We start from the raw sequence: 72,089 nt of genomic DNA, 5'->3' as shown, positions 1-72,089 counted from the left end.
GCTGTGAGATCATGACCTGAGACAAAGTTGGGTGCCTAACCGACTGAGCCACCCAGGTGCCCCTCAATGGCCCAGTTTTCTAATAACATCCTCGTATACCTCCTCAACTTCCTTTCCAAACTCTCTCTCCACACATCATGCTGACTTTAAAGTCATGGCTGTCTAATACCAATTTAGCTCTTACTACTATAAGCAATTCAACTGAATTTCCTTAGTCAATTCATTCTTTAACTCTCTCTAATTTAATTGCACAGCTTCTCCTTCATCCTCAAATACCCGTTAACTCTTCTCTCCTTGCAGTCAGCCCATGAATTAGCCTTTGAAGCAATTAGAAGAGAATTGATACATACATTCCACCACCTTCCTATTATACTGATGATTTTGAAAAGGCATCTACAGATATCCTCTCCAATTAAATGCCTCTCCTTTCCTGATTACCTAGAGATATCGGTCTTGCAAGTGACTCCTTTCTCCTGAAACGTGAGTTTTTTTCATACTTCATTATCATCGGCCTACAAAGATGGTACAGTATTTTCCATCTTAAATTTAAAAACAAAATATGGCCCCCCAAAAGTTGCATACAAAAGTGCCTGAAGTAAATTTAATGTTATAATTCCAAAGAGTAAGTTGAAATGAATTCTTCAAATAATAAGTTCCAGCAAAATAAAAACTGTCAGGCTGTGAAAATTATTCATAACTCACCTCATCCCCTTAGTACATGTTTTACATTACATTCACATACCAGTAAATTTTTGTATAAACTAGAAAGGAGTGATTTCAAAATAAGCATTTTGTAGAAATATAAATAACATAAAAGTTAGGTACAGATATTGAACAATTTATAGGTCATAAAAGGAAGATGTCACATTATACTCCAATGCCTCTCCTTTTACTTTGCTGAACTAAGATAATGTGGTTAATTTAATTTGACTTAGAATTTATATATGTGCTTAGAGTCCTCTGTGATGTTGGTTATACCTACAGACTTGATAAAGCAGTTTTTATTCATTTAAAGCTGGTGACCAATGTAAGTAGCTTATTTTTATGTATCCCTATTGGTCTTAATATTTTTTTTGATAAGTGAGTATAAAAATAAAGATATAAAATAGATGTGGAACACAATTCACATTCTAAAATCTGAATTCAGAAATAACATATTACTTGCTGGCCTCAGTATTTCTCTTACTTAATACATTATTTTGTTCTCATACATTATCTTTTCATGCCAAATACAATTAAGAGGGAAGATATATATGCTCAGAAATTACATAATCAGATACTGTAAATTTTCCAAGTTATTTCCAAAGATATTAGAGCTTTAAATAATATAGAATCATATTCCATTCCCATTTTCAAAGGTATTTAATAGCTGAATAGAAAATTTACTATAATTTTGTATTTTAATGAATTTCCCATAGTGAGTACGGACTATGTCTGAACAACACAAATAAGGTTTGGTAAAAAGCCTTCCGAAGAATTTCTATTTTCTGGTTCTGCATGTAATTCTTTAAAAGAATTTTAAAAATTGATAAGCCCCTAGCCAGACTTAGCAAAAAGAAAAAGGACCCAAATAGATAAAATCATGAATGAAACAAGAGAGATCACAACCAACACTACAGAAATGCAAACAATTATAAGAGAATACTAGGAAAATTATATGCCAAAGAATTGGGCAATCTGAAAGAAATGGACAAATTCCTAGAAACTCAAACATCACCAAACTGAAACAGGAAGAAATGGAAAATTTGAACAGACCCATACCAGCCAATAAATTAAATCATCAATCAAAAACCTCCCAACAAACAATAGTCCTGGGTCAGATGGCTTCCCAGGGGAATACTGGGACATTTAAGGAAGAGTTAATACCTATTCTTCTCAACTTGTTCCCCCCACACCCCCCAAAAAAAGAAAAAAAAATAGAAGGAAAATTTCCAAACTCATTCTATGAAGCCTGCATTGCCTTGATTCCAAAACCAGACAAAAACCTACTAAAAAGGAGAATTACAGACCAATATTCCTGATGAACATGGATGCAAAAATTCTCAAGATATTAGCAAATAAAATTTAACAGTACATTAAAAGAATTATTCACCATGATCGAGTGGGATTTATTCCTTTGCTGCAGAGCTGGTTCAATATTTGCACATCAATCAACATGATACACCACATTAATAATAATAGTAATAATAATAATAATAATAATAGTAATAATAAAAAGATAGGAATCATGATCCTGTCAACAGATGCATAAAAGGCATTTGACAAAATACAGCATACATTCTTGATAAAAACCCTCTACAAAGTAGGGATAGATGGAACATATCTCCACATCATAAAGGCCATATATGAAAGGCCTATAACTATTATCATACTCAATGGGGAAAAACAGAGAGTCTTTCCCTGGTCAAGAACAAGACAAGGATGTCCACTCTCACCCTTACTATTTAAAATAGCACTGGAAGTCTTACTCTCAGCAATCAGACAACAAAGAGAAATAAAGGCATCCAAATCGACATGGAAGAAGTCAAAGTTTCACTCTTTGCAGATAACATGATACTCTATGTAGAAAACCTGAAAGACTCCACCAAAAAATTGCTAGAATATACGAATTTAGCAAAGTGGCAGGATATAAAATCAACGTGCAGAAATGTTGCATTTCTATACACCAATAATGAAGCAGCAGAAAAAGAAATCAAGGAATTAATTCCATTTGCAATTGCATTAAAACCAATAAGATAACTAGGAATAAACCTAACTAAAGAGTTGAAAGTTCTATATTATCAAAATTATAGAACACTTATTAAAGAAATTGAAGAGGACACAAAGAAATGGAAGAGCATTCCATGTTCATGGATTAGAAGAACAAATATTGTTAAAATGTATTAACATTTTATGTTTAACATAAATGTATTAACATTTAATGTTTTAATGTATTACCCATAGCAATCTACACATTTAATGCAATCCCTATCAAAATACCATGAGCATTTTTGCAGAGCTAGAACAAACAATTCTAAAATTTGTTTGGAACCACAAAAGACCTTGAATAGCCAAAGCCATCCTGAAAAATAAAAACAAAACTGGAGGCATCATGATTCTGGATTTCAAGCTTTATTACAAAGCTTGTAGTCATCAAGACAGTAGATAACCAGCACAAAAACAGACACAAAGATCAATGGAACAGAATAGAGAACCCAGAAATGGACTCACAACTATATATATAAGTCAACTGATCTTTGACAAAGCAGGAAAGAATATCCAATGGAACAACGACAGTCTCTTCAACAAATAGTGCTGGGAAAACTGGATGGCAACATGCAGAAGAATGAAAGTGGACCCACTTTCTTACACCAAACACAAAAATAAATTCAAAATGGATGACAGACCTAAATGTGAGACAGAAAACCATCAAAATCCTAGAGGAGAACACAGGCAGCAACCTCTTTGACCATGACCAGAGTAGCTTCTTACTGAACTTCTTACTAGACACATGACCAAAGGCAAGGGGAACAAAAGCAAACATGAACTATTGGGACTTCATCAAGATAAAAAGCTTCTGCACAGTTAAGGAAACAATCAACATAACTAAAAGGCAGCCTACAGAATGGGAGAAGATATTTGCAAAAGACATATCTGAAAAAGAGTTAGTATCCAAAATCTATAAGGACCTTCTCAAACTCAACATCCCCCCCAAAACAATAACCTGGTTAAGAAATGGACAGAGACATGAGTAGACATTTTTCCAAAGAAGACATGCAGATGGTTAACAGACATATGAAAAGAGGCTCATCACTCATCATCAGGGAAATACAAATCAAAACCATGGTGAGATACCTCCTCACACCTGTCAGAATGGCTAAATTTAATAACACAAGTAGCAACAGGTGTTGGCAAGATTTGGCAAAAGGTGAATTTTCTTTCATGGTTTGTGGGAATGCAAACTGGTGCAGTCACTCTGGGGAATAGTATGGCAGTTCCTCAAGAAACTAAAAATAGACCTACCTTATGATCCAGCAATTACACTATTAGGTATTTACCCAAAGGATAAAAAACTACAAAGTCAAAGGGTACATGCTCCCCAATGTTTATAGCAGCATTATTAACAATAGCTAAACTATGCCGAGAGCCCAAAGGTCCACAGACTGATGAATGGACAAAGAAGATATGGTATACACATGCAAAGGAATATTACTCATCAAAATGAATGAAATCTCTGCATTTGCAATGACATGGATGGAGCTAGAACGTATTATAAGTAAATAACTCAACCAGAAAAAAGACAAATACCACGATTTCATTCATATGTGAAACTTAAGAAACAAAAAAGATGGCAATATGAGAAGGTGGAGGGAGAGAAGAGAGGAAAACAAATCACTAGGATATAAAACAGACGAAGGGAGGTGGGTGGGAGATGAACTAGATGGGTGATGGTTAGTAAGGAGGGAAGCTGTGATGAGCACTAGGCGTTGTATATGTGATGAATCACTGAATTCTACTCCTGAAACCAATATTGCACTGTATGTTAGCTAAAATTTAAATTAAAAAAGGAAAATATTAAAAAGAAAAACAAAGTATTAAATATATAGACTTGACTGTCTCTGTTAACCATATAAGGTAAGCATATATTACTTCATAAGAAATCCACTCTTTGTGCCAGTGATTTATCTCTTTCTAACAGATTATATATAATATAGCCTATACAATTCTTTTCCAGCATTTTTATTATGAATTGGCTGGTTGCGTGAAAATATATGTATAAAAATTATAGCTCTGATTTATGTTTATCATACTTATGCACACGGTTTTAAATATTTTCCAAATAACCTTTTTAAATATGTTATTTGATATTTAACAGTTGTAAATACTTCAGAATATTAAAATTCATAGTACCACTTTTAGTGTATAGATTTAATTAACTTAATTTCCCCATTTATAAATATTAATATTAATAATAGAACTGTTTAACTTTTCAATCTATGATTCAAATCTTCATTGTGTCTGCCTTAAGGGTACTATTAAAGCAATATCTGTACTTAATTGGTCTCTACTTCTAAATCTATCTTATGCAATTCTCCCCATATTAAAATCCTTTAAAGAACCAATCCATTAAAAAATATTTTGATTGAACTAGTTTCTTATCAACTACTGCCTTCCTAATGTCTTTAAACTTAAGTTTAATCTTTATGTGTCACTCTGGATTCCAAAACCTCTCTAATTAAATCAAACTTCTGAGGGAAACTATATCTTCCAACACTAAAACATATCAGGGTTTCATGTCTTTAGCCCCCACTCTTACCACTTCCCTGTTTTATTTAGTGTCCCACCATTACCTTAACCACACCCATTCTTGAAACAAACTCAGTCCCTGCTTTTTCATGAAGCACCTCTTCTCTACCATGATATGCAGCATTTTCTCTTCTTCTGGCTCCTTATGAACTATCAGAAGATCTGGGAATATACATTGTGAATTTGTTAATTGTTTTTAATTTTTCCCATCTACCCCAATCTAATTGAAAAAGCACTGAGATCAGATAATGTGTTATTTATTTTCAAATATATATTATCATATATTAGGACTTTATTATCATATATTTGTAATATATTATAGCATATATTAGGACTTGGTCAAAGTTAAATAGTATTAGTCATCTAATTAATCTGTATTTTGATGAATCTACTTTTTAATACTCAGTTTTCATGTGTGATTTGACTTCTAATGTCACTAATGACATATTCACCTAAACATTTTAATTTTTTAGAAAGTATTTTAATAATAAATATACTCTAAAATTGACACTCTCTTGCTTAGATGATATTACTCTGTTACTATAAGATAAAAACAACTATTTGTATCAATCATTCACTACAAAAGGAACAATAAACAGATTTTAATTATAAGAATGATGAGTGACTTCAACAACTGTCAAAGTTAAACAAGTTTTACTAAAAGTAAATTAGATCTAAGTGCATCACATATGTCTTTATTCTAATACTGAATGAAAAGAATTCTTTAAAAAAATTATAGAGGGGTGCCTGAGTGGCTCAGTTGGTTAAGTGTCCGACTTTCGCTCAGGTCATGATCTCACGGTTTGTGAGTTTGAGCCCTGCATTGGGCTCTGTGCTGACAACTCAGAGCCTGGAGCCTGCTTCTGATTCTGTGTCTCCCTCCCTCTCTGCCCCTGTCCTGAACGTGCTCTGTCTTTGTCTCAAAAATAAATAAACATTAAAAATTATATACAAGGCTTCATGTTATAGTACTAAGACTCCTTACTCTACTGGGAGTCTACTGTGACACTGAATAATGTTTTGGTAGGGATTACAGAATTAGCTCATTATACTGTACAAAACCTATCTCAGAGAAGATACTGACTTTCTTGTTGGTTGTAAGTAGCTATAGTGAATAGATCCATCTAAAGAAATACTCTTACAAAGTTAAAATTATCACCAATCTAATCAGCAATTCACATATAAGTATCAATCCAAAAATATGTAATCATTCATACGCAAAGTAGTATAAAACACTGGGGCAAAATTCACTTTCAATTTCCCAAGCAGTCCTTTTCCACTACTAGTTACTTGCTATAATGACTTCTTTTTCCACTCTCAGTTTTGTTTTTGTATCTTTAACATGGGTTTTACTTTGTGATTGTAGTTGGTTGTTTTTTGTTTTTTTTTTTGCTGAAACCACTAAAATCTCAGGTAGTCCTAAACACAGCATCTATTAATTTGAGATTTGGTAAGTAGTTGTGTAGTAGTGCATTTGGGGCTATACTGTCTTACAGGGCATTTTATTTTCTAAATTAGTCTTGCAAATAAGAGCCTTTTGGAAACACAGGAAACTACTTTTCAGTAAATGAGTGAAAATTGTGGACATTTCACAGAAGAACCAGACAATACAGTGACGCTTATCATTAATTGAATCAAAGTTCTAGATATTTCTTGGGATGCTAGTTCTGCAGATCAATTTGATAATACTTAAGGACACACAGAAATTATGTTGAAATGAGACACATATTTCTAAAGAGAAAAAAATAGACACAGCTAATTTCACCATTATGTTATACTATCTAATTATTAAAATATAACTGCCAATTTAGGGTTACTAAGACTACTTTAAAGTAAAAAAAACACAAAGAAACGAATTTAAGGAAAATTAAATAATTCTGCTGTGACCACATAGCTCATAGAATATCTGTTTCCAGAAATAAGGCAGCTTTCCATTGAAGAATTTGTTTAGCTGAAATGCCTCAAACTTTATTAGGCAAAAATCAACCTTAAGTTGAATGTTCTCAGCTCATCAAGGGATCTTGGATTTGGAACATACTTTTTACTATTCTCTAAAATATATTTTATTAAACTAAGGTTGATACTATGTTATGAGCCTATATCTAAGATGTTTTGATAACCAAGAAAATTTTTGTTGTATTCAGTACAGGCAAACATTGTTGAAGACATATATTATCCAACTAGATCATATGTTCTGTTATCTCTACTTCTCCTGAGTTTTTACATGTAGAACTTTATCTTCATCATTTAGGTCTCATGCTATACTTACATTTCTTTAACAATGGCCTTAATAATTTTCTAAGCTAGAAGAGCCATGTATTCTCATAGCAAACTACTTTAGTTATATCTCTCACTGTAATATAAATACATATTAGAATCAAGAAAGGATTTTCTTCCAACTGTACCTCCATGAAATTTCGGATAAACATTCCATTAGGGGATCTTTCACTCCCTAAACATTTGACCCTTGTCCACCTTGATTGGTAGAGTCATTGTTGCAGTGGGAATGTCACAGACTGCAAACATGCCATTTCCCCAAGATGGACTGGAACACATAATAGACGAATAACCTCAGCTCAAGCCTATTTGGTTCCACTGGCCCCTTTTTATCTCCTGGGAATTCAGGAGATATAATACATAATATATCATTTGTTTGGATGTACAGTGACCAACCATCTTGGTTTGCCTAGGACTATATTGATTTTAGCACTGCAATACCTGTGTCCCAGGAAACCTCACGATCCTAGACAAAGTGAGATAGCTGGTCTCCATATCTGGATGGAAAATACTTTGTTTTTTTTTTTTTTTTTTTTTTTTTTGTTGTTGTTGTTGTTTGAATTTGAAACACCATTTAAAAAATCGTATCATCTGATATTTTTGAAAGTCAGGATTTTCAGTCTTTTTTGAAAATGCAGAATTGGCACTTTTGATAATCACTTTTATGTTAACTTAGCTAGTCTATAGTCCCCATTATTCAATCAAGCACTAATCTAGGTGTTGCTGTGAAGGTATTCTGTAGATCTAATTGGCATTAACACTCAGTTGACTTTAAGTAAAGGAGATCATCCTGGATATTCTTGGAGTGTTTTGTCCAATCATTTAAAAGAATTTAAAAGCAGAATTGAGGTTTTCTGAAGAAGAAATTGTCTGTGAACAGTAGTAACAGCTCATGTCAGAGTTCCTGTCTGCCTTTCCTGAGAGCCTGCTCTAACAGATTTCAAACTTACTTAGCCATCCCTCCACAATCACATAAGCAATTCCTTACAGTAAATCTCTCTCTCATTTAGATAGGTAGTAGGTAGGTAGGTAGGTAGGTGGATTGATTCTATTGGTTCTCACAAACTCACCATGGAAATGACAGTATATTTTGCAAATATATTAATTCAAAAATTTTTTAATGTTTTTATTTATTTTTGAAGGAGAGAGAGTGGCAGGGCATGAGTGGGGGAGGAGCAGACAGAGAGGGAAACACAGAATTTGAAGCAGGCTCCAGGCTCTAAGCTGTCAGCACAGAGCCTGATGCAGGACTTGAGCTCATGAACTGTGAGATCATGACCTGAGCTGAAGTCGGATGCTCAACCAACTGAGCCACCCAGGTGCCCATAATATTTCTATTTAAATATATTATATACTGCCTCCCAACTTCATAACTAGAGATTGAAATGGAAAAGAGTTAGAAATAACAAATGTTGAGCCATAAACACAAACTATTAAGTGCTAAGATAGTAAAATAATATTATAGATTTTGCAACACTTCTGGCAATTTTTTGGGAGCAGATAGAAAGGAAACGTTTAAATTTTTTTAAACATTTATTTTTGAGAAAAAGACAGAGTGAGTGTGTGGGGGGGAAGGGGCAGAGAGAAAAGGAGACACAGAATCTGAAGCAGGCTCCAGGCTCTAAGCTGTCAGCACAGAGTCTGATGTGGGGTTCAAACTTAAGAACTATAAGATCATGACCTGAGAAAAAGTCGGATGCTTAACTAAGTGAGCCATATAGGTGCCCCGAGAGTTTAAACTATTCATTAGAGTTCTAGGGAAAAAAAAAGTAAGACAGTGGATATTCTCAAGAAAAGGATCTTGCAGCAGACTTGCAATCAGAATTGCAAGAAAGAGAGAGCTTAAACATGGAGAATCTGAAAGACATGTTCTATCCTTGAAAAATCATGAATAACAGCCAGACATGTAACAAAAAAACCTCACAAAACAAAAATATCACTTGGAAGAGGTGTTTCTTGGTGTGTGTGTGTGTGTGTGTGTGTGTGTGTGTGCCTTTTAAAAACCACATTCATATTCAGAGACAGCCATTTAGGTTTATTGTGTTTTCCACCACCCTCAGACCACTCTTCCATCCAAAAAACTGACCAATTTTCTCTGCTCTCTATATACTCTCATGAGCCTTCCTAATCAATTATCTAACAATGTTTCAAATGCATGGTTTCATTCCACAATTATGATAAAAGCCAATAAGCTACATTTTTATATAAAACATTTTGAATCTTTGTTCTTAACAATATGGATTTTACATCTTGTTTGCAGAGGGCGAAAAGTTTTTGGGAATTCCTCATGGCTAAATTAAAATAGTTTTCCACACACTGAGACATGTTTCCTCATGTTCTGTATTTTCCAAAATAGTTCTGCCAGGTTGATTTCTATCCTCTTCTGTCTTCATCTTTATTCTGGAATTTTTAACTGTGTGCATGCCATTTCTTTGAAAAACTAGATTATGTCCCAACTGTTATTTATCTTTTGTTAAATATTTATCAGATATCTATCTCTTTACATATGGCTCTCACAGGTGGCATTTAGTTCGAAACATTTGTATTGCAGATTATTCACATTCCTTCCTGACATCCGAGTAGTCAACTAAGTATTAGATTTTTCCATTATATCCCTCCATGCCCTAGAATTCATCTTTTTCCTTGAAACAGAAAACAAACCCAATGATAATTTTACATCATCATATTGAATTTTCCTTTATAAATTGACAAATTTTCACTAATAATGAGTAAGAATATTTATTTAGGACATGAGGTAGACAATTTTAAAATGGTAAAGTGTGCATTTTTTATATACTTTTCATGTGAGGAGTGTATGCATATATATATATGTGTATATATATATATGTATATATATATATATATATATATACATACACACACACATACACACACACACACACAATTTAATGGACAATTTAGAAGCATCTCTCAAAATTTAACATGCATATTTCTTTTGATCTAGAAATCCCATTTTTACAAATTAATTTCACAAAAGTACACACCTAAATATTTATGTTCAGTTTTTAAGTTCAAATTTTGTATAATGGTAAAAATAAAAATTACCTAAAAATCCATCAAAAAGAAAATTATTAAATAAATTGATGTATGCCCCAATTTTTTAAAATAATTTATTATCAAGCTAGCTAATACGCAGTGTATACAATGTAGTCTTGAATTCAGGAGTAGATTCCTGTGATTCATCATTTACACACAACAACCAGTGCTCATTCCAACAAGTGCCCTACTCAATGCCCATCTCCCATTTCCCCACCTCCCCAACCCCCCACCCCATCAACCCTCAGTTCTCTGTATTTAAGAGGCTTCTTATGGTTTGTCTCCCTCTCTGTTTGTAACTTATTTTTCCTTCCCTTCCCCTATAGTCTTATATTGATTTTATATCCTACGACTTTGCCCAATTCATGTATCAGCTTTAGCATTTTTTCAGTGGAGTCTTTCGGGTTTTCCATATTGAGTATCATGTCATCTGTGAAAAGTGAAAGTTTGACTTCTTTGCCAATGTGGATACCTTTTATTTCATTTTATTGTCTGATTGCTGAGGCTAGGACTTCCAACACTATGTAAAACAATACTGGTACGAGTGGACATCCCTGTCATGTTCCTGATCTCAAGGGGAAAGCGCTCAGTTTTTCCCCATTGGGCCTTCCATATTTGGCTTTTATGATGTTAAGATATGTTCCTTCTATCCTGACTTTCTTAAGAAAGAATGCTAAATTTTGTCAGATGCTTTTTCTGCATCTATCAACAAACCATATGGTTCGTATCCTTTCTTCTATTAATATGGTATACCACATTGATTGATAGGCAAATATTGAACCAGTCTCATAGCCCAGGAATAAATACCACTTGATCATGGTGAATATTTTTTTAAATATACTGTTGAATTCGACTTGCCAGTATCCTGTTGAGAATTTTTGCAACCATGTTCATCAGGGATATTGGCCTGTAAATCTTTTTAGTTGGGTCTTTGTCTGGTTTGGGAATCAAGATAATGCTGGCTTCACAGAAAGAGTCCAGAAGGTTTCCTTCCACTTCTAGTTTTTAGAACAGCTTAAGAAGAATAGGTATTAACTCTGCTTTAAAGGTCTGGTAGGATTCCCCTGGGAAGCCATCTGGTCCAGGACTCTTATTTGTTGGGAGAATTTTGATTCAATTTCTTCGCTGGTTATGGGTCTATTCAAAGTTTCTGTTTCTTCCCATTTGGGTTTTGGTAATGTGTGGGTGTTTAGGAATTGTCCATTTCTCCCAGATTGTCCAGTTTGTTGGCATATCACTTTTTATAGTATTCCCTAATAATTGTTTGTATTTCTGTGGTATTGGTTGTGATCTCTCCTCTTTCATTCATGATTTTATCTATTTTAGTCCCCTCTTTCTTTTGAGAAGTCTGGCTAGGGGTTTATCATTTTTGTTTATTCTTTCAAAAAACCAGCTCTTAGATTCGTTGATCTGTTCTACTGTTTTGTCTTTTTTTTTTTTTTTTTGGATTGTATATTGATAATTTCTGCTCTAATCTTTATTTCTCTTCTGCTTGTTTTGGCCTTTGTTTGCTACTGGGTTTCTAGTTCCCTTAGGTGTGAGGTTAGACTCTGTATTTGGGATTTTTCTTGCTTCTTGATATAGGCCTGGATTGAAATGTATTTACCTCTTAGGACTGATTTTGCTGCATCCCAAAGGATTTGGACTGTCGAGTTTTCATTTTCATTTGCTTCCATATATTTTTTTAATTTCTTCTTTAATTTCCTGCTTGACCCATCCATTATTTTTAATTTTTTTTAACATTTATTTATTATTGAAAGACAGAGAGAGTCAGAGTGTGAGCAGGAAAAGGGCAGAGGGAGAGGGAGACACAGAATCTGAAGCAGGCTCCAGGCTCTGAGCTGTCAGCACAGAGCCTGATGCGGAGCTCGAACTCACAAACCACGAGATCATGACCTGAACTGAAGTTGGACGCTTAACTGACTGAGCCACCCAAGCACCCCAATGACCCATCCATTCTTTAGTAGGATGCTCTTTACCCTCCATGTACTTGAGGGTTTTCCAAACTTTTTCTTGTGGTTAATTTCAAGTTTCATAATGGTATAGTCTGAAAATACATATGGTATGATCTCAGTCCTTTTAGATTTGTTGTGGGCTATTTTGTGACCCAGTATGTGATCTATTTTGGAGAATGTTCCATGTGCACTTGGGAATAATGTGTATTCTGCTGTTTTTGGATGAAAAGTTCTGAGTATATCTGTTATATCCTTCTCGTCCAGTGTATCATTCAAGGCCATTGTTTCCTTATTGATTTTTTGCCTAGATGATGTGTCCATTGTTGTAAGTGGAGTATTAAAGTCACCTACAATTATAGTATTATCATCAGTAAGTTTGCCCATGTTTGTGATTAAGTGATTTATATATTTGGGTGCTTTCAAGTTGGGGGTGTAAACATTTACAGTTGTTAGCTCTTCTTGATGGATAGACCCCTTGTGACATAACACCCTTCTTCATGTCTTAGTACAGTCTTTGGTTTAAAATTCAGTTTGCCTGATATAAGTATGGCCACTCCAGCTTTCTTTTGACATCCAGTAGAATATATGGTTCTGCAATCCCTCAATTTCAATCTGCAAGTGTCATCAAGTCTAAAATGAGTCTCTTGTAGGAAGCACACAGATGGATCTTATTTTATTTTATTTTATTTTATTTTATTTTATTTTATTTTATTTATCTATTCTGATACCCTATGTCTCTTGATAGGGTCATTTGGTCCATTTTTATTCAGAGTGATTATTGAAAGATATGGATTTAGTGTCATTGTGTTATCTGTTGCTTTTGTTCTTGTGGTGATGTCTCTGGTCCTTCGTAGTATTTTCTGCTTTCAACTCACAGAGGCCCCCTTAGGATCTGTTGGAAGACTGGCTCACTGTTTACAAAAACAAACCCTTTCGTTTTTGTTAGTCTGGGAAAGCCTTTATCTGTCCTTCTATACTGCATATTTTCCTATTCAGTACATTGAATATTTCATGCCACTCCCTTCTGGAAGTTTCAGGGGACAGGTCTGCTACTACCCTTATGTGTTTACCCTTGTAGGTTAAGGCCCGTTTGTCCATAGCTGCTTTCAGAATTCTCTCTTTATCTTTGTACTTTTCCAGTTTCAATATGGTATGTCATAGTGCTGACTTGCTCTTGTTGATTTTGAAGGGAGTTCTCTGTGCCTCCTGGACTTGGATGTCTGCTTCCTTCCCCAGATTAGCTAAGTTATCAGCTATAATTTATTCAAATAAACCTTCTGCCCCTTTCTCTCTCTCTCTTCTTCTTCTGGAATTCCTATGATACAGATATTATTACATTTCATTGAATCATTTAGGTCTCTACTTCTCCCCTTGTGGTCTAGTAATTTCCTATTCCTCTTCTTCTCAACTTCATCATTTTCCATAATTTTATCCTCTATTTCACCTGTTTTTCCCTCTGCTTCATCTTTGCTGTCTTCCATCTTTGCTGTCACTGCATCTAGTTTATTTTGCATCTCATTTACAACATTTCTTAATTCATTGAGACTATTTCTTAGGTCCTTGACCTCTGCAGTGGTAGATTCTCTACAGTCTTCCAAGATTTTCTCAAGCCCAGCTATTAGTCTTATGACTATTATTCTAAATTCATGTTTAGGTATATTGTTTATATCTGTTTTGAGCAATTCTATGGCTGTCATTTCTTCTGAGGAGAATTATTCCATTTCTTCATTTGGCTAGCTCTGTCTCTTACATATTTTAATAGCTTGTTATGTGTCCTGTACCTGTGAGTACTATTATATGAAAAAGGGACCATACACTGCCCAGGGCCTGGAACTTCAGGAAGTATTTTTGGAGTGTGTGGCATGCACTCTCTTGTTGCGTCTCTGGTTGCTTTATCTTACTGCTCATAGTGGTGGTTTGGACCTTCAACCAGGTGTGCTTTGATTTTTACATTGAAATAACCCTGGAGAAAAGGAAAAAGGAGGGAGTGAAAGAAGCCTTATCCCATACAAGGAGAGAAATGACAGGGGCGGCGGAAAAAAAAAAAAAGCAGGCAGAGAATCCAAAAAAATTATAAAGCTTAATACAGAGAGAGAGAGAGAGGAAAATAAGGAAGGAGATACATTATTATAAAAACATGGAGGGAGATAAAACAGAAGAGACTCATAAACATGGAGAACAAACTGAGGGTTGCTGGAGTGGTTGTGGGATGGGGGCGATGGGCTAAATGGGTAAGGGGCATTGAGGAATCTACTCCTGAAGTCATTGTTTCACTATATGCTAACTAATTTGGATGTACATTTTAAAAAATTAAAAATAAAATTAAAAAAAGAGGAGATACATTAAAGGCTTAAAAGGAATAGAGAAAAAATCAGTGATTAAACAAACAACCAGAACCCAGAAAGAAAGAAAGAAAGAAAGAAAGAAAGAAGAAAAAAGAAAGAAAAGAAAAGAAAAGAAAAGAAAAGAAAAGAAAAGAAAAAAGAAAAAGAATTGATCAAAAATCAAATCAGGAACTATGAGCCTGATTCTAAAGGAAAGAGGGGGGAAAAAAAGGAGGAGGGTAGAAGGAAAAGGAAGGGAAAAGAGAAGAAAAGAGAAAAAAATAATAATGATAAAACAAAAACAAAATCAAAACAGACTAACCTACAAAGCCACAGTACAGTTGTCTGTTAGTGCCTGGAACCAATGGCTGTGTTGGTCTGGAGGAGAGTGTATGCTCAAATTTTAACATGAGATACTATGAATTCCATGAAGGAGAGCTGTACACAATGAAGTGAAAATTTCAAAAAAAAGATACATTTTAAATAAAATTATTGTTAAATAACATGTCTGATAAAACATTATGAAGATCACTTGAGTTTATGAAATTCAAGATATTTATATAATAGGATATGTATTAAATTGTTAACAATACACTTTTGGAGAAGAGTGTAGAATCATGATTAAGGAGAGGTAAATAAGTCTTCAATCTATTTTTATACCTTTATATTGTTTGATTAGTTTTATAATATTAATAAATCAGGCTATTTCTGAGATTAATAAAATATGTTGAAAGAATAAATACAGTTATAGGTGACAATAAATTCTGCTAGAAAATATATAATAGGCACATTACATGTAGGCATTCAATGTTTTCAGCTAAGAAATCCAGTTGGTAATCATCACCTTATCTATCTAAATTCAGAACAAATGGCTGATTCAGGTACTTTTCAAAACTTAGTCAATTTGTGTGACATCATCTAGCCATGCTGACAGACTGACTATGACTTTTCCAATAGGTGTTTTGTTATGGTGCCAAGGAAACTTTTTTCCACATTCCCAATTAATGATCCATATAATTCAGATCCAGTAAAGACTGGATTTCTGAATGCACAATGAGCCCAACTGTCTATTTCCACAGGTTAAAAAATGTACCTTCTAAACCTATGGTAGGAATAAAAAAGAAAGACTCGGTGATGCATCAAAGAAGGAAACAAATTCCCACATATCTCCCATGTACAAAGTTGTTTGTTTGTCTGTTTGTTTTCCCCTGTCAGTGCTAACAGGAGCATCCTCTGACACTCAGCTCTCACCTGAAATTTTGTTGAGACATGCAGGAAGAGACAGAAAGTGTAGGAAAATGGGGGAAAGGAAGAAAGAAATTGTAACTCAAAAAAGGTAAAATAAAAAACGAGAATTAAAGGACATGAGAAATCCAGCCCAATTGTAAGCATGTGTGATGTACAGAAGAGAAAATATAAAAGTTCAGACAGAGAATGTGGTAATTTCAAGCACAGCACAGATACCACAAAAGCATTTTCCACAAATAATGTAAGAAGGGAGGCCTGTAATCCAGTTAGCCCAAATTACGTTTTTGGCAGAAACCAGCTAAGAAAGCAGACCTCAGATGGGCTTTGTTAGAGGGCAGCATCCTCCTGAGATTCAAAGGCCCAGGTGGAGACTGTTGCGGATAGACAACTCACTATGGCTAATTTCAGGCGGCCAATAATTTAACTGTCATTTGGTAAACATCCTGGAAATTTAACAATAAGCCCTTGCAAACCAGTATGTGCTGGATCCAGCATACCATTGGGGTAGGTGAAAAGTCCTACATACCCAAGTGACCCAGGCAGAAGGTACTATTGAAGTTGAAATTCAATGAGGAATATTTAAGAGGCTGCTGCCTGTTAACACAGCTGTGTAGACAAAAATCAATTCCATATCTACCTACTTGAAAGAGCGTGATATGCAAATATTTTCTCTGTTAATTTCTTTAACATTCCATAGGAGAGTGCAGAGAAGCTTATAGACCCTTAGTGCTAAGTGCAAATTGCTGTGATGGGCCTCTGCCACAAGGAGGCAACCGCAATGTCTGACCTGGGTCAGGAAACCATGTAGGAAAGTCTCTGCATGATACTAAAATAATATGAATAGTTGCATACTTTGAATGTATCATATACAAATGGTAGTATATATAAAACTTAAACCAGTCCTTCATGCTGTCAGTATAGTAGACATTTTACTTTCTATATTTAAATATATAATATAAATATTTAAGTAATCCCAAATTCAGCACTTGGTTGACACTGCACTGAATCAGCCTAGCATCTGGTCAAGCCACTGAATGTTTTTATTTTATTGCTTTGAATAGGCCTTTTACTGACAATCCAGTAACCATTCCCTGAGTTTCTCCCAATCTAACTCCCCAACTGAGTAATTGACTCAGTACAAGAAGACTTTCAATTTAACTGAAGAATAGGGCTACCCTTTTCCCTGGGTTAAGGGCAACTTTTCAGTGTTGTAACCCTGCTGAAATATAACTTCATTTTACTATTTTTCCCCTGCATTTCCTGATATTTTATGTCATGAGATTTCCTACTCAAATATTCTGGCCAATATTTATTTGAGCATTTGAGATATTTTAACTTGAGAGTTTCCTAAGGTAATTGCTTATATGTCCCTTGTCAATTTTCTCTCTGGATATTACATAAAACAACTACCACAGAAAAGGAATAAAGATGAGGAGAAAAGGAAATCAGGTCTATATAAGTAACAGCAACAATATGATGTCCTTACTTAATTTGGAAAGAAAAAGGTAGAGCTACAGGGAGTTCAGTAAAATAGTTGATTTTATCTTTACAAAAGGCTACCTGCCACAAAGAAGGAAAAAATTTAGAAATACTAGTGTAAACTATTATATAATAATATACTCATAAAAATGTGTTAAAGTTTTGCCTAATTCATAATATGTTTGGGAAACAATTCAATTTGAAAGTTGTGGATAAAAAAATGAATTATATAAATTTTAAATAAAACTACAAATATCTATATTTTTAATAATATAGTTTAATTATGGTAACTTTTTTATAAATTCACTTGAATTTTGAATAATTTCAATTATTTTGTGTCCATGAATATTAAACCATTGATTCCTAATCAAAGATATGAAATATTATGTTTTTAAGTTAACTTCAAAATGTGAAAGATGCAATAACACATTGCAGAAAATGAAAAAAAAATGCATGGAAGCTTTTGGTTAGAGCTTTCAATTTCCCTATAAAAATACAGATATCAAATACTTTTCAAAGCAATATTTTGATTAATGGGCAAAAATTAAAAATTTTCAATACTAAGGAAATTGTGTGAACCAAAAGTATACTATTGATAGCTAATGAAAAAATATTTACCAAAGCTAGAGATTTCATACTAGTGATTAACCAGTAATGTTGTAATGTACAGGTGAAATAGTGTTCTTTATGTTATTATATAAAACATTTTTTTTAGCGTTAATTTATTTTTGAGAAAGAGAGAAAGAGACGGAGCATGAGCAGGGGAGGGGCAGAGAGAGAGGGAGACACAGAATCTGAAGCAGGCTCCAGGCTCTGAGCTGTCAGCACAGAGACCGACACGGCACTCAAACCCACAAACTGTGAGTTCATGACCTGAGCCAAAATCGGACGCTTAACTGACTGAGCCACCTAGACGCCCCAATGTTGTTAAAGATTAATTATCATCCACACCTACTTTACCTGAAACTTTGAGTTAGGGCACATAAAAAGAAAAAAAAAGGATGATTCGGTGATTTTATTCTGCAGGTGAGATGTTCACAAAACATGTCCAAAACTGTTTGATACTTCATCCTTCCAGAAGTGGGAATTACATCCCTTAATCTGGAGTACGGGGTGGACTTACTGCCTTAATTCTAATAGAATATGGTGGAAGTGATGGGATATGTCACTGTCAAGGTTAGATTATAAAAAGACTAAAGTTTCCATCTTGAGGAGTGTGCACTTCTTTCAGATCATTCTTTCTAGGAGAAGTCAGTCACCACCTTGTGAAAACATTAAGGCAAAGATGTGGGGAGAAAACCACACCCAAGAGCCAGCCACTCACATCCAAGTGATCTTGGATGCAGTTTCTCCAGGCCTTATTAAGCATTGAGATAACTGCAACCACAGCTGACAGGTTGCTCTCAGATTCTTGAGTCACAGAAACCATAAGAGAAATGTTTATTTTCTAATCTACCAAATTTGGGAGAGGGGTGAGCATCTGTACTTTCCAGGTCAGTAGGAATGAAAGTATAGCACTGCTGTTTAGCACAGTTGGTGGACCATGTTTGATGGGTTAGTACAGAGAACCACTAAGTACCTGGTTATTTACAGGATTTTGTCAAATAAAAAATCAGGCAAAGAAGGTTAAATATGCATGCATTGGTATGTTATTTTGTATATGATGGCTTAATACAAATAATTTCTGAGGATGTAAATTAGTGACTTAAGACAAAGAACAGAAATGAGCCCTGTTACCAAATTCTTATTTTTAATTAGACCCATGATGACAAACTGCAGAACAGGCAACTGAAGGCCAAGGGTAATACACTGGATTAGACAACAAAGAGAATTATTATGTGAAAGATGTAGACAAAGCACTTGGAATGTATTACATGCTCAGAAAGAAAACAAGGTGGTTGACTATCCACACTATCCACATTATTTTTTCTAACTTTAAAATATATCTCAAAAACTTCCATCTCTGAAATACAAACCCTCCTCTTTTAGATAGCAGCAAAGTATTTACTCAAAGGTTTTATTTAACCAATAACCTATTGTTGAACAATTTAGTTGATTTTTTAAAGTATTTTGCCATTACAAACAATACTGCAAAGATCCTTCTTGAACATTTAACTTTTGTGAATATATTCATTAGGCAAATTCCCTGCAGGGATATTGCTGTGATCAAAAATACACATTTCATAATATTCAATGCATATTATCAAGATGCCACACAGAGAGATTCTCCATGGTTTTGCTATCACTTATTATCAAAACTTTGCCAATCTGACAGATGAAACCTACTTTAATCTGTATTTAATTATCAGTGGAACTTAGTATTTTCTTTGTGTGTATTACCCACTGGAATATCTTTTTCTATAAAGCTCCTGGTCATTTCATTGTGCATTTATGCTACTGGATTATTTACTTTTACCATACCAAGTTATGAGATTTTGGTGTTAGGAGCTATTAACTGAGTTTCTTGTCAGTTTTTAGCTTTGGGTAGTTTTTAAATTTGTTTTGTTTTCTATGCAAAGTTTGTTTTATTTTTTTTTAACTTGTCTGCATTTTAGTTGAATTGATCAGTCTTTTCCTTTTTCTGAGTCTTGGTGTCTTGCTTAGAAGAAATTTCCAGACTTTGAGATTATAAATAAATAATGAGAGAGATGGGGTAGAGTTACTAAGACTAGAAATCCAGGCCTGAATATATCTCATGAATAGAAGTGGACTCTCTAATCTCGATCTAAGTAAATTTTATTGTTCCCAAACATACGAAGCTTAAGAAACTTTCTGTAGAACCTGCACACTATACCCTGAGCAGCTAATGAGCACCATCCATCTGCAGTGCCACTGGGTGTGTCAGCAGCTCCACAGCCGCTGACTGAGGACTTTTCATTATCAGTTGCTCAGCAATTACTCAATAGGTCTGGTGATTACCACTGGCCCAAGATTTTACTCCATCTTGCTAAACTATTCTTCTTATAAAAAACTGTTAAAAAATTGCTCAGGAAACTCAAACTTTCCCCAGATTAATGGTAGGACAACAGACATCTAGAGAAACAAAAGTGTTATAAAGTATTATACAGTAAAGTGCTCCATTTTGTAAGACTAAAGGAAACTAGCATATGGCATTCAGATAATGAAATCAGCATATAGTGGAACACACACTCTTTTCATATACTATTATAAAATGCTGTTTGTTAAAATTATTACTTCCTGCATTTTCTATATTCATTCAGACTTCTCTTTGTCAACTTTTTTCATTTTATTTATTATGCATCAGTTATTGCTTAAAATTTTTTTTAATTTTTTTAATGTTTATTTTTGAGAGAGACAGAAAGACAGAGAGAGAGAGAGAGAGGGAGAGAGAAAAGAGGGGCAGAGAGAGAGGGAAACACAGAATCTGAAGCAGGCTCCAGGCTCTGAGCTGTCAGCACACAGCCCAATGCAGGGCTCAAACTCATCAACCTGAGCCGAAGTCAGATGCTTAACTAACAGAGCCATCTAGGCGCCCCTTTTATGCATCACTTATTATTCACTTAGTATTATTATCATCATCAATAATGTTTTTCTTTTCCCATGTTGTTCTCAAGCTCCGAGTGGTGTGTCTATAAGTCTCACTCCAGCCTTTCTCTTCCTTATTTTCCTTCTTTCCTCCCTCCCTCCCTTCCTTTCTTTCCTTCTTCATTTCTTCTTCCTTTTCCTTCTTCCTCCTTTTCCTTTGCTCTGATTTTTTCTTCCAAGACAATATTAAAGTGTCTGCTATAGAACAGAGCCTAATAGCACACAGTAAAATATCAAGTTTAACACACATGATAAAAGTTTGTATTTCAGTCTAAGGCTCAGTATTCTGAGCCTTAAATATTCTACCCAATATTTAATATGAGAAATAATGGTATAATAGAAGGATAATGGATTTTTTAGACAAAGTTAATCTCTCAGAGTCTGTCTTTGTATTACAATAACCTCTAGACATTAGGTGAAAATTAAATAAGATCACCTTATAATAAATTGATAGCATTTTTGAGAATTCAAATATTCTGATTCATAGTTCTAAACTTGCATTGTAAAACACAATAGTCTAAAAGCAAACCTAAATGAATCCCAATGTTATTTTGTTTCATTAAATTTCATAGGCCCAAATTATAGACAATATAAAAATTTTCTTATTTAAAATAACAAGTGATATGTTGCTTTAAATAGTGGTATTTTCTAGATAAAACAGTAAAATATGCCTAATCTTTAAAGTAATGATTGAGACTGGGGCACCTGGGTGGTTCAACCGGTTGAGCATCTGACTTCGGCTCAGGTCATGACCTTGCAGGTTGTGAATTCGAGCTCCGCATTGGGCTCTGTGCTGACAGTTCAGAGCCTGGAGCCTGCTTCAGATTGTGTCTGTCTGTCTGTCTCTCTCTCTCTACCCCTTCCCTGTTCACACACTATCTCTTTAAAAGAATAAACATTAATTTTTTTTTAAATAATGATTGAGACTGATTTTTTAAAAGGTATGCATATGATACATACAGAATGATACGAAATTTCCACATGTATTTAATTCAAAAGTGAACATTTATCTCAATTTTATGTTATAGTGATGTTGTAATTCAATTACTTTTCTAGATAATTGGATGTACATTAAAATTTTTAAAAATCCAAGTACCCTCAGTTCCAGAAAAACAAAAATATTCAGAGAAAATGTAATAATTCCTTTTAAAATGTATAAAATTATCTTTGCAATTTTAAATAGTGAGGAGATAAATTTATCTTAATTTTCAGCAATTTCATTATTAAGCCTATTTGTGAAAAGGATGATATATAAACATTACCAATGAATCCACTGAAACCCCCCTCTTTTTTTTTCTTTTAATATGAAATTTATTGTCAAATTGGTTTCCATACAACACCCAGTGTGAAACCTCTCTTGACACATTGGTCATTGAGTAACTTCTCCAAGTTGTGAATTATGAACCTTGGTCCTTAATAAGCACTTACTAGACAAAGACAAGGAAAAGCCACAGTTCAAGTTTAAAACACAGGTACACCAGCTTTCGTATCTTATTCTGAGGATGGAATGAGATGGCAATGACATTTGAACGAGAGTGGCTTTGTCTAATATTATTTAACTTAAGCCATAACCTCTGGAAAAATTACTAGCCTCATTTTTCATGTGAGGAAAGTAAAGTAAAAGAATTTACTAAAGCCAGTTTTTCCAGCTGCTTTCCAAAAACCTTTACAATACTGACCCAATTACTACCTAGTTCTTTACATATGTTCTTTTTGATGGCAATCTTCATGACAGGCTCAGATTATGAGTGGATATAGATGTAGAATTTGCAAAGTTCTTTTATTCACAGAGAGTTGTACAAATATAAGAGTATGTTTTAACATTATAACATTTGACAAGTAACATTTAGATAATTTGGAGAATTATAAATGGCAATATTTAAGGACCACATTTGTATTCCATTTGTTTTATATTGTAAGTTTTTATTCTACCTCGTTAGTTAACATGCAGTGTTATATTAGTTTCAGATGTACAACACAGTCATTCACCACTTCCATACATCACCCAGTGCTCATCCCAAGTGCACTCCTGAATCTCCACCGCCTATTTAACACATCCCCCTACCCATTTCCCCTCTGGTAACAATCAGTTTGTTCTCTATAATTAAGAGTCTGTTTCTTGGTTTGTCACTCTATTTTCCCTTTGCCCATTGTGTTGTTTCTTAAATTCTACATATAAGTAAAATCATGTATTTGTCTTTCTCTGATTGACTTATTTTGGTTAGCATTATACTCTCTAACTCCATCCATGTTGTTACAAATGGCAGGACTTCATTCTCTCTTATGGCTGAATAATATTATTCCATTATATTTATATACCACATCCATTCATCAATTGGTGGACACTTGACTTGCTTCCATAATTTGGCTGTTGTAAATAATGCTGCTATACACATAGGGGGTGCATGTGTCCTTTGGATTTAGTGTTTTTGTATTATTGGGTAAATACCCAGTAGTGTGATTGCTGGATCACAGGGAAGTTCTACTTTCAACTTTGTGATGAATCTCCATTCTGTTTTCCACATCCACATCAGTGGCACTCATTTGCATTCCCACCAACAGTGCAAAAATTTCCTTTTTCCACCCTTGCCAATGCTTGTTGTTTCTTGTGTGTGTGTGTGTTTTTTTAATTTTAGCCATTCTGACAGGTGTGAGGGGATATCTCGTAGTTTTGATTTGCATTTCCCTGATGGTAAGTGATGATGAGCAAGTGTTGTTTCCTTCGCTGTGTAGGAGCTTTTTATTTTGATGAGGTCCCAATAGTTAATTTTTGCTTTTTCTTTCCCTTGACTCAGGAGATATATCTAGAAAAAAGGTGCGATGGCCCATGTCAAAAAAGTTACCTCCTGGGGCGCCTGGGCGGCTCAGTCGGTTAAGCGGCCGACTTCAGCTCAGGTCATGATCTCGCGGTCCGTGAGTTCGAGCCCCGTGTCGGGCTCTGGGCTGACGGCTCAGAGCCTGGAGCCTGTTTCAGATTCTGTGTCTCCCTCTCTCTGACCCTCCCCCATTCATGCTCTGTGTCTCTCTGTCTCCAAAATAAATAAAATGTTAAAAAAAAAAAAAGTTACCTCCTGTGGCCTCTTCTAGGATTTTATGGTTTCAGGTCTCACATTTAGATTTTTAACCCATTTTTGTAAAATTTTATTTATTTGTTTTGAGAGAGAGAGGGAGAGAGCGCACACAAGCACGAGCAGGGGAGGGGCAGACAGAGTGGGAGACAGTGAGAATCCCAAGCAGGCTCCTCACTGTCAGCACAGAGCCCAATGCAGGACTCAAACTCACAAACCGTGAGATCATGATCTGAGCTGAAGTTGGAAGCTTAACTGACTGAGCCACCCAGACACCCCAATATTTAATCCATTTTGAACTTATTTTTGTGTATGGTGGTCCACTTTCATTTGTTTGCATGTTGCTATATTCCATGTTAAAAAAAACTGTTCTATTTGATCCAGTATTTCCACTTCTGGAAATTTATTCTTCTAAAGGTAATTAAGATATGACAATAAAAGATCAAGATACCTATTAGATCCATTAGAGCTATATTTGGAAATTCCTAAATATACAACATTAAAAGAATTGTTAAGTAAGAAAGAGTACTTATAGAATATTGTGTAACTCTTTATAATAATTAATAAACATATTAATATAGAAATGAGATTCTGTATTGTAAGAAGTAGGATGTACAGTGACTTTTCTGCTTTGTACCATTTTGTGATCCCTCAATTTTCTGTAATGGAAATTTTTTACTTTTAAAACCAGAACTTTTAAATTTTAAGTAAAAGAAAGTAAGCTTCTCTTTTCCTTTATTTTGTAGAGTTTATAAGATGTTCAGAAATTAGAAAATAATAAAATTAACCATCTTTATTATCATTCACAGATACAAACCCTCTCTGAATTGTTATATTCAGATCATAGGCAGTGCTATTTTTCCTATAATTTACAAATAAATCAAAAGTAATTCATCACTATAAAGTTTATTCTGGTTTAATGGTTAATTGAGAATTCTGTTTCAGAATATATTTTCTCATAGTATAGCACACTCATAATTGAAGAGATTCTTTTAAAAAAGAGTCCAAGGGAATACTCGTTAGTTTAAAACATGGATAAATGTTTTAGTAAAACTCCATTCCACCAAAATGATATATTAAGATAAATAAAAACTGTGATGGCTGTGACTGGATTTGGAAATTCCACATCAGCATATTTTGTAATCCCTAACATAAACAGATATGCGCACACACACACATGCACAAATACACAGTATTCTATTTGTTTTCTTATTTGCCCATGGCACTGTCATTTTTTTTCTTTCTTAAAGGAAGACTATGTTACTCATATTTTTCTGTTTAATTTTTAATCTGTTATTTTTCTGTATTTGGAACAGAATTGGGCTACAATGTGTGAGCTTAAAATACCTGTTTGATTAGAGATCCATAAATTTCCAAATTTAGAATTTTTAAAAAAATTTTTAAAGTTTATTTATTTATTTAGAGAGAGATTTAGATTGTGACCAGGGGAGAGGCAGAGACAGAGGGAGAGAGAGAATCCTAATCTCGATCGCACAAACCATGAGATCATGACCTGAGTGGAAAAGAGGAGTCAGACGCTAAACTGACTGAGCTACCCAGGCACTCTTCAAATTTGGAAATCTTAAATCAAACATATAAGTCACTGGAAATAGCTGCAGATGTTCATGATGTCTACAAGACAGCTGTGGAATTAGGGATGTAGGTATATAGAGAAATTAGGAGAGGTTCTGACACTATTTTCAGTGCTATTTTAAATTCAAAGTCAACAATTTATTTTCAAAGGAACAGGGACACCTGGGTGGCTCAGTCGGTTAAGTGTATAACTCTTGTTTCAGCTCAGGTCATGAACTCATGGTCTGTGAGTTCAAGCCCCACATCAGGCTCCTTGTTAACAGCACGGAGCCTGTTTGGAGTTCTCTTTCCCTCTCTCTCTTCCCTACCCCTGCTTGTGCTCTCTCTCAAAACAAATGAAGAAAGTTTAAAAAAATAAATTAGAAGAAAATTGACTATCAACATGGGAAATTGTGGCAAATGGAATTTAAACCTCCTTTATTTATTTTTTTTTAATGTGCAGAAACTGTTAATCAGCTTTACAGAGATATGATTGACATATGATAAAATGTATCCATTTTAGGTGTACAGTTTTGAGAGTTTTTTCAAATGTATACTACTGATAATCCTATCATAATCAAGATAGATGATATTTCCATAAGGCTACAGGTTTCCCTGTGCTCCCTCCCTGTCAATCCCCCCCTGCTCCAAGCCCCATGCATGCAATGAACTGCTTTCTGTGACTATGAAGTCTGTCTTTTCTGGAGGTTCATATCATTGAATTATACAGTACATATTTCTTTGTATTTGGCTTCTTTCCTTCAGCATAATGATGTGGGATTCATCCATGTTGTGTGTAGTTCAATCCTTTTCTTGGCTGATGGGTATTCATTTGTATGACTCTAGCAGATTTGGTTTCTCCATTTACTATTGATAGACTTTCCATTTTTTTGTCTATTATAAATAAAGCTGCTATGAATATTTACATAGAAGTTTTTCTATGAATATAGCTATTTACTGTTCTTGGGAAAATTTAACTTGGGTTACAAAGAGTGTGGGTTTAACTACAGGAAAAACTGCTAAATAGGTTTGCAAACTGCTTGTATGTACCATTTTACATTACCACAAGCAATGTATGAGAGTCCAGTTACTATACATCCTGATCAACACATTTTAGCCATTCTAGTGAAGGTGTTATCATACCTCACTGTAGTTTAAATTTGCATTCCCCTGAAGACTAATGATATTGAGCACTTTTCTAAGTCCTTACTTGTAAATCTTCTTCTGTGAAATGTCTGTTAGTCTTTTACCTATTTTTAAAATGATTAGACCTTTTATTATTGAGTTGTAAGAGTTGTTTATATATTCTAGATCTAAGTCATTTCTCAGATGTTTGTATTGTAAATATTTCCTCCCAGTTACTTGACTCCATTTTCTTAATGATATAGTGCTTAGGGTGAATTCAGTACTTGAAAATAATTTTTGTCATGTTTTGTAGTAACATTATGTGGTTCTAACACATCATTTAATTCTGACAATATGATGAGTGCTAATTTTCAAGTTAAAAATGTCATAATATTTTGTCATTGAAGTGAAAGATTCAGATATCAAATTATGTTACATATATCTAACTTATACTGTACCTGTTATTTTAAGCAAGAGTATATCTCACTAGAAAATGTTTGTCTTCAGGCACATTCACAGTACTATGAATTCAAAGTTATCTGAAATAATGTATTCTTTTGTGCATTTATGTATCTGCTAGCCTCTTTATCTTCTTTTTAATATTTTTATGTCAATTAAGTAAAATGTGCATGGATCCAAGGTAGAAATTAAAAATATTCTCAGAGTCTTGCTCTTATCCCCATTATCAATATAGTTTTTTTTTTCTTTCTTGAGTGCATGTGCACGTTTGTACATGTGCATGCATGTGTGTGTACAAATCTGCACAAAATAAATGAATAACTTACTTCCTCTTTTTAGAACAGAAGGATAGCATCCCACTTTTTACTATCATTTTTACCAAAACACATGTTATTTTTACCAAATAAATGCTTTTTTAGTGAGTAAAGATTAGAACAATTATTTTGGAACTAAAACAATTACAGAATTTTTATGGAAATTTATAGAATTCACCAATAACATATTTTATATCACACTTTTAATAAAAATGATCTTAAGATTCACCGTATCCTAAAGTAACTGATTCTAAAGAGACAGCAGATACTTATTTCACAAAAGAACAAAGATGATGCAATTGGAAAAGCAAAATAATAATGACAGGTAACACTTTTGAATGTTTAAATGCCACCTACTACTCTGAATAGTTTGTGTGTATAATCTCTTTGAATACTTATAACTATCCTGTGAGGTAAATGCTATGATTAAATCCATTTTTCAGCGAAGTTAGCTGATAAGAAGTTTAGTGACCTGCAGAGTTACAGACTAGAGCAGAATCTGAAGTCTTAACCTATAATTACATTGCTTCCAAATCAATCTAAGTTATAGGAAAAAATACAGAGAGAAATATTTATGGCAACAGATTAAATATACATGGTAGTAGATTGGTAGCAAGGACCAAAAGTGAGATTCAGAATAAAATAACATCTTACAAATTTACCCAGTTTACTTTAAACCACTTTAAACATACTGATAAGTATTTATTAAGACAACAGAAATAGCAATTAAATTGTACATAAGTATTATACATATATATTTTATAAAAGATCCACACTACTTTTTTTTTTAATTATAGATGGATATAAATGTTCACCTAACCTTTTATACACTCTCCGTAGCAAGTGCCAAATAGAACCAGATGTAAGGAAACTCCATGATCAAAGTTTAAAGAAATAGAATTTTTAAATAATATACACAATAAAAGATAGAACCCAGCTGTATGCTGTTGCAAAAGAAATGAACACACAAGAATAGTTTTTTTTTACACTATTATTATTATTAGCCCTGTAAAATGAGCTCCAGTATTCTACCTAGTATTTATTTTCTTGCTAGAATTGTACCAGATGGAAGAATTCTGTATAATTGAAAACATTGATTGGTATGTCCTTCTGTTAAGATGTATTATCACCAATATAATTCTACTTTCTTTTGTATCTCAGCAAATATTATTTTTTCTTTTTATGTCATGCCATGTAACCCTTTTTCTATTGTTATTATGTCATACCATGTAACCCTTTCAAAATAGCCTTTTCATATATTCTGCACATGTCTTTTCAAAACCAAGCCACCTATGAGTCATATGTCAACAGTGAATACCAAAAAAGGATAACCCAAAATGCAGTCACATAAGCTAACCAATCTACCAAGAAACCAAGAATAGAGCAAAATGGGAAAGGCCTGCTATTAGATTCTTAAATAAGCACTTACAGAAAAGTTTGGAACAAGAAGGTTCCAGAAGCACAATAGGAATGCTGAAAGGACAAACCTTAACTTCATTTAACTGAGTCCAAAGCAATATGGGGAATTGAGTAGTCAATATAACTCAGGGGTGCAGAAAGTAGAAAAAAGGATACATATGAGAGGACCTCATGAAGCAAAAATGCAGAATCACAAATCAGCCTTTTAAAACTTCAGATGCAAAGGAAGAACAAGCTTTGCATGTTCAGCATTGTTGAAAGAATTGTTGGACATTCACCATCTTTTATATAATCCCTACGCACAAGAATAACAGCAGGCAAAGGATTCATGTATGTGTTTGTAATTATGAAAGGCTACAGAAAAGTTAATTGAGAACTTTAACCTCGAAATGGATCACTGATTTTTTTCCCTAAGAACAGACCTATACTACACTTAACATTAGCAAACAGAAAGAAGAATCCATGTGTATTAAAGAAGCCACTTGTTATGATGAGCGCTGGGTGTTGAATGTAAGTGATGAATCCCTGACTTCTACTCCTAAAACTAATAATACACGGTATGTTAACTAACTGGAATTTAAATACAAATTTGGAAAGAAAAAGAAGGAAGGAAGGAAGGAAGGAAGGAAGGAAGGGAGGGAGGGAGGGAGGGAGGGAGGGAGGGAGGGAGGAAGGAAGGAAGGAAGGAAGGAAGGAAAGAAGGCAGGCAGATAAAGAAAGACAAAGAAAGAGAAATACAGAAAGAAAGAAATGAAGAATCCATACAATACCAATGATGGCCAGGACTCAGGTATTCAGATTTCATGGTATAAACTAACTACTTTTTTTTATTTGTTTGTACCTTGTCTTATTTTTCTTTATTCCCTTATTTAAGCAACTTCAGTATAGCTTTGTATTATGTTCTTATTAAAACCTATAGAGATTCACTAAAACAATGATGAAATGCAACAAATAAAGAAAACATTAAAATCATCCATGTTACTACCAAGAAATAATTATTGTTAGTTAATAACCTTTTATACAGTCACTCGCAAAAAAATTGGTACTAGATATATGTAGTATGTATAAATAATTCAAATTATTCCTATTGCTAAACACAGTTTAAACATAATAGTATAGAATTAGAATTGTTGATTCAAGAGACATTTTTGTGGCTTCCAGCACACTTTGTTGTTTTTGTTTTGTTTTGTTTTATTTGCTCTTTGATGTTATGTTATCCCCTTGCTGGAAATGCAGAGGGATGATCTTTCTGCATCCTTGGTAACCTTTTAACGATTTTGCCAACATAAGACAAGTAAAATATTTTTGCTTTAACTTCTATTTTGATTATATTTTTTCAAGTATTTATTGATTTGACAGTTTATGTTTAGGTTTTTAACATTTATTAATGTCTCTAATTTTTAAAGGTGGGATATTTATAATTTTTTTGTTTTGTGTGCATTTTCAGAGACATGGGAATTTAATGGTTTGGAATAAATTAAGCAAATTATTTTTCTGTTTTTGTTTTTGTTTTTTTTTTACTTTATACTGTTTGTGATTTTTTTTTTATACACAAACAATACTAACTTTTATGTATTCAAAACAATCAATATTTTCCTTAATGGTTTCTATTTTGTGCAGTTATTCTTAAGAAGGCTTTGAGAAATATACTTATGTATACATATATAGTATATATATAATGTATCAATTTATATCATATATATATATACACACAGGCACACACACACACACACATACTTCTTTAAGCTCAACTACATATTTACAAACACAATATTACGATTCTTTCAACTGATTATTTACTTTTAATATATAAATCTTGGTGGATATTGAACATCACATTCTTAGTAGCTCTTATTTACTGAACACTTACATTAAACCAGATTCAAAAATGCTTTAAATTCAATTAAAACACATCATAAACCATGAATTATGTCATAAAATAACATATAACAAATAAAGAAGCACAGAATCAGATTAAATAATTTAAATAGTTAAAACAGGTTTTGATACTAGATCTATTTAATATTGTTTTGTATACTATGAAATAGTGCTTTTTAGATTGTATCAGGTATTTTTCAAAAAAAATATGAAAATTCATGAATAAATAATTTAAATAATTCTAATGATGTGTCCTATTATTTGCTGGGTTAAGTAATTATATCTTTCTACTCTAATACTCTAATTCTTCCCATCAACATAAAGAATTGCCTTGACTATCTATAAGCGTAAAGTTTCTGGCGAATATTTAACACTAATCAAATAAATCTGCCAATAAGTTACTGAGTTATAAATAACTTTCCCCCATTGTGTGACAATTTATCATGAAGCAAATTAACAAAAATACTGTAAAAGTTGGAGGGCACATTTTGCATAAAGCCTATTATTCTTTACTGCATAGAGTTGGAAGCAAACAAGATTTACTAAGTTAATGACTACAGAAACATGAATGACTTTATTGATTTGACTAGAATACACCATTCTGGGAAAACCAAATCCAATTTTGATCTGCTTTCAATGCACATAGGTAATTTCAAATGAATAAATAAAAATAACTCAGTGTTAAATACTAGGAGATCACTTATTTATTACAGACCATTGATCTAATCCATTTCTCCTTTGTATCTGCAAAACACCATTTCAGTTCCTTTTATTTTTTTAAAATTTTTTAAATTTTATTATTTTTTTAATTTACATTCAAATGAGTTAGCATATAGTTCATTTTAAAGTCAACATGATGTAAACCATCCACGTGGCGGGGATATGAAATAATGTGAAGCAGATGAATCCAACCCCATGGGAATTTGCAATGTGTGAAAGAGTGTTTTACTATCTATCTAGGCAATTGTGCAGATCAATGTCAGAATATCTGATTTTAAGCTCATAAAAGAAAAGCTAAGAAAACAACTTTATCCTTAACTTCTTTCTAGAGTTGCAGTAACGTCAAAATGACTTAATACATTTGATGTTTCATACTGTATGCCTACAATTGGAAAAAGCAGAGTGAGGGTTATATAAAGATAATGTTATAATGGAGAAGGCAAAGAAAGCTAAATACTTGCTTATGACCATGTGGATATTCTTTGTTAGAATTATAAGTAAGAATAAGCCAAGAAAAGCCTACAAAAGAAGCCTGCATAACACAGGAAGGAACGTCAGTTTGTAATCTCCTTGATTTCTATGTCACTTCTTACCTAATGAGTAAAGAGATACAAAAAGGAAGTTTAAAAATAAGGAAGTTTCAAAAATATCTGTATGTAATCCTAAAGGGTTCATATTGTTTTTCTGATTATTTTACTGATGATTATACTGAAGTTCAAAGTCAAACAGCCAGTAAGTGACAAAATCTTAGTTCATACCTATATTTAATTAAAAAAAAATGTTGCTCCACTACGTCATAAGAACATTTACAGAAGATTCCATAAAAACAACATGGATAGACCTAGAGGGTATTTTGCTGAAATAAATCTGACTGAGAAAGGCAAATACCATATGATTTCACTCATAACGTGGAATCTAAAACACAAAACAAATGAACAAAAAGCAGAATCTATAAGTGCAGAGAATAAACTGATGGTTTCAGAAGTGGGGGAATGAACAAAGGAGTGAAAGGGAGTGGAAGACACAAGCTTCCAGTTATGGAATGAGTAAGCAACAGGAATAAAAGGCACAGAATAGAGAATATAATAATTGATATTATAATAGTATTATATGGTGACAGATGGCAGCTACTTTTATAGTGAGCAGAATATAACATATACTGAAGTTGAATAGCTATGTTGTACACTTGAAACTAGTGTAACATTGTGTGTCAACTAAACTCAAATAAAAAAAGTAAATAGAACTATTTGCTAATACCTGCATGTTCCTTTAATGACATTACAATAAATGTATATAAAAGAAGCTGTGTTAAAATCTCTTAAAAGTATGTGTAAGATAAATATGAATAACAAATTAGATTTGGCAATATCCAAGATTTATGGTCCTTTAAATCTTGCATGAAAATATGATTTATTTAGTACTACTAAATGTAGCTTCACTATTCCCTAGAGCACTTTATTTTTCGGATGCACACAAACAAACATTAAACAATGCCTTTCTAACCTAAAACTTTAGGTAAATACAAACAAAGCACACCAAGAACTAGAATTAGGTTCTCATCATTTAACTAGAATTTTTAAAGATGTTTTAAATAAATGAATATAAAAATAACAGGGAGTGCCCAGAGTTAAAGTATTCAGCTCTTGACTTTATGTTTTTCTAGATTATACTATTGATTCTTATGAAGGTCAAATTCAGGGAGGAATATACATATTATCCATTAGTAAGGAAGTACAGTAAAACCTTGGATTGCGACTAACTTGTTCTGCAAGTATTCTACAAGATGAGCAAACATTTCTAATAAATTGTAACTTGATAAATGAGCAATATCTTGCAATACAAGTAGTACATGACGCTGAACATCACAAGATCACAACTGAGTCAATGGTTCTTCCCTCTCTCACTCTCTTTCTCTCACTCGCTGTGGGATTGTGGATGACTGTCTTTCATGCTCAGATGCGTGGTCTCAGGATGCGAGGTTTGGCAGAAATCAGTGATTTTTTTCAGAATGTTGGAAGGTGCCCAAAACTGGCACTAGTGTATTTTTTGTCACTTCAAAGCACCTATGGACAGTCCTTTGCTTTCCATACAAGAGTAAGCTTAGGATGCTTTGCTTCCTTCTAGGTCGGGCTGTCTGTAGATAGAGACCCTTTCCTCTGCTGCCTTATTACCAGTTACATTAAATAGAGTATATGACAAGATTTTATTAATACTGTACTGTAGTCAACATCCATTAGTGACAGTGAAAGTCATTCTACATAATAACTCTCCTCTCTCTTGTCTCCCTCCCACAAGCCATGAAGGTTTTCAAAGGTAAGTGCAGGTTAATTTGGTTATTTTTCTTTATATTTTTATTTTCTTTATTATTTTATATTAATTACAGAATTGTATTCATTTTCATACAAATATTTTTGGGTTGTGGAATGAATCGTCTGAGTTTCCATTATTTCTTATGGGAAAATTTACTTTGATATAAAAGTGCTTTGGATTATAAGCATGTTTCCAGAACAGTATGCTCACAAATCAACATTTATACTTATGCATAAATATTACAGAAAAATAATTCATAAATAGAATATATGTAGAATATAAAATTATAATCAAAATGCAATTTACTTTTGTCTCCCATTTTCCCTTCAAATTTTACCTAAGTGATAAATCTTTTCCTGTTCCATCAGGTGAAATTTGAGGTCTCATGACTTTTCTGTTAATTTTTTTGGTAATCAAGGGTCCTATTGCACTTTTAGTGAAAAGGAAGGCCAAATAAGAAAAACAAAAAACATCAAGCCTAAGAGGTTGTTTAATACCTAAATGTCTGTTATAAGCAAAGACTTCTTTTCCACCTGGCCGGCAGTTGTTACTCTTTGACAACTTGAAGGAAGACTACTTGGCTCCTCTGTCTACTTCCAACTGTGTGAGAGAGGAGAAGTGGAATAAGACAGTTCTCACTGTGGTTCCTATCATAAGCTAGTTCTGGGACTGGCAAATATTCAGAATCATCTCTTTCTAGTGGAGCACTTTAAAGGTTTTTCTGAGATTCTCCTGGGTGCTCCCATCTGTAACACACTTGAGGCAGAGAGTTAAATATCTGTTTCAGACTATGGTTGGCAAATCATTTAGAAGTTCCTAGGAAGCCCTTGTACACCTCTGGCTTCTGCTTCTTGGGTTTCTTTGCCCCTGATGTGAGTGACCATATTGGCAAGGACCCAAGATGATTTCACGCTGGCACCAGCACCTTCTAGTGCACAGCCTACATCTGGTTGAAAACAAAAACATATCCTTCACTCCAACAAACTAAGAGTACTGTGAAATTCCAACCCTGAAGCAGCCATGGCATTGATTTACTCTCTTTATCCTCAGATTTTTTCTGAGTCAGATTTCTCCCCAATTATAGTGTTCACACACACCATGTTCTTAAGTCATCCACTTAAAGCATCATCTCACAGTAGGCTTCATGTGACAAAGTTGGCAACTACCCCTTAGGGTGGATGAGGAAAGCTATCTCAAAGAAAACCTTTTTCAGGAGATTCATTCTCCTCTACATACTCTAATACAGGTTTCACATGATTTCACTAAATGGTCTGGTCTAAGGACCCAGTAACAGAACATAAATTTATAAATCCTACATTTTGATCAGCCACTTCACCCTCATATGCAGCACCTATTTATCCCAGTGGCAGGTGAAAATTTTATTTACAACACTTGGTTACACAAAAGGCTCACAACTTTAAGAAAAAATATGCTGTCCTAATGAGGACATATAAAGGAGGAAATATAAACAAAAAAAATACTTTAAAAAAAAAGCTTCAGGCAAATCAAATACTTAGACCTCCAAGATGATTTGGATATAAATATCCATAGAGAGAGTGTATTTATAAAATGTATGTATATACTTTAAATACAAGATGTTTGTAGTGAAAATTATGATTCAAAGAATCAGATTGTAAGGGCAGCACAGGGCATGGTCCTGGGTGGAGGCTGGCGGAGTTTGGGGGCACACTGGGCCTGACTTCGGCATCAACAGAAAAAAAAATCAGATTGTGTAAAATCTGCATCAGTGCATTCTAATATGCTTATTTTAGCATAAAAAAAAGTTTTAAAATGTAACTGGCCAAAATATTAATTTTCAAGTTCTAAGCTACCTTGGTAATATTGCAAAGACTGCAAAGATCAAAAGCACACATACGTATTTTCTTTAAATGCTACTTCTCACAAGGCTTGGCAGCTGGTCTAGGTAGAAAGAAGACACCAAGTGACAGCAGTTGGGTCTACTGAATGTAATTTTATGGGAATAATGAGAAAAGAACAAACTAAGCAGAACTGAAGTAAGAACCACTACCACTCCCTTTCCAACTTTTCATTCTCTTCAGATTTTTTTTTTTTTTTTTTTGCCAAGGAAGCAAAATAATTGTTGTTTTAATCTGACTCTAAAGTTTTAACTAAAAGTGGCTATTTTTATTCTTCCCTCTGTAACAGTCTCTGAAACATTGTGGATATCACTGATTCACAGCTTTACTCTCTTTCTCTTTTTATGGATGAACACAGACACACATCTCCTTGTGCTAACTCTGTTTATAGCTTTAATAAATGTCTACAAACTACAATCCCTAGATAAATCTGTATCCTGTTATTTTATCAGTAGACTAATTCTGAAGCAAAAGGATAGTCCAGAGAGCCAGCTAGAATGGTGTCCAAATGATTGACCTGCTAGTGAGCAGGTGGTTACAGAGGTATGATCAGTTTAATCAGGGCAGAGGTAAATGAAGCCAGAGGTGTTATAATAGCAATTATTCCAGCTATGATATTAGTGAGCAGTTTACTATATATTTTACTTATAATTAGTCACTTAGTCATACAACCTAACAAGGCTTTTAGCTCTTAGCAGGAAAAAAAAAAGTATGTATTTTCATAGAGCCAGCTCAGTATACTTTCATTTATTCAACAATTCAACAAATATTCATTGACCACTAATTTTTGCCAGGTCCTTTCGTAGGCCCTAAGAATGTAACACTAAGGTATATGAGATAATACCCACTTTCATATAACTTTTATTTATTGAATAAATAAATGGTAGAGATGAGAACTAATATTTATTGGAAATTTGATAAATATACTGTGCATTTAACATGCACCACATGTTTTCGGTATGTCTACTAAATGCTAGGTATGTATGCATGTTTATAAGAGCATATTTATGAGGTTAAGGGTCTGTGGTCTAAAGCTAATCTGCTGCTGTTAAAATCTTAGTGCCGGTGCAACCACTGTGGGAAACACTGTGGGAAATTTTGGAGGCTCCCCCAAAAATTAAACACAGAGCTACCATACAACCTAGCAATTCCATTTTTGGGTATTTATCCAAAGAAAATAAAAACACCAATTCAAAGAGATATATGCACCCCTCTGTTCACTCCAGTATTATTTACAAGAGCCAAGATACGTAAATTACCTAAGTGTCAGTTGATAGATGAATGTAGAAAGAAAACTGTATATAAAATCTTGCCATTTGTGGATGGACCTAAAGGGTATATTATGATAAGTGAAATAAGTCATACAGAGAAAGACAAATACCATATTATTTCACTTAAGTGAGGTAACTAAAAAACGAAACAGATGAGCAAACAAAACAAGCAAAAATGAACTCCTAAGTACAGGAAACAAACTTGTTTATCAGACAGGGGATGGATGGAGGAGGAGCAAAATAGGTTAAGGGGATTAAAATGTACAAACTTCCAGTTACAAAATAAATAATCATGGGAATATAGGGTACAGCACAGAGAATATAATAATGTTGTATTAACTTTGTATGGTGTCAGAAGAAAACTGGACTTATTGTGGGAATCATTTCAGAATGTATAAATATTGAATCACCATGATATACACTGGAAATTTTAGGATACTGAATATCAATTAAATTTCAATTAAAAAGCCTAGTGCCTTTGCTTCCTTTCTAACTTAAGCAAGTTTAACCTCTCTATGCCTGGTTTTTTACTTATAAAATTGGAATAACTATATTAATGTCCTGGATTTACTATCAGGACTAAAAGATATAACACCTGTAAAGATCTTAGAATATGTCAAGTAATATTAAGTTCTTGTCATGATTTAACCTATAGGAATTTTTTTAAGTACATGCTTATAACACCTATCTTAAAAGAGATGTCTATGAAATGTGAGTTAGAGGATTCAAGAAAGTTGTAGGACATGCAACCAAAGTCCATATTTTTTTGCATTTGTTAAAAAAATTGGTTCTGAAGCAATTCCTGCTATTCTGCTGATTAATAGCATTTCTTGATTCTAGATACCCAATTAGGGATAGATGAGTATTTATAGATATATGGATACTTGACAGATTGGTTGATAGATAGATATAGAAAAATTCATAGTTGAATTTCTCTTTTCTTAAACTCTTCCCCGTCTACAGTGTTCTATTTTTCTTAGAATGAATTTAAAAATTATGTTAAAACATATTATATGGAACATATACTATCTTAATTTTTCATTTTCTTAAATGTATCAGATTAATTGCATAATGTATTATTATAGTATATATTACATAATATATTATTCTGATCCATTGTCTCCAAACTTCCCTGGTATCAAGTGTGAAGTCTAATGCCAGAAAGAGAAAGTAACAAATGGTATCAATGTTTTTGGTTTAAACAATCAAGGGAAGAATAGAGTTGACAGTTATTGAGATGAAGAAGAAATTCAGGGAGAACAAGTTTGGAGGAATGACTAGAGGTTTGTTTTTGTTTGGGCATGTGATAAGTTTGATGTATCTATCAGATATTTACATGGAAATGTAAAGTCAGCAGCTGGATATCTGAACCCAGAATTCATGGGAGAGATTAAGCAGGATATATTTGAGATTTACAGGCCTACAGGTAAAAGTTAAAGCTATGAGACCAGGTGAGATGAGTTAATGAGAGAATAATGATAGGAAAGAGTTGTTTCAAGGACTGAATCCTGTGTCATATCAACCTTCGAAGATTTGAGATGAGAAAGAGAGGTCTGGGGAAGAAGTGGGTTGAGGAAAACCAGGTTATTGTTGTAGATTGAAAGCCAGGTGAGTAAAGATTTCCAAGCAGTTTATTAAATGTTGTCTATAAATTAACTGTGAGGACAGAGACTTGACCACTAGATTTATCAACACAATAATTATTAGTCTCTTCATGAAGATCAGTTTGGTTAAAGTGCAGAAATGGGGTGTGTATAAAAAGTCTAATTAGAATAGATTTAAGAAAAAGAAAAAGCAATGATCTCCAATAGATTCTGATTAGTAATAAATTAGTTCCTTTCTACTTTACAGTTAGTCACAAACTAAGTATGTATTGACAGAACTTGAGAACTGCTTTTATTTGTGATTGCATTGAGAAGTTAGGAAAATGCAATCTGGAGGGATAAAGCAACCCACTGAAGCTGCCTAGCTCTGCAAGCAAATAGCTTTGTCTAGGACTCTGTTCTCCTAGAGGACAGATTGAAGAAATTGCAGGTAGGCAAATCTTGAAGGAAATGAAATGAGATTGGCAGTTGTTTCCTGATTGGAAACTTGTTTTTCTCAGAGGGAACCAGAAGCCAAATCTCTTTAAGGCAAAAAGGGGTGTGTGTGTGTGCGTGTGTGTGTGTGTGTGCGCGCGCGCGCGCACACACACACACACGCATGCCTTCTGGGGTCTTAACCTTTATAAAATAATGAACAAAAAAGGAAATTGGGCCAAAGTTGCTTGCTGTACTGTGCCAGAAATGTCAGAAGGTAATATAGCTGCATACAGTTTTTTTTTTTTAAGTCCCAAGGGAGGATTCAATGTAAAACTATAGTATTTTACAGTTCAGTAATAGAGCCGTCAAACTTTCAAAGGACTTTCACACAAGTTATCTTATTTGATGACTGTAGCAAAATGAAACAGGCAAATTTTTATATTTCCATTTTACTAATGAGGAAATGAGACACAAACAAAATACATTTTACAAAATGACAAAACTAGCAAATTGTACACCTGGGATTGAACCCAGTTTCCCTGATAAGTCTAACACTGTTTTCACTAAATATAAGGCTGTAAATCATAACTGAGAAATGGAAGACTGCCAAGAGATTACAGGATTTACAAATGACACTATGTCTAAAATTTAATTATGCTAAAAACCTGTAGCTATTGATCTTACCAACAAACTCAAATGATGTATCAATTAAAGTTACTGTGCCCTTTCATGTTCCTCTCTGGAAGACAGGCTATGGGTGTGTGAGTAGTTAACAAGATCCAATGTAGGTCTAGTGTATTAATAACATAGAATTGAAAGATTTCTCTGCCACCCACGTCCACACTATTTTATAATTTAATAGCTGCATAGCTTTGGATGCATTAACTAATACTGACTTAATTCTTTTAATCTGTAATTAGAGAAAGTTCTATCTAACTACAAAATATGGGTGTAAATAATAAGAATTAAATATTGAGAGTAAAATGTTACAAATGTTCATTACATATATGTGTTTCAATTTGGATCCTTGCCCATGCTATAACAGTCATACAGATTTAATCTTAAATAGCATATTTTGAAAACTCTTTCCTAGTTCAGTCACATAAATGGTAAATGAATTTAAAAGAATAGTATGTACAACAGTAGAAGCTTTAAATTGAGAATCTGAAAAGTTAATGTAGAAGAAACAAACTTTCAAAGCAGGAAAAAAAAAAGACAAACCAAACATTTCTAACATTAAAATACCTTAAGTCATAAAGGGAAGAAAATCATATCATGTGAAATAAGTGATTTCATCTTATTGTTTTCTTCTGACACCTTCAGTCATAATTCCCCAAAATTTAAAGAGACAATAAAAATACATAGAGCTACATCTCAATTATACTTTTCTCATGATTTGCACAGAAAATCTAAATTATTTACCAAGATCCTGGTCACCCTGGATTCCTCACTTTTAATCACAGATCCCATCTAATTGTCAGCACATCCTGTCAGCTATAACTTCAAAGTACATCTATCTATAGCAGGGTCGTTCCCACCTCACCACCTCCGCTGCTAATAATCTCTTCCAAGACACCATCACTTCTCAGCCTCCCTTGTGCTCTTCCTGTTACAAACTCAACTCCCAACTCTCAGAGCCTTACTTCTCTGTGAGCCCCGCCCCCTCCCCGACTCTTTATTTGAAACTGCAGCACCACATTCACCTAATCTCTGCTTTAATTTTGTCCCAAAGCCATTAGTACCATATTTATATATTTATTTCCTTCTCTGTGTAGGATGTAAAGTACTGTGAGGCAAGGGATTTATGTCTTTTTTTTTAAAAAGTTTGTTTATTTTTGAGAGACAGAGAGCAAGCATGAGTGGGGGAGGGGCAGAGAGAGAGAGAGGGACAGAGGCTATGAGGCAGGCTCTGCGCTGACAGCAGAGAGCCTGATGCAGGCTCCAACTCACCAACCCAGAGATCATGACCTTGCTGAAGTCAGACGCTTAACCATCTGAGCCACACAGGCGCCCCTTATGTCTATTTTTCAGTTGCTGTATCCCCACAGCATGGATTAGCACTTGTTCAGCAGCACATAATCAGTAAGTATTTTGGGGAACACATTGCTCTTTTTAAATAACTTGAAAGGAAACAAATTTATGTAATAATGTAGATCTTTACACATTTAATTGTTCATTTTCCTGATGCACTTTCATATGAAAGTGTTCTATCATTAAGTGTTTTGTGGGAATATTTTTAAAGAAGGCCTCTACTGGAAAAAAAAAAAAGATTTTTAAGTAAATTCTCTCAATATGTATACTATGTTTATATTTTTGTTCTTTATGAGACAGTATTAGCTTGAGATGTTAGATAACAACTTTTTATTTCTGCTTTACTTGGACGTTAGAGGCATTTTTATCTTTTCTCAATGCTGTATATTAGTAATACACTAATAAACACTATCAAACTATAAATAAGTTGATGTACAATTAGCTGTGGGGACATATCAAAAGGTAAATGTTGATGAATCAATGCTCCAACCTTAGGGCATAAATAATATTTCATAGAGGCTGCATGTTTTCATTAGTGATAGATTAAATATCATATCCATTTGAGTTTCAGAGCTAGAAGCAAGTGGTTGGCAGAAAACATGTTCAAAATTCAAATTGGTCTTTGTTATCTGGAAAAAAGATCATAAATAAATACAATGGAATTAAGTTACAATGTCACTGTAATACATCTTGGGGGAGGGGGAACAGAACCAAAGAGGACAGAAATACAATTCAAGAAAAGCAAAAGTAGTTTAATCTATACTTAGCCACTACCCTAAAAACAGAATAGAATACAAAAATGAGCAAACCATAGCACCTGTCCTCAACAACTACTTCTCTATTGCAAGGATGCAGAAATAAACAATAAAGTGCAAAATGTCCTTAAATAAAATAAATAAAATAAACGTTCAAAATGTCCTTAAGGGCTGAAATAGAGAAATACAAACAATGGGAACACAGGGAAAAAACAATTATGAATGAGATGAGTAATATATGAACCTCCTCTTAGCTCCAACACAAATAGCCATTACCTTATCTTTTGGACATCTTTATTCTAACTACCAGGAGAAGCAGGTTGTCTCCATTAAGCCAAAGTATCGGATAGATACTGTCCAACTCTGCTGCAGTTAGCAATGGGTAAGGAAGGGGAAAAAATAACACAAAATATACAGACATATATAACTTAGAGAGGTAAGTTCTTGAAGTGGATGGTGGGCAATTCTCCTAGAGCAAAGCAGACCCTAAGAATACTGCAGTTTGAAAAAGTGCTTCTAAATATTATGAATGCTGAAGAGAGGGGGTATAAGGAAGTGAAATAATTAAAGTCACTTGTTTTTTCTCCTTTAATAAACACTTTAAAAATCTGAATTTATTACATTTATTGCGGTATAATGGATGTACAATATTATATCTGTTTCAGGTGTATAGCACCTCATTCAGTATCTGTATGCACTATGAAATGGTCACCACAATAAGTCGAGTTACTACCTGTTACCTTACAAAGTTAATATAAAGTTAATACAAGGATAATATAATATAACTGACTGGACATTGACTCCCAATGACTTATTTATTTTATAACTGGATATTTGTACAATTTAATCCTCTTTACCAATGTTTTCCCCCTGTCCAACCCCCTCCCCTCTGGCAACCACCAATCTGTTCTCTGTATTAATGAGTCTGTGTTTGTTTTGTTCTGTTTGTTGTTGTGTTTTTTGTTTTGTTTTTGTTTTGTTTTTGTTTTTTTTTAGATTTCACATATAAATGAAATTATATGATACTTGACTTTCTCCATCTGGCATTTCACTTAGTGTAATATCTTTAAGGACCATGTATATTGTTGTAAATGGCAAGACTTCATTTATTTTTATTAGTTTTGTTATTTTATATCACATTTTCTTTATTTATTCATCCTTTGATGGGCATAGGTTGCTTCCATATGTTAGCTATTGTACAAAATGCTACAATGAGCATAGGGGTGTATATATTTTTTTAGGGTTTTTGTTTTCTTTCAATAAATACCCAGAAGCAGACTTGTTGGATAAAGAAGTAGCTGTATTTTAATTTTTGAGGAACCTTCATACTGTTTTCCATAGTGGCTGCACCAACTTACATTCCCACAAACAGTGCATGACAGTCCCCTTTTCTCCACCCCACCAGCATTCTATTTCTTGTTTTTATGTATTTGTTTATTGTCATTGTTTTGTTTTACAATAGCCATTCTGACAGGTGTAATATGATATCTCAATGTGGTTTTGATTTTCATTTGCCTGATGAGTAGTAATGTTGCGCATCTTTTCATGTATCTGTTGGTCATCTGCACGTCTTCTTTGGAAAAATGTACATGAAATCTGGCCACTTTTAAATTCAATCGTTTGATTTTTACTATTGAGTTTATTTAAATTTATTGTAGATATTAAACCCCTTATCAGGTATATAGTTTGCAATATCTTCTCCCATTCAGTAGGTTACCTTTTCATTTTGGTGTTGATTTCCTTCACTTTGTGCAAAAGGCTTTTAGTTTCATGTAGTTTCATGTAGTTTATTTTTGTTCTTGTTTTCCTTGCTTTTGGAGTCAGATCCAAAACACACACACACACACACACACACACACACACACACGCACACACGCACACACACACACACAAAACGTTACTGAGACCAAAGTCAAGGAGTTTACTGCCTATGTTATTTTCTAGAAGGTTCATGGTTTCAGGTCTTACATTCAAATATTTAATCAATTTTATATGATGTAACACAGTGGTCCAGTTTCATTTTTTTGCACATAACTGTCCAGTTGTCTCAACATCATTTATTAAAGAGACTGTCCTTTCCCCATTTTATATTATTGCCTCCATTGGTATAAATTAATTGCCTATATATAATCATGAGTTTACTTCTGAGCTATCTATTCTACTCCATTGATCTATGTGTCTGTTTTTAGGATAATTCCATACTGTTTCAATTACTATATAGTTTTATAATATAGTTTGAAAGCAGGAGGCATGATACCTCTGGCTGGCCTCTTCTTTCTTAAATTGTTTTGGCTATTTGGGTCATCTGTGGTCCCATACAAATGTTAGAATTAGTAAAAAAAAATGTGAAAAATATACTGAAATTTTGATAGGGGATAGTATGGGACCTATAGATTGCTTTTAGTAGTATGGACATTTTAACCATATTTATTCATATTTAATCCATGAGCTTGGAATAGTTTTCCATTTATTTGTCTTTACTTTCTCTCATTAATGTCTTATAGATTTCAGTATACAGGCCTTTCACCTACTTGGTTAAATTTATTACTAGGTATTTTATTTTTTTATATATAAGTGTAAATGGGACTGTTTTCTTGACTTCTCTGATAGCTCCATTATTAGAAACACAATAGATTTATTTTTATATATTAATTTGTATCATGCAACTTAACTGAATTAATTGATCATTTGTTTTAATTTTTAGTGGAGTCTTTGGAGCTTTCTACATGTAACTAGCATGTTATCTGAAAATAGTCAGTTTTACTTCTTTTTCAATTTGGATGGCCTTCCTTTCTTCCTTCAATTCTTTGGCCTAATTGTTATAAGTAGGATTTCCATTCCTATGTTGAATAAAAGTGGCATGAATGGGCATCCTCATCTCATTCTTGATCTTAGAGAATAGCTTTCATCTCCTCACCATCAACTATAATATTAGCTGTGGGTTTGTCATACATGGTTTTTATTATGTTAAAGTTATGTTCCCTCCTTACCCACTTTGTTGAGAGTCTTTATCATTAGTGAATATGGAATTCTGTCAGATTTTTCTGCATCTATTAAGATGATATTATTTTTATCCTTCATTTTTTAATGTGGTATAACACGATTTGCATTTAATTTGTGGATGTTAAACCATCCTTGCATCTCTTGAAATAAAACCTACTTAATCATGATGTATGATCCTTTTAACGTTATTATTAAATTTGATCTCCTAATATATGGGTGAGGATTTTTACATCTATGTTCATCAGGAATATTGGCCCATAATTTTCTTGTCTGTCGTGTCCTTGTCTGGCTTGGGTATTAGGGTAGTGTTGGCCTCATAAAATGAATTTGGAATCTTTTTTTTTTTTTTTAACGTTTTTATTTTTGAGACAGAGAGAGACAGAGCATGAACGGGGGAGGGTCAGAGAGAGAGGGAGACACAGAATCGGAAGCAGGCTCCAGGCTCTGGGCCATCAGCCCAGAGCCCGACGCGGGGCTCGAACTCACAGACCGCGAGATCGTGACCTGGCTGAAGTCGGACGGACGCTTAACCAACTGCGCCACCCAGGCGCCCCGAATTTGGAATCTTTTGCTTCTCCTCAATGTTTTGGAAAAGTTTGAGAGGGATAGGTATTAAATCTTTTTGAATGCTTGGTAAAATTCCCATTTAGACTACTGGGTCTTAGACTTTTGTCTTTTAGGAGGTTTTTGATTAGAAATTCAATTTCCTTACTAGTAACCAGTCTATTCACATTTCCTATTGGAAATAGAAAGATTGCAAATTTCTAGAAATTTGTCTATTTCTTCTAACTTGTCCAGTTTGTTGGCATATTATTGTTCATAGTAGTCTCTTATGATCCTTTGTTTTTCTATGGTATTTGCTACACCATCTAGTCTTTCATTTCTGATTTTATTTGAGTCTTTTCTTTTTCCCTTCACAAATCTAACTAAAGATTTGTGAATTCTGTTATCACTTCAAAGAAGCAACTCTTATTTTCATTGAGCTCCCCTATTGTCTTTTTAGTTTATATTTAATTTATTTTCACTCTGATCTTTACTATTTCCGTTCTTCTATTAACTTGAGGTTTCAACCGTTCTTTTTCTAGTTCCTTTAGGTGTCAGGTTAAGTTGTTTATTTGAGGTTTCTCTTGTTTCCTGTGGTGGGCCTGTACTGCTATGAAATGAACTTCCCTTTTAGAACTGCTTTTGCTGCACCCTATAGATTTTGGTATGCTTTATTTCTGTTTTCATTTGTCTCTGGGTATTACTTTTTAATTTATCTTTTTATTTGTTCTGTCATACAGTAGTTGTTCAGTCACATGTTGTTTAATTACCAAGTATTTGTATTATTTTTCCAGTTTTCTTCTTGCAATTTATTCCTAGTTTTATGCCACCATAGTCAGAAAAAAAATGTCTGATAGGATTTAAAATTCTTGAATTTATTGAGATTTGTTTGTGGCCTAACATATGAACTATCCTGGAAAATGTTCTATAAGCACTTAGGAAGTATGTATAACCTGCTTCTGGATGGAATGCTCTGTATATATCTATTAAGTCCACCTAATCTAATGTGTCATTTAAGGCCAATGTTTCCTTACTGATTTTCTGCCTGGATGATCTTTTTATTAATGTAAGTGGGGTGTTAAAATCTCCTATTCTTATTAAATCGCTGTCAATTTCTCTCTTTAGGACTATTAAGGTATGCCTTATATATCTGGCTGTTTCTACATTGGGTGCATAAATATTTATAAATGTTACATGGTCTTGTTGGATTGACCTCTTTATCATTATGTAGTGCCTCTATTTGTCTTTGATTCCAGTCTCCATTTAAATTTTTTGTTAATGTTTATTTATTTTTGAGACAGAGACAGAGCGTGAGCAGGGGAGGGGCAGAGAGAGGGAGACACAGATTCCAAAACAGGCTCCAGGCTCTGAGCGTCAGTACAGAGCCCACGTGGGGTTCAAACCCAAGAACTGTGAGATCATGATCTGAGCTGAAGTCAGACACTTAACCAACTGAGTCACCCAGGCACCCCTACAGCCTCCATTTTAAAGTCTATTTTGTCTGATATTAGTATGGCCACATCAACTTTCTTTCCATTTCTATTTGCATGTAATATCCTTTTTCCATCTCTTCACTTTTATTCCTGTGTCCTTCTTAAGTAAGCTTCTGGTAGCAGTGTATACAGAAATGTCTTCTATTTATTGTTTTGTTTTCTTGTTATCAGCTCAGCACTATATGTACTTTGATTGGAGAATTTAACCCATTTACTTTTAAAATAATTATTGATAGGTATGCACTTATTGTCATTTTGTTAATTGTTTTCTGGCTGTTTTGGTAATTCTTCCCTGTCTCTTTCTTCTATTTTGTTATTCTTCCCTGTGGTTTGATGTTTTTTTTAGTGTTATGTTTAGATTCCTTTCTCATTTTCTTTTGTGTATTTAATGTTTTTGCTTTGTGTTTACCATGAGATTTACATATATCAACCTATGTATATAATAGCCTATTTTAAATTAACAAAAACTTAAACACATTCCAAAATTCTACATTTTTACTCCCTCCCACCATTGTTTTTGGTGTCACTTTTTACACTTCATATTTTATGCATCTCTGAAGCAAATATTGTAGCTTTTAAAAAAAAATTGTTGATGTTTATTCTTGAGAGAGAGAGAGAGAGAGCAAGTGAGCGAGTGAGCATGGGCAGGGGAGGGGCAGAGAGAGTGAGGGGGAGAGACAGAGAGAGACACAGAATCTGAAGCAGGCTCCAGGCTGTCAGCACAGAGCCTGATGCAAGGCTCAAACTCACAAACCATAAGATCATCACCCAAGCTGAAGTCGAATGCTTAACTGATTCATACAAGCTTTAAGTGATTAATCCACTAATATTAATATATATTTATCTCTTCCAGTGAGATTTTACTTTAATATATTTTCTTGCTATTAATTAGTGCCATTTCTTTTCAGTTTAAATAAGCCTCTTTAATATTTCTTTTCAGGTCAGCTTAATGATGAACTCCTTTAGCTATTACTTTTCCAGAAAACTATTTTTCTCTCCTTGAAATATGAATGATAACCTTGCCAGGCAGAATATCTTTGGCTGAAAGTTTTTGTTGTTGTTGTTGTTGTTGTTGTTGTTGTTGTTGTTGTTGTTTTCTTCCCAGTATTTTGAATATATTACACCACTCCCTCTGACTTGCAAGTCTGTGCTGAGAAATCTGTTGATTGCCTTATGTGCTTTCCTGTGTATGTAACAATTTGTTTTTCTCTTCCTGCCTGTAAGATTCTATCTTCTTTAATCTAATTATAGTGTGTCTTGGTGTGGCTTTCTTTGGGTTCATACTTTTTGAAGCTCTCTGGTCTTCCTGGACCTGGATATCTATTTCCTTTCCTAGTTCAGAGGTTTTTACTCATGTCTTCAAATATATTTATTGCCCCTCTTTCACTCTCTTCTTCTGAGACTCCCCCCCACCTCTGCCCCATAATGTGAATGTTATTCCACTTGATGCTGCCCTAGAAGTCTGTTACGTTCATATTTTTACATTATTTTTCCTTTTTAAAAAATTTTTGCTGTTCTGTCTGGGTCAGTTCCATTGATTTAACTTCCAGCTTTCTGATCCATTCTTCTACTTCACCAGTCTGCTGTTGAACCCCTCTAGTACATTTGCCAGTTCAGTTATTGTATTCTTCAGTTCTGTGACCTCTGTTTGGTACTTCCTTGTTTTCTATCTCTAAGTTGAAGTTCTCACTGTTTTCATCCATTCTTCTTTCAAGTTCATTTAACACCTTTAGCACCATAATTTCCAATTCTCTATCAGGTAGATTACTTACATCTGTATCATTTAAGTCTTTTTATGAAGTTTTGTCTTGTTCTTCCATTTGGAAGATATTTCTGTGTTTTCTCATTTTGCTTGACTCTCTGTGTTTGTTTCTATATATTAGGCAAAACGCTACCCCTCTCAGTCTTCTAGGAGTGGCTTTGTGTAGGTGGTGATCCTTCTCTTTCAACCATGACCTAGCTTTTGGTTGTCTCTTGAACTTTTGTGATGGTCTAAACTGAATGATTTATTCTGGAAATGGCCTTCATGGTTGAGGATGTGCCAAGACCTGTCAGTGATCAACGTACAGGAATGTCATTTGGCACCTAGTTTCAGGTAGGCTAGAAGCCAGATGCTAAGGCAGTAGCTTTTAAAGTATGCAAATATATACAGTTTTATGGGCCACAATTTTAATGCCTGCTGGCCTCAAGACCAGGAGATCTGCAGGTGACCCCTGGGTGACAGAGGCAAAAATCGGGGTTCCAGATAAGTGCACAAACTCCCTTCTGGGAAGTCTCCTCAAGTGGTAGCAAGGTCAAGGAGGTGCTCAAGGATGGTGTCACTCTGTGTTATGTACCTGAGAGTGCCTCCTTAGCCTCTATGTGTGGGAAACCTGAAGCCCACCCCTTCAGCTGCAACTCTAACCTAATAGGTCTTTTTCACAAGCTGAACTATATTTCAACCTTCTGTTTGTGTACTGCCCAGGTTGTGTACTACCCTGGGAGGTAGAGGGAGGCCTGCCAAGAACTGTCTTTCCTATTGTTATAGTCCCACAGAGTTATGTAAAACCAGCCCTCTTGACCACCAGCAAGTCACCCTCAAGGCATGCTCACCAGCTTTAGAAAGAAAGTGAAAAAGCTCTGCTCAAGGCCATCAATAATGTAGGGGGAAAGTGCTTTGTCTACTCACACATGACAGTTGTAGACTGGGAGCAAGCGAACGCTATGAATGCTTTTGCTTGTCAGTCCAGCCAGGGACTGAGGGAGTATTGAACCATCCATACCTCTGGCTTCAACAACTGCAATGAACACTCACCACCTTTCTTCCCAGCAAGGAAGCAGGAGGGTGCTGAATCCAAGCTCACTTGCCCATGCCAGCAAGCTCTGTAGAGAGTACAACAATGGCATACATCACTGTCTCCCAGGAATGTCTCAACTTCCCCACTCCTATTCCTTCAGCCAGTGCCCCTAAGTCAGCAAATGAATACCCCTTACATATAGTCTAGGTTTTTCTAAAACTTCTGTTTCTTTTCTGGGTCTTAGGGCCAGCAAGACCACATGTGAGTCCTCTGAGAGGGGAGTCTGTTTCCTATAACACTTTGGAACAGTTGGATATCAGCCTCGTTAGTTTTCTAAGCAGATATTCTGGAAGCTTATTTCTCCAGTGCAGATCTCAGGTGCCAAAGTGCCTAATGTGATGCACTGACCCCATGATTCTGTGGGAGAAGCACATATTTGGTGAGATTCCTCCCTTTATGTCTTGCAGCACCCAGGGTAGATTGTTGTTGTTGTTGCTGTTGCTGTTGTTTGTATTTTAAAAGGACTGTGGCTCTGCTTTTCCTACCAATCTCTTTTATCCTTTTTGTGGAGGGTGGTTCATCTCATCTAGCTTTCAGATCTTTTTCATTGGGAAATGATCCATATATAGCAGTAGATTTGGTATATGTGTGGGAGGAGAAGAATTCAGAATCTTCCTACACTGCCATCGTGGACCCCTCACCTGTATTCATTACTGATTCAAACAACATGGTTCTGCTGCCCACATACACTATCTCAGACTCCTAAGGAAAATATCAGGCCTTGATGATGGAAAGATGTGTTTGAGTCAGGAAGAATGTTGGAGAAGAAAAACAAATTACAAAATTCAAAAGATTTATTTGAAACTTGAAAAGAACCTCTGTTCTGTAATTGGGCTAATTACCCAATAAGAAGCTTGATGGGGAAGATTGCTGGTTTTGATGGAAAGCTCCTTGTTTTCTATACAAGTACATTTCACTTGAAATAAAGCGGTATTTTTTTCCTGTAAGATCAAAAAAATTCAAGAGACATGAACACTATCTCGTCGAGCCAACAGAAAATAGAGCAAGTAGAAAATGTTAAACAAGTGTTTCTGACATAAAGATCTGCAACCTATGAGGGAGAGAAAGTACCAGTTTCAAGTATCTATTTCAATGCTTCTGTTAGTCTCAGGTAAGACACTTAGAAATCTGAGCTGAGATGGCCTGCTATTCTGCTCAATTATGAGAAAACGCCTAAATAACATCTCAATGTCCCTACCAGAACTTGAAGGAAAATTAAATATATCAAATAAATTAACTGGGCAACAACTTATTCTTACTATTATTTTCATTTTTCAATTTATAATAGAAACTTTCCTTTAATGGTTCCCCAAAAACCTTATAATTGCATTTTCCATAAGTCGTTTGAAGATGTTTATGTTTGGACATTTAACAAGTCACTAGGGAGTTTGTGGATGAGAAAAAGCACAACCTTAACAGTAAGCCTATGTTTTTATAAAGAATGCCTGCTGTTTTAAGGTCATAAGCTGTGAAGCTGTGGTTAGTGAAAAAATTAGTCATGAAAACACAGCATAGCACAGCAGGGATTTATTATGCATGAACCAATTCCATTTTTTGTTTATTTGAAATAAGCTAGATTGTGAAAGTGTTGAAATCTCCTCATGGCACATAACTTTAGGGGAGTGCCCCTCTCTCCTCAACACACCATGCTGATTAAGGCTATTCAGAAGATATGATGTCGTCCAAAACTAAAAGTAAAACAAGGATTTCAACACATGGGACATTCCAAATGTGCAAACATGAAAGTTACCACACCCATATCTAAATATTCAATTTATCATTTCGGAAAATCATGACACACGTACATCTGAGTTTTAATATTAAAGTGGATATGATTTCTACAACATGAGTGCAAATGCTGAATTTGGTACAAATTACAAGTCCTAAATGGGAGAACTTATAAAACTTGCTCAGTACTCCTTGGAGAAATTATTGTGAAGTTCTTAAGAAAGGATTTATACATTTTTTTAACATTTTTTAAAAATTTTTTTAACGTTTATTTAGTTTTGAGGCAGAGAGAGACAGAGCATGAACGGGGGGAGGGTCAGAGAGAGAGAGAGAGAGAGACAGAATCTGAAACAGGCTCCAGGCTCTGAGCGGTCAGCACAGAGCCTGACGCGGGGCTTGAACTCATGGACTGCGAGATCATGACCTGAGCCGAAGTCGGACGCTTAACCGACTGAGCCACCCAGGCGCCCCAAGAAAGGATTTATACATTTTTAAACAACCTTCATATCACTGTCTTTAATTTGTAGTTAATTTGTTTTCTCCTTCTACACTATCCATGGCTCAAGCACCGATCTCCTTTTCCTGAGGGTACCTGTGCATCTCTGCATTTTTACTTCAATACTACCCCAAGATACTCAAAGAACGAACATCTTCCTTTAGAGTAAGGATTTGGTATCACATAACCATCTCAAATCATAGCTCTATTTGGTATTCTGTGTAAGGAATTACTTCTCAACTGTAACCAATATAAGAACATTGAAAGTCACCTATCTTTACATTAGAGTGAGTGTGTTTTAAAAAATAGCCCCCTCCCCCTAATTACCCTCTCACCTAGGGGTTATCTTTGTTGTTGTTTTTGAATGCAGGGATTATTCTAAAGGTTATTTTTTTAATTTTATAGAGTTCAATTCCTATAAAGATGGTAGCATTAAAACAAGAACACATTGGGGCGCCTGGGTGGCGCAGTCGGTTAAGCGTCCGACTTCAGCCAGGTCACGATCTCGCGGTCCGTGAGTTCGAGCCCCGCGTCAGGCTCTGGGCTGATGGCTCAGAGCCTGGAGCCTGTTTCCGATTCTGTGTCTCCCTCTCTCTCTGCCCCTCCCCCGTTCATGCTCTGTCTCTCTCTGTCCCAAAAATAAATAAACGTTGAAAAAAAAAAAAAAAAACAAGAACACATTGTGAGAATTTTATATGAATCTCTTCCTTTGAATTAAGGCCAGTGTCCCATAAGGACCTGCAAAGACTGGAAGAGAAGGAAGACTGAGGTGGCGGAAAGGTTTAGAAAAGGAAATAAGAAATATAAGAGGTTATAATATAAATTATTCATGTATCACTTATTCCTTAATTAAGACACAGTAAAATACATCAATAAATCATGATACATTAATATAATAAATACTCATAACAATGGGAAAAATAAACTGATAATACATATGTAATATATGTGAGTCTCAAAGACAAATGTTGGATAAAAAAAGTTAGAAACAAAAGAGAAATTACTGCATGGTTTCACTCACATGAAGACCAAAAGAGGTGAACATAGTCTATAGTGATAGAATTCAGAAATATTAAACTTTGGGAAGGTAGATGATGACCAGAACAGCTGGTGCTGTTAACCTTCTATAACACTAAAGAATGTTACTGTATATAATGCTATATAGTTACATATAACTAATTCATATTAAATACTGTGAGAGGCAAGAATGACAGACACACTGTAAGATGCCTCCTTTAGTCCCTACCTCCTACTCTTCATGTCTTTGTGTAATTCTATCCTCTTGGATGTGGATTGAACTAACGTGTTTTTAATGAACAAAATAAAGTAAATCACTTGTGTGTTTATGTCAGATGACATTATGACTTCTGATGCTTGCAGATTCACTCTTTTGCTGCCTTTGGTAAAGCAAATTTTCGTGTTGTAGACACCCATTGGCAAGGAACTGAGAGGGGCCTCCAACCAATTGCAAGGAAGTAACTGAGGTCTTTAATTCAAAAGCCCTAAGTTATGCCCAGATTTCTGACCTGTAGGAATTTAGATAATAAATGTGTGTTATTTTGAGATAGTAAGCACCGGGGAATTTGTTATGTAGCAAAAATAATAATACCAAGCAAACATGTCTGTAAGCCAAATTAGCTAATGAGCTGCTAGTTCTGGATAACTGAAAGTTACAATGGTATAAGGCAGATTGTTTAAAATTACTATTTTTCTACAATTATGTCGATTAGAGGTAGTCATAGTTCGGGTTTACCTTGTGCTAAGGAGTTTCCCAGGATGTACGTTTTTCAGTTTTAAAAGAAGAATAGCCTAGGGCAAACCAGACAGTTTGTCATACTGCATGCTAACTATCAATTCATTTTAGCTGGTGTATTTTGTTCTTAGAAGAAAGGCTTAATATTACGTGAATTAATTTTCAAAATAAATATTTCAAAAGTAAATACTTTTGATCTAAACTTAAGAGATTCAAGAAAAGAAAGCAATATATATATATATTTTTTTTCTTTTTCATCTTTTTTTTTTTTTTAATTTTCTCCCTTTCTCCACCCCTTACCCTTCATCTCTCTTTTAGCATCAAGTCAAGATATAGGAAATCAGTTAATATATTTCAGTGAAATAAAGCTTTAGGGACCCAATTTTAGAGAATATATCTGCATATATTGCTGTTAATGATAACAAGGCTGTGGTGAGATTTCATGAGTCAAGTGAGTAAAGGTCAGTTTTGACCAGAGTTGTCATCATTAGCCAGGTCTCACTGCAACAATTACCATTTCAATGACACTTAAGAGAGAAAGAAAGAAAAAATAATGAACTCTTCAAACAACTGGTTTTATACAAGAAATGGCATCTTCTACTTTAAAACTTGTAGAAAACATTAAGTCCCCTCTTCAGGATTACCTCCTTTAACACAATCTATCTCTCTCTCTCTGTCTCTGACAAGTACACACACACACACACACACACACACACACACACACACACCCCAAAAGGCTATTTTTAATTCTACATACCTCCTTACTGCATGTTATAAGTAAGTATTGCACACGTAGTCTTGAAAAGGGCAGAATGCAAATGCTAGCTGTTCAATGTTTATTGAATATCCTTATTTATAGTTGAAGAAAATACAAAGTAAATCACAAATAACTTTAAATTTCTTTCAACCTTTCGTACACATATAGTTTCACCCATTTGCTTAAAGAGTAGTATATATTATATATACATATGTGTGTGTGTGTGTGTGTGTGTGTGTGTGTATATATATATATATATATATATATATGCTAAATGCTTTCTTGGAGATCTACGAATTAAACCTAATGATGACCACACATGTGTAATGGAAGTCTCCCTGCATCAGATGATTTGGATAGTACTCAGTCTAATTATCTGAAGTTATTTATTAATTTTTTTCAACGTTTATTTATTTTTGGGACAGAGAGAGACAGAGCATGAACGGGGGAGGGGCAGAGAGAGAGGGAGACACAGAATCGGAAACAGGCTCCAGGCTCTGAGCCATCAGCCCAGAGCCTGACGCGGGGCTCGAACTCACGGACCGCGAGATCGTGACCTGGCTGAAGTCAGACGCTTAACCGACTGCGCCACCCAGGCGCCCCAATCTGAAGTTATTTATCCTTAACCCGAAGATTGTCTGAAATACTACTGCTTTTATCCCTGTATCTTGGATTGTGACATTAGAAACCCTAGAAAATCAGCTAGAACTTTGTTAAAATTCAATTAGGTCACTTGGGAGGTAACACATACTTAGCCATTAATATACCTTCACCCATCAGTATAGATAATTTAATCATTAATTTCCTATTTACATCCTGGAAGAGAACAAAAGTAGAAGAAAATAGGGTCAGTGCATTTCTCTAAGTAGAAGAAATATTTTAAGTACATGTGGCTTCTTTGCTAGAGGGTTAGATAAGAAATACCAAGAATGGTCTGGAAAGTGGTGTGGATGATTCATTTCAAGGGAAAGATAGAACTGAATATTAAAAATGGGCTAGTTGCATTATATTGTATCTGGATTTTAAGTTTTGTCAATAACTTTGCTCAAATTAGTTCTTCTGTGATACTGGACTCATTTAGCATGAGTGGGAAAAGAGAAACATGGGTTCGAATGTTTACATAGAAAAGCTCACTTGTAGGTTTTGGGATCTCCTCAAATATAGTGAATATTTCAGCAGATATTCTTTACAACTTGTAAACACAATCTCTGCTTTTTCTTAACCAAGCAGCAAATTCTCTGATCTTTATAGCAATTTGGTGAAAGGAAATTATTTCCTTGTCTGAAATAATGTTTTATAACCCTGAAGTGCACAGGGTTAATGTTTTAAAAAGAGGTTTCTATCCCTGGAGGCTGAAGAAATTAAGAAAGACAAATGACAGTTATATTCCAACAAGAGCATATCTAAGATAATTCACAATACAATGATCCAAGTAAAAGCTTTTGAGTAGCTTTCTTGATTGTGGTACTTAGCAGTACCTAGTGTAAAGACATCCACACAGCTCACATCTGTCCTGCTTTATGAAAAGTAAATGACTGTCATCATCAAGAAATCAGCATGGCATGATGTTTAACTGTGCAGTATCTAGAGTTACTGCACTGGTTCTGTCACCTATGAGCTTTGTGATCTTGGGCAAATTACTTAACCTTTCAATTTCCTAAACTGTCCAAACTAATTGTTAAAACGTAAATGGATTAAGGTAGCACCTAGTGGTATTTTTAATTTGGAGAAAATGGCTGAGGTGGGGGTGATTTATGAAAACAAAAAGTGTTCTCTTCCCCAAATCTGATACGTACAATCTTAAATAGAAAGACAGAGGATCTGAAGGAATGGACAAAGAAATATAGCAGCTTAGAGAATTATACTATGAAAAGAGTTACAAGCATGGAACTGAGAACTGGATAAATTTACTAAATTTTCAGAAAACTGTACTGTCAAGAGAACTATCAGCTGAGACCATAAGAAATTATGCTTTAAAAATAAGCATAATGTCAACCTTCTGAGAGCAGAAGGTTGTAATTTTAAGCCATGAAATTTTTAATAATTTGTTTCTCAACAATAGGAAGCTAATACATTAACCCCCTTCCTTTTTACATATTTCGTTCTGAATAACTTCTTCACAGCTATGTTCCAGCTCACTAATTGTCTCTTCAGTTTTCTCTAATCCCTTGCTAATTATAAACTGTATTCTTATTCTTATGCCAATTATATTTTTTTCAAAAGTTTTGTATACATTTAAAATTATATTATCTCATACACTTTAACGATTCCTTTTCAATCCCTTTAGAATTTATTTTTTAACACGAAGCTTTATTTGTGGAAATTCTGAGGCCTAGACTAAAGATTCGTTATTCAAAGAATTGTTTGCTCTTCTGCCTAGTGCCTGGTGGAATTATCAAAGTGAGAAATGATTTCATCTGAACTTTTGGCTTAAAAATTGGGGGACCATGTAAGTGCTGTTGATTCTGACTGAAATCCTTGGTGAAGAGTGGCTAATGGTTCTAAATTTTCAAGGGACTCTATTACTTGTCCAAGCAATACAAATATTTGAGAAAGATAATCCTCATCAATACCCTGATTGCAGAACAGGGAGTAGAGTGAAGTATATATAGTTCTAGGTTATCCTTACAAAGAATGTATACAGCCTATTAGGCTTAAAGTTTCATGGAACAAATTCTCCTGTTTTATTCCTCACTTATAATTTGTTTCCTGTCTCCTATATTCTAAATTTTTTAGGTTGTGAAACCACAAGATTAGGTCAACAAACTTAGGAGGTTGAGACAAAAAAAATTAGGTACATGGACAGCCTGAATGAAAAATGTAGGCAATATGACAGTATATGGTTTTAAGGCATTCATTCACTTGAGCATAGCTTAGCATTGATTGCTAATTCTAGAATATTGCTAAAGAGATTAATTTATTACCTGTAAGTGGTAGATTTTTTCCCCCTTTCCTAAAGGGTCGTCTCTAATATGTAGATAAATAAATTAGACAATTAACATTTAAATTTTTATGTTTATTTATTTTTGAGAGAGAGACAGACAGACAGAGTACGAGTAGGGGAGAGCAGAGAGAGAGGGAGACACAGAATCTGAAGTAGGCTCCAGGCTCTGAACTGTCAGCACAAAGCCAGATGTGGGGCTTGAACTCACAAACCACAAGATGATGACCTGAGCCAAAGTTGGACATTTAACCAACTGAACCACTCAGGAGCTCCTAGACAATTAATTTTTTTTTTTAATTTTTTTTCAACGTTTATTTATTTTTGGGACAGAGAGAGACAGAGCATGAACGGGGGAGGGGCAGAGAGAGAGGGAGACACAGAATCAGAAACAGGCTCCAGGCTCTGAGCCATCAGCCCAGAGCCCGACGCGGGGCTCGAACTCACGGACCGCGAGATCGTGACCTGGCTGAAGTCGGACGCTTAACCGACTGCGCCACCCAGGCGCCCCGACAATTAATATTTTAACAATTAGTATTAAAACACAAAAGTATAGACAAAATACTATAGGCTCTATTTTTATATAACATTGGAAAAATATTTGTATTTTCTCTATATATTGATAAACTAACTAATAATGTTAGTACTTCTAGATGTCTGCTTTATTGATGGAGTATTGCCTATTTCCAGAAATTTTTATAAACTGGATAATTAGCATCTTTAATAAGAAGAAATTAAAACATAAAACTATAAAGTATAATGTGCCCTATTCTTATCTATTTTTTATGATTTTTTTAAAAAATTTTTCCTTTATTAGTGTTTTTGTACTAAAATGCATATAAAATCTTATACCAAGCCAATTGTCAGTATCCTAGGGATGACAAAAGAGGAACATTTTTGGAGGCCATATCAAAACACTGCCAAATGACAAAGAATAAATTAGTCTTATCTTTGACCAGATCAGCCAAAAGATCAGTCTCTTTACATTTGCAAGAGCACGACAGGTAAGTGAAAGAAATTCTGCTCTAAGAATACAGCCATGATGTTGAAATAATACCTTTCCTCTTCAGTGAGAAATAAGAACCAGAAAGTTAACTGTCCACAAAGTGAGAATGGAGTCATATGTTAGGTAAGGCTGCCTAGAAGGCCCTATCTATAATAGCTCAGCCTCTGATGATGTAACACTAAAACTGGATGAAAGAAGAGTCGCAAGATTGCCCCTGTGACTAATATGCTGATGGGAAAGCAGAGAAAGGAAAGGGATGCAAGAGAAGAGAAGGATCCTTCCGCAGATAGGGCAAGTTAAATGAAGAATTAAGCAATTGCTTACACTTGCCAATGTTAGTCAGGAAGTCACAGTTTCAAATGAGGATTATATTTTCCCCTCAAATTAGAACTATCCTTGCAGTTTAAATTCTGGTTATTTTTATATTCCATTTCAGTCTGTTTTCTGTGCATAGCCTGGGCATGTAGGTAGGAAGGTAAGTAGGTAGATATGTACATATAAACATACATACATTATACATACGCATATGCACACGCAGAGAACGAGAAGAGAAAAATTGAAAGGCTAAAAAAAGACATGAGTTCACTACGAAGGGACTTTAAAATCTCAAGAGGATATAAAAGACTACAATTTTAAGTTTTCGAAGTTATAGAGTATCCTAATATTAAATGCCATCTGTCTCTTTTCCTTCCCACATCCTTTCTGGGACAGTCTGAGAATCTTTCACATATTCAAAAAGCAGATTTGGACAGCATATCTGCATTGTATTTCTTCATAACCTAGTGGTTTGAATTTACTCTGATATCCTGCATTTAACTTTCATAACAGAGAATAAATCTATTTCCTGAATGATTTTACCCACAATTCTTTAATACCATATAACTTATGGATATCCAAGAGATTTAAATCACAAAGATAATAATAAAATTTAAAGTAAATGAAGGAACTCCTCTCGTCACATATAATGCAATCTTGGAAGATAATGACATTGGATGATAAGATATCAAAACACGTTAATATTTTGGAAATATCAGTGTGGCATTAGCATTAGCATTCTAAAGTTGGATATCAAAGGGACGGCATCAACTGCCCAAGGGCATTTAAATACCTAACCACATAGCTAAAGTTATAATATTTTATCCACATGTTGCATTGCTTTAACTTTTGGCTTTATCTGTTGTTAAAAATGTCTTCCAGATGCCATCATTATTGCCATAGATCCATTTCACATTTCAGACTACCTAAGCTAAAGGAGAAAAATGATTTCAAATTAAATGTTTTTCTCCATGAAGGAGAAAATTTAAAAGATTGTCTTACATTTATTTCCAATTTTATACTGATATATGAAATGCAAATTCATTAGTTTCTTTTTGAATTTTTATTAGGCTGTGATGTATGTTTTCACTTTTTTTTATCACTGGACATAATTTCACAGGGTAAAAATATTTTTTAACTTTATTTTATTTAAACCATCTAGGTGAAGAATAATAAAAAATTGTGTTCTATAAAATTGAAAATAAAGTAAAAGGAAAATTAAATTGGTATTTCACAAAATAGACTGTCAAATTTGCTATTACTTCACCTTATATACTATAAACCATGGCTGAATTTATTAGTATTTATTCATAATAATGCTTTATAGGTTGATACCATAATCCTGGTATTAGAGGACAAGAACATATTTCTTTTTTTACATTTAGAGAAAATCTTAGACATAACAGCTATAATAAATATGCTAATAGCTCTTTTTATTTAAACTCTTTGACTGGAATTATTCCTTATATATCTTTTGGCATATATACAATTCTAATATAAAAGAAAATGAGTCAGAAACACTTTTAATTTATTAGGACTTTATTATTTTTAAATAGTTATTTAGAATATTCAATATAAAGCATAAACTAATTTTAAAGAAAACTCAAAGATACTTTTATTATATAGCTACAAAGTACTCAGTACTGTTCAAGTCTGAATAAACAAGGGCTATTTGAATAACAAATTAATAATATATATGTAAAATATATATAATCAGTTGAATAAAATAAATATGAACACTTTATAATCTTACAGACACTGTTCTAAGCCCTTTAGATGTACTAACGCACTTAATTATCATGACTCCAAAAAGTAGTAACTCTTCTTTCTCCCTTTTTACAGATTAAAAATCATTTAAATTTTTTGTGACTATTTATTTTAAACTAAGTAAATTCAATCTTACATCATAGTTCGTGCTTTGTTGTCCAAATGGCATTTCAATCCTATTTCAGGTAGAAAAGATCACTAAGTTTGACCTGAGGATTTGAGTGTGAAATTGCAATTGTAAATGCCATTCTTCCCCATAACCAGGCAAAATTATACATGTTTTCTACAATACAAAATTACACAAACCAAAGTAATACTTTTTTATACATAAAATGCATGCTAGTATTATATATGACAGTGTGGGAGACTGAAGAAACGTAGAAAAAATTTATTTTTGTCCACAGTCATGTTGGAAGGCAGCTCAAAACAAACAAATGGAAAAGTGGGACCTGTGATATGCAGTAGTCTAGACAAGCATCAGACTTACTCAGAACATAGTAACATCTAGGTATCTTTGCAAATGAACTAGTAATAGAAAGTTCCAAAATATGTGATGACACAGAAACGCAGTCATTATGCACTCTGAAGAAGGGGTGGCCTAGGAGTATTGTCATTCCAGTCCCTTGCAGCTCTGTAAGGGAACTACAGACGCAGGCACTAAAGGAAAGGACTGCATCACCATAAAATGAATCCCAAAACCCAGTTATTATACATGAGGTCTAAGCTCAGAATTTGACTCACTATATAGTGGATTTCATTCTATTTCACCTAAGCTTCTGAAATTATACCCCTTTTTACCCAGAAAGTTAAGATGATGACAACTGGGCCAAGCCTGTTGGGGTGTTCAAGTGGTCTCAGAGGAAGATTAATGTATATTTATTATTTGTATCTAAAAGTACTATAAAATTTAGGCTAGCACAGAACTAATGGTTTTCAGTGAAGGCTTTCTTTCTCATAACCTGATAGGAAGAAACAAGGTTATGGACCCACAACTATATGGCCAGTTAATCTTTGACAAAGCAGGAAAGAATATCCAATGGAAAAAAGACAATCTCTTAAACAAATGGTGTTGGGAAAACTGGACAGCAACATGCAGAAAAATGAAACTGAACCACTTTCTTAGACAAAACACAAAAATAAAATCAAAATGGATGAAACAGCTACATGTGAGACAGGAAACCATCAAAATCCTAGCGGAGAACACAGGCAGCAACCTCTTTGACCTTGGCAGCTTCTTAACTAGACACTTTTCCAGAGCTAAGGGAAACAAAAATAAAAATGAACTATTGGGACTTCATCAAGATAAACAGCTCTGTACAGAGAAGGAAACAATCAACAAAACTAAAAGGCAGCCTATGGAATAGGAAAAGATATTTGCAAATGACATACCACATAAAGACTCAGTATCCAAAACCTATAAATAACTTATCAAGCTCAACACCCAAAAAGCAAATAATCCAGGGAAGAAATGGGCAAAGGACATGAATATACATTTTTATAAAGACATCCAGATGGCAAAGAGACACACGAAAAGATGTTCAACATCACTCATCATCAGGGAATTACAAATTAAAACCACAGGGAGATACTACCTCACACCTGTCAGAATGGCTAAAATAAACAACACAGGAAACAACAGATGTTGGCAAGGATGAAGAAAAAGGGCAACACTTTTGCACTGTTGGTGGGAATGCAAACTAGTGCAGCCTCTCTGGAAAACAGTAGGGAGGCTCCTCAAAAAGTTAAAAATAGAACTACCCTATGACCTCACAATTTCATTCCTAGGTATTTATCCATAGGGTACAAAAATGATGATCTGAAGAGGCACATGCACCCCAATGTTTACAGCAGCACTATTGACAATAGCCAAAATATGGAAAGAGCCCAAATGTCCAATGACTGATGAATGGATAAGAAGATGTGGTGTGTATGTATATGTGTGTATACATGTGTGTGTATGTGTGTGTGTGTATGTGTGTGTGTCTATAGACACACACAGTGGGATATTACTCAGCCATCAAAAAGAATGAAATCTTACCATCTGCAATGATGTGGATGGAGCTAGAGTATATTATTCTAAGCAAAATAAGTAAGTCAGAGAAAGATAAATACCATATTATTTCACTCATATGTGGAATTTAAGAAATCAAACAGATGAACATAAGGGAAGGGAAGAAAAAGGGAAGAAAGCAAACCATAAAAAGCTCTTAACTATAGAGAAAAAACTGAGGGTTGATAGAGGGGAAGTAGGTGGGAGATGGACTGATGGGTTTTGCATATTAAGGAGGGCACTTGTGTTGAGCACTCCCGAAACCAGTATGACACTATATGTTAACTAACTAGAATTTAAATAAAAATTAAAAAAAAAAAAACTATGTGTTTTTATAATCAGTAGCTATCTTGCATGGCGACTAAAAAGAATAGAGTTAAGGTAAAAGATAGGGTTCATATACACATAATGACACTGCCTTCCTACCTTTTTGGATGGTCTTCAACAGATCTGCAGTCTTAATTAGGTAAAATGAGATAGGTGGGCTTATGGTGATTATTTAAACTGCCATTAATTTCTTCTACTGTCATTCACATATTTAAGGGTCAATTCAGCTGCGTATTAACTTAGCAATTGCCAAATATACTTTCAGAATGCAAAGTGAACCATCAGTAGAAAAACCATGGTATTTAGAGTAAAAGACAAATGAGACTGAATCCTGAGTCCACCACTTATCAATTGGGTGCAAGTCAGTACCAAGTTGAATAAGTCACATGACTTCTGTAAGACGCACCTTTCTTCTCTGTTTAATATAAATACCAGTATCTCCTTAGCAGGGCTATTTTATGAGGACTAAACAAGGTGATGCATGCCAAACAAAAAGCAAGTTTTTTTAATGAATGAATCGTAGTTATTATCACAGAGTGCTGATTTTGAGTTTGCAACTCATTAGATTTGACTTTGTCTTCTGATTTATATTAAAATATATCTTTTTTCTCTACTTTGCTGGAATGAATCATCTTATTAACTTCTTTTACTTAAAACACATACCCCATCTCTCAAAAACATACCATCTCTAAACACCTCTCTTATCCAACCCACATATCTACCTAGTAGTCAAGGTCAGTCAAATGCAACTTTCACTTAATATTGTGGGTTTCAGCGTCCTTTCTGTCTTGGCTTTCCATTCCCACTGCTTCTTTCATGGTTCAGGTCACTCATTTAGCCCATTTCATAGGTGTCTTCAATTTTTGTAACTCCATTCTCTCCTTGAGTAACTTTTTTAACATAGCTCAAATCAATTCACTCCCAAAAATGAGAAACTTCATTTACACCCACTATCAAAAGAATAAATGCCAGGGTCTTTTATGTGTTCTTTGTGAATGTTCAAATTATCTTTTGACCTTAATTTTTCTATATCCTTCTATTAACCCACACTTTCTAAAGTGCCCAATAACCCCGTGACTTTAAGTATACTTAGGTATTTTTATGCTCTTATTCCCATTATTTATCATTTATTTCCAAATCAAGTATCAGCACAACTTTGAAGCTCTCTCTGATCTGAGTCAACATTAATTTATCCTACTTCTATATAAAAATATTAAATTATTTGAGTTAAGAAATCACTTCATTACTATTTATTTTTTTCAATGTTTATTTTTGAGACAATGTGAGAGACAGAGCGCGAGCCGGGGAGGGGCAGACAGAGTCTGAAGTGGGCTCCAGGCTCTGAGCTGTCAGCACAGAGCCCGACACAGGGCTCGAACTCACAAACTATGAGATCATGACCTGAGCCGAAGTTGGACACTTAACTGACTGAGCCACTCAGGCACCCCTTCATTACAATTTAAATTTATTTATTATCTTGTCAGTCTTTCGTGTTGCATCATAAATTAAAACCCATTTTTGAGCAAAGGACTCAAATAAAAACTTCAGATAAAAGGGAAATCCAAATGAATAATCATATATAAATATGTGTTTGTCATTTTTTACCATCAAGAAAATAAAAATGAAAACTCATTATTATACTATACACAACAGGAGCTATAAAAACCTAAAACAATGATGGCAAGTTTTGGTGAAGATCTGGAACATCTAGAATAGTCAGATGTTGCTGGTGATAATTAGTATAATAGTTTGGAAAACTATTTTGCCATACCTACTAAAAACCTGAACATGTGTATCCTATGACCTGGCAAAAATACTCCTAGGTTTATATCAATATAAATGGGTACATATAGCTTCTTATGTACAGATACAAGAATACTCATATCAACGTCATTCACAGTAAAACAAACCTGGAAATAATCCAAATGTTTTTCAAGAGTCCACAAGTCCATTCCCATAAAGGTCAAAAACGGGCAACACTAATATATTTGTGATATTATAAAAGTGTTGTCTGGGGACAGAAAGTAGTTACACTTGGGGTGACCATATAGACTTTTGGAATCACTATGTTGTACACTTGAAAGTAATGTAACATTTTGAGTCAACTATAATGAAAAAAATATATAAATAAAATAATTAAGGTAAGAGTTTATCTCTTAACACGATATATGACTGAGATGCTGGAAATATCCTATCAGTTTGCTGATTACACAGATGCATACATATACTACAATTCTTCAAAATATGTACTTAAGAAATGTGCACATTATTGTACATTTATTATACCTTAACACAAATATCTTACAGAAACAACTTCATATGTAAAGTAAATTATAACTTCCCACTGTTATTCACAGCTCTTTCAAAAGCAACCTCCACTTTTAGATAATATACTGAACCAGAAATTTCAGAAAAGTTTTATCCTAATTTAATATAAAAAGGAAAGAAAATTAAACCAAGATATTTCAAAATGTTGCTATTTATGAGTAATTAACTTGAAGACATATTGAAATTGTCACATGCTTGAACTTTTATGTCTAATCATAATAAATGGCAACACTATGAAGGCCAACTGATTCAGCTGTGTAGACAGGCAAATACCATGCATGGCATTGTCTTTAGTCGTGTAATTTATAAAATGGTAAACCCTGATAAAATTTTGGGGAAAAAAAGACACTCTTCATTATATGATACTTAAATTTCTGAAAACTTTAGTGTACACAAAAATTGTGTGAAACATATTTTGTCTTTAAAGGAAAAATAAAAAAGGTCCAGGCTTATTTAAGTAAATTATTCCACTACATAAGTATTACACTGGTAATGTAAAAATAATAAGGTACTGTGCCACACATTCTATAAAGATTAACAAATCTGGCCCATCTGAGTTTTAAATGTCACAATGACCCTATTCTTGTAACCACTCAAAATTTTTCCCTATGTACATTTGATCCTTGAACACCCAGGTTTGAACTGCACAGGTGTGCTTCTATGCGGATTTTTTATTGTACAGTACCATAAATGTACTTTCTTTTCTTTAATATTAATTAATAAATTTTCTCAATAACATTCTTTTTTTCTAGTTTATTGTGAGCATACAGTATATAATATATATAACATACAAAATATGTGTTAACCAACTGTTTATGCTATTTTTAAGGCTTCTGTTCAACAGTAGGCTATTGTAGCTAAGTGTTTGGGAACACAGAAGTTACACATAGATTTTTGACTATGAGGGTTGGCACCTCTAACCCCAGTGTTGTTCAAGGGTCAACAGTATTAAAAAGCTTCCCTAGAGTGTGATGCACCCTACTGAGAACAACTGCTTTACTAAGTCAAATGCCATGAGCAGCTGAACATTTAAATATTATTGACAAGGGAAAAATTACAAAAACTTTCTTAGCATCAGAATACCATATGAAGAATCACACAACAAAGAAACTTAATGTAATAATAATCCTTTATAAAACTTAAAAGTCCATAGTCTTCCTATACTTATTTTTCCAAGACTAAACTCACTAATGAAATATATGGTATCTAAAAAAGAAACAACTTAAGAACAGAATGACTTTTTAAATGTAAAAATTTACAGTTTTAAATAATCTGTATGCTAATGATAAGTAAATATAAAATATGAATACATCAGGCAAAAAAGTGTAATTACTGTGACAAGTAAAAATATATTTTAAGTTTTTCTTAAAATTGTTACTAAACAAGTCTGTTTGTTTAAAAAATATATCACAAAATTTATCAATAAGAAGCAATAAAATTAGATGATGATTTTTACATTTTTATATAAAAATATATTGTATAATGTTCATACATTTGAAAGCTTAAAAATATTCTACAGAGCTTTTACTTATATTTTGTGATAAACATTTTATGTGACATATTTTTTAAACCAGTTAACTCAACAATGAAATATTCAAATTAATTTTGACAAATTGTTATGTACCTACATATTACAGTAAATATAACTACAAAATATATTATGTGAAAGGCAGTGAAAGAGCTACTGTATGTCAAACTGTGTCATTATAAAGAGGAAATCAGTTACATAGTATGTTTCATATTCCTTCAGACACAAGTATCTCTTTGAATAGGATCTAAAGGTATAACTTTCAGTCCACATGTGCACACCACATGAGCAGGTGAAAGAGTGAATAGGGAAATGTGATGACAGTTCTGTGCCCCAAATCAAATCACTCCAATATGTATTTCTGCAACTGTTATAAATCTGACATTTTCTTTTAACTAGTACATTTAAGATTTTGAAGCAAATCATCTTATGTATCTGAAAGAAATGTGATCTATTTGATTTCTCCCTATCAATTTGATACCACACGAAGATGCATGAAGATACACACTTTCGCATAATATTTAATCTATGCACCCCAAGTAATTAGCTTTAATAATATACTGATTAAGACTACAGGGGTGGAATATTAAAAGCAGTGTATAAGAGCACTCCAATTCTATATCATTGTCTCTAATACTGGAATTACTTTTACTTTGTCAACATGCCATAATATTAAACATATACTTATTTCATTTCTTCACACAATTTGCCTTTAAACCCATTTGGTTAATTAATTACTCAATGACACAGTTTTATTTCTTATAATTGAATAGATGTAGTTCTGCCTTATAATTTGTTAGTGAAGTTTTGCTTAGTTTAAACAGTCAAACTAATCACATGAAAAGCTGCCTTGGTCTGTTCAGTAAAAGAGGTAATAAGCAGTGCCAACTTCTTTTTCCTTGAATGAAAATGTCTTTAATTCTTTAGATCTTTTTTTTTAAATCTTATAAATATAGATTATAAATCCCTTAATATTTTATCAACGTATCCTTGAATTTTATAAATTGTATTAAAGGTTAACTGTGATACAGAACATGAAAGGGGAATTTCTTTTTACTTTTTTTGCAAGTATTGAATTAGAAGTAGCTTTCATTTGTTTTTATTAAATAAACTAATAGGTCAGCTGTTTTCTGTATACTAACTTGTCATACCATAAAGGAAAACGCAATTATGTCTTGGCAATACCTCAATACTTTTTTCACACCATTTAAAAAATTATGCACTTCAGGGCACCTGGGTGATTCAGTCAGGTAAGCGTCCAACTTTGGCTCAGGTCATAATCTCACAGTTCCTGAGTTCAAGCCCCACATCAGGTTCTGTGCTGACAGTTCAGAGTCTGAAGCCTACTTTGGATTCTGTGTCCCTCTCTTTATACCCTTCCCCCAATCATGCTCTGTCTCTCTCTCTCTCAAAAAATAAACATTAAAAAAATAAAAAATAAATAAAAAATAAAGAATTTTAAAAATCACGCACTTATAGATGTCATTTGACATGATCCTAATGATATGAATATTTCCTGTAGTATTGTCCGTTTGAGTAAGTCTGCATAATGAACCTGAATTATATTGATTGATATGTGAAAAAAAAAAAAAAAAAATATATATATATATATATATATATATATATATATATATATAAATCACTCAAGGTAGTCCTATTTCAAACTGAATGAAATGTCATAGTTTCATTTGCTCCTTATATACAGTGATGGTATTTAAAATATTATTATCAATGATAAAAATCGGTACAAAATTGAAACCTTGTGACTAAAGTAAATTAAACATATAATATCATCAAAATATTAGGCATGGAAAATACCAATTACTTTGGACACTATATAATCAATGTAATATTTGAGGATAAGAATATTGAAAAGAAGAAGTAAAAAAAAAAACTGACACTATAATTAAAAAATCAAAGTTAAGAAACGTCAAATGGAGTATGTTTATCACCAATTTACTTTATGAACGTGGATCTGTCATCCAAACTGCATTAATATCCTTAGTTAACACTTAAAGAAAATATCCTATAGCTTGAAAGTGACAAGGTATATCCAAAAACTTTATGTGAAGAAATCAGCCTTACTGAAAAACAAAGATTCTCAATTTTTGTACCACACTGATCATGTTTGGAAAATCTGGCAGGAGCTATAAAAAACTGACTGAAAAATAAATGCAAATAAATATAGGACTGCCAAACAGTGTAGTCCTATCAGGCTCAAAAACCAATTCAAGCAATGTACTTATACCCTCGCTTTAATGACTTGCTTCACAGAGGAAAATCAAAAGAGAGCCAGAATTAATTAATTCCTTCTGCCTTGTTTTGTCTCTTGGCTAATTCACAAAGGAGTGCTGGCCTACTTTAAGGTGCTTGTACCTGAGAAATAAAGAATGGAAAACAAATCAGGTGAGCAAAGTATCCCAATTTCTACCTTTGAACCAATGAAATTCAAGCCACCTTGGAGCCAGCTATACTTCTGTTTCAGATCCTACAGGAAAGCTAAGGCAAAGCATCTGGTTCCTGTTGAGTAGGAAAAGGATTTCACAAGGGACAGTTGGAAACTTCAGGACAATCTGATTTAATGACAGCATTTTGTAATATATGCTTATTTTTTTTTATTTTTTTAACGTTTTTATTTATTTTTGAGACAGGGAGAGACAGAGCGTGAACGGGGGACGGTCAGAGAGAGAGGAAGACACAGAATCTGAAACAGGCTCCAGGCTCTGAGCCATCAGCCCAGAGCCCGACGCGGGGCTCGAACTCACGGACCGCAAGATCATGACCTGAGCCAAAGTCGGACGCTTAACCGACTGAGCCACCCAGGCGCCCCAATATATGCTTATTTTAAAATTTGAAACTGCATTAAAGAAAAAGCAAGACCATTTTTGCAATCTCCTCCCCCATGAGAACATAGACTAGTAATATTTGTTAAAATGAATGAATGAATGAATGAATGAATGAATGAAACAAGGAACAAAAGAAGCCACAAAGTACTGGTTCTTTCTTGTTGACCCTTTCTTTCAATCTCTCCTACAAATGTCTCCAGAGTTCTATCATTAGTCTTTTCTAATTCTCTCCATGAGGGACTTAATTTATTTCCATTACTTCAGTCTCCTCTTACATGGTGATTTCCCCCAAATTTATGTATCAATCTTGACATTTCTCTTATATTTCTCAAACTCATTTGGGCGTTTCTGCTATGACACAATATATGTGTGACTGAACACACTTCATATCCTGCAAAATCATGTACTAAAAATAACAAGGCTTAAGGGAAAACTACAGCCGAGTATACCACTAAAACACTATGTTAACTTGTACCAGAGTACCAACAGAACAATAATTATTCCAGTAGAAATAGCTAGCAGTTTAAAAGAGTTGTAAAATCCCTAATAAGTAGAGACATATTCTTGAAAATATAAGATTTGGTCTTAAAAATGGTAAAGGTAGTTTTATGGTAGTTTAAGAAAGTTTAAGAAATTCTGCTGAATTACAGAGACACTTCAAAATAAACAAAGGAAGGAAAGAAGTACTTCTAAGGAAGAATGTGTGGCTTACAGGAGTACGGAGTAAATGAACATCTTGTACAGTAATGCATTTAGTTGAATTATTCCATAGGGTATTCAGGTGCATTTTCTTTGTGTTGGAAAACATTAATGTTCTGAGAAAATCTGCTTATGAACCAAAACAAATTCTGCATTGTGATCACATACAGCCTACTTAGGCAACAAGGTAAAATCTAATTTGCATTACACAAATTGTCATTGAACAGAACAGATCGGATTTCTAAATGTTTATGAAAAACAACCCCAATTTGTGTGACTCCATGGAGACTCCTTAGCTGAATGACCAGGTTGAATCCATCAAAGAACGGTGACCTCCTGACCCATCTGTGCAAGATGATGGCTGCTGAATCTGGCCTGACAGAGTATCTAATTGACAAGCACACCTTGGGAAACAGTGTTAAGAGCTAAGCCTTAGGCTGTCTTCCCTTAGCCACAAGGGTTTCTTTCCTGCTTACCAAGGCAGTACATGCATGTTGGAGTTATCTTTACCTTTTCCATAAGTTATACCAAAACATCTACTTAATTTCTTTCATTTGTACCATTCTTTCAAATAAAGTAATTTGGTACTCCCCAAACAAGTAAATAAGTAAATATTTATGAAAATAAGTTACAACCATTCGATAGGCTCCTCAAAGGAGCCCGACTGAAACTTTCTATCATCTGTTATAGACATGTTATTCCTTGTTACAGACATGCTATTCCTCATTTACCACTTGTTTGGTATAATGTCCTTACTGTCATTTAGGCTTGAAATAATGAACTAGCAACAGAAGCAACCACTATTTGAGAATCTTTGGAGTTAGACAAAAGTTGACTCCCAACAACACCATTGTTCAATCGTGAGCAAATCCTATAATGTTTGTAATCAAAATCTGTACCGACTAAAATGAAATAATTTATATCATTTTTGTTGTTAGCATTAAGTAAAATGATGTTTGAAAATATTCTGGTACAATGCCTAACACTTAACTGCTCAACAAACAGTAGCCATTAAGATCTTCAATCTCATTTTATTGCTTAAGTGACTTGAAATGCAATGTGTCTTTCACCTTACTTCCATTGTCACAACTATAGTATGATCCTCGTTATCTATTTCCTAAACAATTACTAAAATAAGTTTCTAAGTTTTCTTGCTGTAATGACTTCTACCCTTCCAATACATATTTTCAATGTTCTTACATTATCTTTTTGTAAAAAAACAAAACAAGATAGCCACAACATCCCTTTGCTCGTATCATTTTACACAATAGTAAGATCATATTCTTGACACCAAAAATCTGAACTATATTGCAAATGGTCTATATAGATTATGATATCCATGAGCATATTTTTTTTACTTTGTAGGCCACTTAAATTAAAAACAATAGTTTTAAAAAATATTCTTTCATGTTTTTAAAATCAGAGTAAAACAACAGTATCTTCTAAGAATGAGTTATTAAATCACAATTAAAATATCCACAGGTCTAATGAGATTTAAACCAGATGGTTTTAAAACATGAACAACTGTACTTAGCTCTAAGTTTCCCTTCTATCATTTCAATAGTAGTATCAATGACAAGACCCTATTTATGTCTGAAACAGAATCAACAGAGTATTGAAGTTGACTTAGGGAAATATCTTCCACTTTCTCTTCTTCATCTTCCAATTTTAATTCCTTTT

Source organism: Leopardus geoffroyi, chromosome A2, assembly GCF_018350155.1.
Source record: "Leopardus geoffroyi isolate Oge1 chromosome A2, O.geoffroyi_Oge1_pat1.0, whole genome shotgun sequence".
Classification (NCBI taxonomy): domain Eukaryota; kingdom Metazoa; phylum Chordata; class Mammalia; order Carnivora; family Felidae; genus Leopardus; species Leopardus geoffroyi.
This window is presented reverse-complemented; position numbering follows the sequence as displayed.